The 72,089-nt window shown below is 33.7% G+C and overlaps 8 protein-coding genes and 1 pseudogene across 9 annotated transcripts in view; 5 read left to right on the top strand and 4 right to left on the bottom strand.

The window, feature by feature from the left end:
- Positions 643–2,094, top strand: LOC104766200 (CBL-interacting serine/threonine-protein kinase 7-like). The gene has a single exon (XM_010490036.2). It carries the CDS (start codon positions 710–712, stop codon positions 1,982–1,984), a length of 1,275 nt encoding a protein of 424 aa, XP_010488338.1. The 5' UTR covers positions 643–709; the 3' UTR covers positions 1,985–2,094.
- On the top strand, positions 4,166–6,055 carry LOC104766201 (receptor like protein 30). The gene has a single exon (XM_010490037.2). The coding sequence runs from the start codon at positions 4,166–4,168 to the stop codon at positions 6,053–6,055; it is 1,890 nt and encodes a 629-aa protein (XP_010488339.2).
- On the bottom strand, positions 8,121–8,486 carry LOC104767770 (F-box/kelch-repeat protein At3g08810-like). The gene has a single exon (XM_010491752.1). It carries the CDS (start codon positions 8,484–8,486, stop codon positions 8,121–8,123), a length of 366 nt encoding a protein of 121 aa, XP_010490054.1.
- LOC104767771 (F-box/kelch-repeat protein At5g51250-like) lies at positions 12,819–20,245 on the bottom strand. Its single transcript, XM_019240895.1, has 2 exons — positions 20,008–20,245; positions 12,819–13,561 (listed from the first exon to the last, which is right to left on the bottom strand). The coding sequence occupies exons 1-2, from the start codon at positions 20,243–20,245 to the stop codon at positions 12,819–12,821; spliced, it is 981 nt and encodes a 326-aa protein (XP_019096440.1).
- On the top strand, positions 18,581–23,187 carry LOC104766204 (receptor-like protein 12). 2 transcript variants are annotated; one of them, XM_010490039.1, is made up of 2 exons: positions 18,581–20,798; positions 20,907–23,187. In XM_010490039.1, the coding sequence occupies exons 1-2, from the start codon at positions 20,544–20,546 to the stop codon at positions 22,965–22,967; spliced, it is 2,316 nt and encodes a 771-aa protein (XP_010488341.1). In that variant the 5' UTR covers positions 18,581–20,543; the 3' UTR covers positions 22,968–23,187. The 2 variants fall into 2 exon arrangements, with proteins under 2 accessions (XP_010488341.1, XP_010488342.1); XM_010490040.1 differs by having other exon boundaries at positions 18,581–20,247; positions 20,646–23,187.
- Positions 27,116–28,387, top strand: LOC104766205 (annotated as a pseudogene).
- On the bottom strand, positions 28,818–31,647 carry LOC104766207 (pentatricopeptide repeat-containing protein At3g23020-like). Its single transcript, XM_010490041.2, has one exon. It carries the CDS (start codon positions 31,440–31,442, stop codon positions 28,911–28,913), a length of 2,532 nt encoding a protein of 843 aa, XP_010488343.1. The 5' UTR covers positions 31,443–31,647; the 3' UTR covers positions 28,818–28,910.
- LOC104767772 lies at positions 52,199–55,556 on the bottom strand. Its single transcript, XM_010491754.1, has 7 exons — positions 54,638–55,556; positions 54,323–54,475; positions 54,059–54,174; positions 53,457–53,962; positions 52,950–53,234; positions 52,752–52,857; positions 52,199–52,666 (listed from the first exon to the last, which is right to left on the bottom strand). Exons 1-7 carry the CDS (start codon positions 55,554–55,556, stop codon positions 52,199–52,201), a joined length of 2,553 nt encoding a protein of 850 aa, XP_010490056.1.
- LOC104767773 (replication protein A 70 kDa DNA-binding subunit C-like) overlaps positions 64,997–72,089 on the top strand; it is an 8,189-nt gene continuing 1,096 nt past the window's right edge. Inside the window, exons 1-5 of the mRNA XM_010491755.1 lie at positions 64,997–65,299; positions 71,533–71,615; positions 71,694–71,818; positions 71,896–71,980; positions 72,087–72,089. The exon at positions 72,087–72,089 is cut by the window's right edge and continues 61 nt beyond it. Of these exons, the coding sequence (XP_010490057.1) occupies positions 64,997–65,299; positions 71,533–71,615; positions 71,694–71,818; positions 71,896–71,980; positions 72,087–72,089 (599 nt within the window). The remainder of the gene's footprint in view (positions 65,300–71,532; positions 71,616–71,693; positions 71,819–71,895; positions 71,981–72,086) is intronic.

Here is a 72,089-nt window from a genome sequence, read left to right on the forward strand (position 1 = left end):
ATTTGGTATCAATGGTTAGATATTATTGAATTATTATTCATTTGGTTATTTAATTCATTGTTTTAATGTTTGGTTATTTCTTTTGGTTTGAATATGGTTAAGTGTTTAGTTAGTATGAGATCACTAGATTAATATTAATAAAAAATAAACAGGTCGGACCGTTTCAACTACTTCACAATTCACAAAATAATTCTTGTAAATGATACACGTTTAAAGTTTATGTTAAAAAATAGACTACTTGAACAAATTTGCCTAATTTCTTTATGTTCATTTGCTTATGATTTTTGAAAAACAAATATACTAAACTTAATATTGCATAACCATTTTTCATTATAATAGTATTATATTTAGTTGTTTACATTTAAGACCAGCTATGATTGAGAAAAAACAATATATTATTAGTTTAATAGACAAAAAAACAATAATGTATAATGTATTTTTTTTAAGTGTATATATATAGACAAAAAAATAATAAAAACAAAAAGAGAGATATAATAAATATTTTTTACAAAATTTTCTCAACAAAGTTAATAGAAAATATTTTTTTTACTTCTTTAGTGTTCTCCAAGGGTATTTTCGGTAAAAATGCAATTAAATCTCATTTCCCTATAAAACGCAAAGAGAAGCTCACCAAATAATTCGTCCCTGAAACCTCTCTTTTAGAAAAACTCAGGCACCAACGCCACCGCCACTCTCTTCTTCCGCCGCAATGGAACCAGTTCCTAAGCCGCAAAACCAGTCATCTCCGGCGAAATTTCTCCTCGGAAAATACGAACTCGGTCGAAGACTCGGTAGCGGAAGTTTCGCGAAAGTCCACTTAGCTCGTACGATCGGTTCAGACGAGCTCGTCGCCATTAAAATCATAGAGAAGAAGAAAACAATCGAATCCGGCATGGAACCGAGAATAATCAGAGAGATCGATGCGATGCGTCGTCTCCGTCATCACCCAAACATACTCAAGATCCATGAAGTTATGGCGACCAAATCTAAGATCTATCTCGTAATGGAACTCGCTTCCGGCGGTGAGCTATTCTCCAAAGTCCTCCGCCGTGGTCGTCTCCCCGAATCAACCGCGCGTCGTTACTTCCAACAGCTCGCATCCGCGCTCAGATTCTCTCACCAAGACGGCGTCGCTCACCGCGACGTGAAACCCCAGAATCTACTCTTAGACGAGCAAGGTAACCTCAAGGTCTCTGACTTCGGTTTATCCGCTTTACCGGAACATCTCCAAAACGGATTGCTACACACGGCGTGTGGTACTCCGGCTTACACAGCTCCGGAGGTTATCTCGCGGCGAGGTTACGACGGAGCGAAAGCTGATGCGTGGTCTTGTGGTGTGATTTTGTTTGTGCTTTTAGTTGGTGATGTGCCTTTCGACGATTCGAATATCGCGGCGATGTACCGGAAGATTCATCGGAGAGATTATAAGTTTCCGAGCTGGATCTCGAAACAAGCTAAATCGATTATTTATCAGATGTTGGATCCGAATCCAGTAACGAGGATGAGTATTGAAACGGTTATGAAGACGAGTTGGTTCAAGAAGTCTCTGGAAACTTCTGAGTTTCATCGTAATGTGTTTGATACGGATAATGAGACGAAATCGAGTGTTGGTTCGGTTACAGCTTTCGATTTAATCTCGTTGTCTTCGGGATTAGATCTTTCCGGATTGTTTGAGATTAAGAAGAAGAAAGAGAGGAGATTCACGGCGAAGGTTTCGGCCGTTGAAGTGGAGGAGAAGGCGAAGGTGATTGGGGAGAAGTTAGGATATGTAGTGAAGAAGAAGATGAAGAAAGAAGGAGAAGCGAAAGTAGTTGGATTAGGGAGAGGGAGAACAGCGATTGTGGTGGAAGCTGTGGAGTTAGCCGTTGATGTTGTTGTTGTTGAAGTGAAAGTTGTTGAAGGTGAAGAAGATGATTCACGGTGGTCTGATTTGATTACAGAGCTTGAAGATTTAGTTCTTTCATGGCACAATGACATCATGTAAATATAGATTTGTGACGTGTGGATTGTTTATTAGCCTTTTTTGTTTTTTTTCTTCTCTGTTCAATTTTGTATAATCTCATGAAGATATCAAATCTCCCGCTTCATAGTCTTTTCAAAGGTTTATATATATATATATATATATATAGAGAGAGAGAGAGAGAGAGACGACAAATACACTCAAGAGATGTGAGTGTTGAGATCCATAATCTGCTCTTGATCTCTTGATTTCATTTTCATGCTCATGTGGTTAGAAATTTTTGCAGGTTCTGTTTCGAGAATGGCCTTAATGTCCTCTTACTCTTTGGTGGTCTGATTATGATCAAAACACTGATCATAACCGCAATGAGTCCTCACATTACAAGAAAGCATAAGCAGGAATCGGTTTTCTTCTTTCTCAGGGAGGGGTATTCGCATTTGTTGTGATCACTTTAGCCAACAGGTGTGTTTCTAACTGCCAATATTATTTCTCAAACATCTCCAAACATTTCATTAATAAAATCTTCATTTTACTTAGTAATTAGGAGGGACTATATTTTTAAAAGTAAAATAAAAATGTTATTTTTTGATAGATTAACTATATATATGACTAATGTTTTGTAAATTTTAAATATATATCCCCCTTATATCTATATATTATATAGGTTTACCGGTTTAAAAATTTAGGTTTATCGGTTTAAATTGTTAAATTCAGAATATAACATGTGGTATACCGTAGTACTGTTTGTTTATTTTACATAATAGTAATTTAATAAACTTAATTAGATATAACTAATATTCAAACGTCGATGGTGTTAACAAAACAATGAACTGATGATTTACTAACAGTTAATAAAATAATTTTTAATTTATATTAATACCTAAATCCATTCCGCTAGATATCCAAACACTATTTTTTTTCTTTGTTTAAGTACAACATGCACGTTTTTCAAAATCCAAATAATGAAAATGCAAGAAAAATATAGTACCAAAAATCTTGCTAATCAAGTATACATTATCTTCAAAATGTCTTAATTTTAGAATTGTTTACATATGATTCAGAAATAAGTTATGAAATATGATAATTCTTTTTAATTTTTCTTTTTTTTTTTGCAGATAAAATAGACAAATATGTATTGATGACGTCAATTTGACGTAAAGATTAATTTGGGATTTGCACATACATTTTTATTGTTAGCATTAAATATTGTAATGAATTAAGGAGATATTTTAGCAAATATTTAGAAATTTTACAAAACAAATATTTGATGAGATATTGTAATTAGTCGTTGATTGATTAAGGAGATATTTTAGGAATTTTGTTATGCATAAAATCTTGGTTTTAAATTTCATTTTATAAATTAAAATTAAAAATATTTATTACCAATGGCAAATAAGTGTGAACTTTATGATTTATTTCGTAAATGTCTCCAAAAATGTATATATAGATAGATATTACCAACTCGTTTCTATTTCTAAAGATTTGGTTGGTGTCCACAAAAACAAACTATTCATAATCTTCCTGCTTTAATTCCAAGGAAGACTTGCCAAGTCAAGCCCTTAGCAGAGAATGTTCTAATATAAAAAGAAGTGAGTAAGCAAGAGATGTCTATCACATACCAATTTAACAAACACAAATAGTATCATGATTCAAAGACAGTCTTATTGCTTTGGTATCATTATTACCATCTATTTCTTCTTTTGCCTTCCTCCCTTACAAAACACTATTGCTTCTCCCACACGGTCCTTGTGCTGCCGCGACCAAAGAGATGCTCTTTTGAAGCTTCAAAAGGAGTTCCCGATCTATTCCGACGCCAGCTATCATGTAACAACAACTTCATGGAACAAGAGCATTGACTGTTGTTTTTGGGAGGGTGTCACGTGTGATGCTATTTTGGGAGAGGTGATATCACTTAAACTTGTTTCCTATATTGGCAACACCTCTTTGAAAACTAGCAGTGGTCTTTTTAAACTTCAACATCTCCGTTCTCTAGATCTTTCAGATTGCAATCTCCAAGGGGAGATTCCTTCTTTGATTGGAAATCTTTCTCATCTCACACATCTTTCTCTTTCCCGTAACCAATTAGTAGGTGAAGTTCCTATTTCAATTGGAAATCTTTCTCATCTCACATATCTTGAACTTTTTAACAATAAATTAGTAGGTGAAGTTCCGACTTCAATCGGTAACCTAAACCAACTAGAAACCATGAATCTAGGTTCAAATGATCTCAGAGGTAACATTCCTACTTCATTTACCAACTTAACCAAGCTTTCTGATTTGAGACTTGATAGAAATCAATTCACTGGTGGGGATATAGTATTAGCCAATTTAACCAGTTTGAACTATGTAGTCCTCTTCTCAAACTACTTCAAATCCTCACTTTCCTCTACGAACCTAAGTGGACTCCACAACTTGAAGCATTTCGATGGGAGTGACAACTCATTTATGGGACCTTTTCCCTCATCCTTGCTCATGGTTTCTTCGTTAGAATATATTGGTTTAAGCCAAAACAAGTTCGAAGGACCTATTGATTTCAGAAACTCGTCTTCATTGTCCAAGCTGAAAAGGTTAGATGTTAGCCAAAACGATTTTAATGGGCTAATCCCCGAATCTTTATCAAAATTAGTTAATCTCCATGATTTAGATCTTAGCCACAACAATTTCGGAGGACATTTCCCTAGAGTTATATCTAAATTAGTCCATCTTGATCGTTTAGATCTAAGCCACAACAATTTCGTAGGACAAGTCCCTAGATCAATATCTAAATTAGTAAGCCTCAGCTCCCTTGATTTTTCCTACAACAAGTTGGAAGGTCACGTACCTCATTTTATATGGAGATCGTCGGAGTCGGTTTCACAGCTTTACGTGGACCTTTCTCATAATTCTTTCGCTAGCTTCGGAGAATCAGTGGAAAAAATTACGGACGGAGCATCATTAAATTGGTTGCATCTTGCTTCAAATTCACTCCAAGGACCAATTCCCCAATGGATATGCAAGTTACAATCTTTAGGAACCTTGGATTTGTCGAACAACAATTTAACTGGTTCCATACCTCAGTGTTTGAAGAATTCCACTTACCTTCAAGAGTTAAATCTGCAAAACAACAGTTTAAGTGGAGTTTTACCCGATTTCAACGGTTCTGTCTTACGATCACTTGATGTCAGCCGCAACAATTTGGTTGGGAACCTTCCAAAATCATTGATCAACTGTAACTCTTTGGAATTTCTGAATGTGAAGAGAAACAAGATCAACGGCACGTTTCCATTTTGGTTAGGCTCTCTGGAATCATTATATGTTCTTGTGCTCCGATCAAACGCCTTACATGGTCCAGTCTACGATCCATCTGCCTACTTAGGGTTTCCAAGTCTTCGGATCATAGACATATCTAATAACAACTTTGTTGGATCATTGCCACAAGACTACTTTGCCAATTGGACTGAAATGTCATTAGTGTGGGCTGGTTATGGCGACTCAGACATGGACTATATAGGCTATGATAACGGTTTTAATTCGATCGATTTGGTGTATAAAGGAATTGACACAGGTTTTGCTAGGATCGATCAAGGCTTCAAGCTCATTGATTTTTCTGGTAACCGGTTCTCTGGACATATCCCTGGATCCATTGGCTTATTGAGCGAATTGCGTCTTCTCAACTTGTCAGGCAACGGATTCACAGGAAACATCCCACCAACCTTGGAAAATATTACAAAGCTCGAGACATTAGACCTATCTCGAAATAACTTGTCTGGTGAGATTCCTCAAGGTCTTGGGAAACTCTCGTTTCTGTCCAACATCAACTTCTCCTACAATCATCTTGAAGGGTTGTTGCCACAAAGCACACAGTTTGGAAGTCAAAATTGTTCTTCGTTCGTGGGTAATCCTGGACTCCATGGCTTCGATGAATCTTGTGGAGAAAGCTATCATGTTCCTTCTCCTACTACTTCTCAGCCACTCGAGGAACCTTTGTCGGAACCAGAAGAGCCAGTGCTGAAATGGATAGCAGCCGCGATAGCTTTTGCACCTGGTGTGTTTTGTGGATTAGTGATCGGGCATATCTTCACTTCATACAAATATGAATGGTTCATAGCTCGTTAAGCTCAACAGTTTTGTCAAGTTTGTACTCCGATTTGTACTTCCCCTGGTTTGTATTATGTAATTTTTAATTTCTTGGTTTTCTTGTAAACATTGTCAATGCTATACATTCTGTAATGTTCTCACCGTTTTGTGTAATATGGCCCATGTTTATATGGTTGCCTACGTATCTTTGCGGTATAAATCTTTGACAAAGTGTCTTGAAAAACATATTTAAAACTATATCTCATACCCCTCTATTTATCTCTAATTTGAGTCTTACAAAACTTTATACTTTTAATTGATTCAATGCATATATATATAATATGTAATATGGTCTAGTATCATGTGGGAATTAGAAGACACAAAACAGAGACTCTGTTTCTCAAATCTTTCTAGAAACAGAGTAGATAAATACAAAAATTCTTCCGCCTGATGAAGAAGATTTGGGAAAAAAAAATATCATTTACATGCCAGAAAGTTCTTATTCACAGGAGACAAGAAGGTAAACCTTGATGAGTGGCTTTGCTCTTTCTTCACCTCAATTTCTCATGGCATTATACAAGTTTGTGTCTTATTTTCTCTATCATTTACTTTGGCAGCTTCTTGTTACCGTGAGCCATTGTAAAGAAAGCCATCATGTTCTTGTTAGTGATTTTCTTTTTTTTTAGGTTTTTTTTTTTTTTTTTTTTCTGTTCAATTTTGTATAATCTCATGAAGAAATCAAATCTCCCGCTTCATAGACTTTTCAACGTTTTATATATATATAGAGAGAGAGAGACAGCTAAAGATCTAACAGATCATATGATTAGTATTCAGGACCTCTGGCTTCAGATGAATCTCCCATCCAGATGTCCCGGAAACATGAACCGGAATGGTTTAATTTGATACCAACACCGCTACTGGAACATGTGACTGGTGTTCAGGACTTCTGGCTTCAGACATGATCTCTGAACCGGTGGGTGATCTCCTGACTACTGCTTGGAGGTTCAGATCGTTGGCTATCTTCTGCTTCATTTATTCAAGAGGGAAGACAACTATATTTGGTTCAAAGCACAAAGATGATTCCTGTTCAGTCCAATGCTCTCTTTCAATAAGGTACAACAATAGAAGAGAGTGAGCTTAATAAACTAGGGAACCAAAACAAATCGCGATCGAAACCAGTAATAGAACCTAAAACACCATATTCCATATACAGTAAAACCTCTATAAATTAATAATGTTGGGACTAAGACATTTTATTAATTTATAGTGATAATAATTTATCTATAAATTAATAATGTTGGGACTAAGACATTTTATTAATTTATAGTGATATTAATTTATCTATAAATTAATAATTATTATTTTATAGTGTAAATTAATAATTATTAATTTATAGATATATTTTTAATTGTTTATTTTTAAAAAAATTATGAATTGGAACAACTATAGCAAAATTAGATTAAACTTTCGGATGTTATAAATTTTATGGTTTAGGAATTGAACTTGTAATATTTAGAAAGCACTATTTACAATAAATTACAAATATTATAGACAAATTGACTTATACACATGAGACACATAAATTCAAATCTATGAATAATAATATCAATTCTCCTATTTTAATAATCTGTCAAATTATCAAATTGTAAATGATGCATATCTAAAAATTAAAACTTTAAATTTAATTATTTGTATGACATGTTATAAAATATTTTAGAGATATCATTATAGGTTGAAAATACAACATTACAATTGTTCTATAGAATTGAGCTTTAGGAGAAACATACACTATTATATCAGTATATATATATATATATATATATATATATATAAATTTACATAATTATTAATTTATGATATTATTAGGACCATATTTTATAAGGAGATTTCGAAAAAATTATTATCTTATTATCTTACCGAATATTGTTATTAATTTATAGTGTTTATTAATTTATAGAGTATTAATTTATAGAGATTTTAATCTATAGAGGTTTTACTGTATGTAGAATAAACACCACACAATAGCAAAACAGAACACACGTCATATCAAGATAGTTAAACACCAAAAAAATCGAGAACACGATCAAAGCCAAGCCTTGTGAGGTCAGACAGCAGCAGCAATAACCTTCACGACATAATGGTCGTCAAATGTTGTAAGCAAACGATCAACCCACTCAACTTTGCCCCAAATTTCAAAACTATTGAGCCTTTGAAGTGCAACCTCTGCACAAAAAAATGTCGTCTCACAGCCGCGATGCCAAGGAACAATAAAGTCGTCCCACATAACCACTAACTTTCCACCATAATCTGCCAATCTAACCTGACTACGGCCATAATTAGGGATCTTGGGTAGTCCTACCAAACCCTTCAAATTTCTCCACTGTCTTCCCTGAGAGTCATACCATCTGAGGTCTCCGTTAACAGCAGCGTACAAAACATTCTCTATCACGCAATAAGAATCTGAAAGCATAGGTCCACATATATCATGTGGTCTAATGTGAAGAAACAGAGATTCCAAAGTTTTCTATTCTGTCCCTTATGACTTGATTTACAAAAACATATATACTCGAGAGAGCAGATCCATACGAATCATATCTATACATACAAGGAAAGCTATATTAACTTTGCTGATCTTACGGGATTGACATATTGACCAAACAGCTTCACGGCCAAGTCACCTATAACCATGACGAAACCAACTGCAATTAGAGTAAACCGATAGCTAACCTGAAACCAATCTCCAACACTCCCCCTCAAGTTGGAGCATACAAGTTTCGTATGCCTAACTTGATCCGAAACGATGCGAAGCTGTCTCGACCAAGGGGTTTTGTAAAGATATCCGCAAGCTGAAATTCAGTGCCAACGTGACGAAGAACAAGATTACGACGAACAAGCTCATCACGAACAAAATGGCAGTCAATCTCTATATGTTTAGTGCGTTCATGGAATACGGGATTTGTTGCGATGTGTATGGCCGGTTTACTGTCACAACACACCACCATTGGCTGATCATGTCGAACTCCCAGAGTAAGCAACAACTGTTTGAGCCATAAAAGTTCTGATGTAAGAAATGACATTGCCCGATACTCCGCTTCTGCAGAGGACTTGCTCACGGTTTCTTGCTTTCGAGTTTTCCATGAAATTGGTGAATCACCAAGCTGAACTATATAACCAGTAACAGACCTTCGAGATATGGGACAAGTCGCATAGTCAGAGTCACACCACCCAGTGATCTGAAAATCACCTGTTCGACGCAGCAAAATACCTTGGCCGGGATCAGACTTTAAATAACGAACGATTCGAAGCGCAGCCTCCCAATGATCTTCACGTGGCTGTTGCATAAACCTGGCCAGCATATGAACAGAGAATGCGAGGTCTGGCCGTGTTACTGCCAAGTAGATCAAACGCCCAATCAACCGTCGATACTGTTGGGGCTGAGGAAGAAGAGGTGATTCAGACAACATGAGCTCATGAGTTTGTTCTAGTGGAAAAGTCGCTGGTTTTGCTCCCATCATACCAGTTTCAGAGATGATATCTAACGCATATTTGCGCTGACATATGTATATGCCTGCCGAGTTCCTTGCAACCTCTATCCCCAAAAAATATTTTAGAGGTCCCAAATCCTTCATGTGAAAACATGATGCCAAATAATCTTTAAAATCTTGGTTTGCCTTTGGTGAACTCCCCGAAATTATCAGGTCATCAACATAAATCAGTATATTGATCCGAACAGCTCCCCTGGTCAAAGTGAACAAAGAATAGTCGGACAAGGATTGTTTAAATCCATAATTCTTCAATGATGTTGTCAACTTCTCAAACCAGCATCGTGGAGCCTGTTTTAAACCATACAAGGCTTTGCGTAGACGACATACCTTGTTGGGATGAGAAGCAGCAAAGCCAGGGGGTAGCTTCATGTAGACTTCTTCGCGAAGATCTCCATGTAAAAATGCATTGTGGACATCCATCTGATGGATTTCCCAGTTTCGTTTTGATGCAACGTCGAGAAACATTCGCACCGTTCCCATCTTAGCCACAGGGGCAAAGGTTTCACCATAGTCTTCACCCTCTTTTTGTTTGTTGCCAAGTGCAACAAGTCGTGCCTTATACCTCTCAACGGATCCATCAGAGTGATATTTAACTTTGTAGACCCATTGACAGCCGATTGCTCGTTTTCCTGGAGGTAAATCTTCTATCGTCCATGTACCATTTTCCTCTTGAGCATCAATTTCGGTTGTCATTGCGTTATTCCAACGGTCATCAGCAACAGCCTCTTTATACGATCTTGGTTCAACGGCTTTTGCAACCGCAGCCATATACGCAACATGAGATTTAGAAAAACGCTTTTTAGAATCCTGTTTCGAAATTGGGTACCGTACCTTGGTGGAGAAAGAATTCGGTGATTCACAAGCAGCAGAATTAACAACATAATCTTTTAAGTGGACAGGAGCTTCTCTCTTTCGCTTACTTTGACGGGGAGGAGGTTGTGCTATCGGACCACCAACCGTCGCTTTCGAACGTTTATTCCGACGAGAACTTGGCCGGTTAACTGGAGCTGCAACTGTAGAGGTTGAAGCTGTCAAATCGGAATCTAGTCTTAATTCCGGTGGCGAGGCTGAGCCAGAGGGAGTGAGCACCGGCGAGGTTTCTGCTTCCGTCGTAGCCGCAGGAGAGTCATTGGAAGATGAAGACGTGGTCTCAAATTCACGTGGACCTTGACTTTCTTCATTTGGGCCTGAATAATGTAACGGGCCTTGAGGGACATTAAGATGTTCTTCTTGTAATGGGCCACTAGAAATTGAAGCCCACAACTTTGGTGTATCTTCTTCATCAACGTGAGAGACCTCCATTGTCGAGCTTGGAGAAAATGGAAATTCAGATTCGGAGAAGACCACATCTCGTGAGACAAAAAATTCTTGTGATTCTAAATCAAACAATCTCCAACCTTTTTGACCATTTGGATAACCAACGAACAAACACCGTCGACTTCGTGACTCGAATTTGTCGCCGTGACGTTTTTGATTGTGAGCATAACACAAGCTCCCAAAAACTTTTAAATGTCCATACTGAGGAGGCTTCTTATGAAGACGTTCATACGGAGTTTTGTTGTTCAAAATAGAGCTGGGAGTTCGATTAATCAAGTAAGCCGCTGTTAAAACACATTCGCCCCAAAACTTTAAAGGCAGTTGCGCTTGAAACCGTAAAGCCCTCGCAATATTGAGAATGTGTCTGTGTTTTCTTTCAACCCTGCCATTCTGCTCAGGCGTAGAAACACACGAACGTTCATGAAGAATACCGTGTTCTTGGAAAAACTTTGTTAAACACATGAACTCTGAACCGTTATCACTGCGTATTGTTTGAACTTGCACCCCAAATTGACGCTCTGTTAAAGCTAAGAAATTTTTTAAATGACCAGAAGCCTCACGTTTTTCAGCCAACAAATACAACCAAACTCCTCTAGAATAATCATCTACTATTGTCAGAAAATATTTGGCCCCAGAATGAGAAGTTGTGCGGTAAGGTCCCCATAAATCACAGTGGATTAACTCAAAAATACGAGATGTCTTATTCATACTCAATGGAAATGAAGTTCGAGTTTGCTTTGCGCGGAGACATATATCACACGCTTGATTTAAACTTGAAGAAGAAACAGAAACAGAAATTGCAGGAAGTAAACCGACTACTCTCGCAGAAGGATGACCCATCCTTTTATGCCACAGCTCATACTCCTTCTCCTCTTTCGTAGTGACTGATGCTGCGATCTCCATACTACGAAAGTAAAAAGTTCCTCCTGCTCTAATACCCGTCCCAATCACAGTCTTCAAAGTGCGGTCCTGAACCACAAGAAAGTGATCAGTCATTTGCAAAACACAACGGTTTTCATCCATCAATTGTCCAATTGAAAGCAAATCAGATTGAAACTCCTCAACATAGAAGACTGAATTCATAACCAAATCTGAACTAAGTCTAACTGTCCCTTCTTTCACAGAAACCCTTTCTCTACCATCAGCCAGAATAATTAAAACCGGAGGCATATCTCTTACATTTGTAAGAATATCAAACTTTCCTGTCAAATGATGAGAGGCGCCTGTATCCATAATCCAAGAGGGAACGTTGGACTTACCGGTTAACTTTTCGGTGGGCTCGTCCTTGCCAGCATTGAGGACTCTTTTGATGGTACGCCATTGATCCTCAGTTAAAGTGAGACCCTCACGATCACGATCAGTCACCACATGGTTGGCGTGTTCTGTTACGTCAAGGTTCGGAACACAAACACGGTTAGCATATGCTGCAGACCCGCGTCCTCGACCTCCATTGGAGCTTGCTCCACCACGGCCACGTCCTGGTACAGAACGACTGCGAGGAGTGCCATTCGGGTTCGTGGCAGGAGTGCCATTCGGGTTCGTGGGAAAATTCCCATTCAGGTTCGTCTGAGTCTGTCCGTCCGTCATTGTCGTGAAAAAAAAACGATAAGAAAAACCTTTAATTTCACAAAAATGATTCAAGCTCTGATACCATGAAGAAACAGAGATTCCAAAGTTTTCTGTGTGTCCCTTATGACTTGATTTACAAAAACATATATACTCGAGAGAGCAGATCCATACGAATCATATCTATACATACAAGGAAAGCTATATTAACTTTGCTGATCTTACGGGATTGACATATTGACCAAACAGCTTCACGGCCAAGTCACCTATAACCATGACGAAACCAACTGCAATTAGAGTAAACCGATAGCTAACCTGAAACCAATCTCCAACATAATGTCCCATCTACCTTCCTTGGGATCGTAAGCAACCGCCTAATTTCCAAGAATGGCCACGTTGAACTTTCCGTCAATACAAGCGGTATTGGATATATAGTTGTAGTTTGGATCGATGCTACAAAGGATGTGCTCATGACTCCAAACTTGTGTTTTTATGTCTAACACCTCGACCAAGTTCTTAAAGGAGTCGGAGCTACTGTCATCCTTGTACTGTCCTGCTGCGTATATCTTTCCATCAAGGACGCCAGCACAGACAGTTAATAGCTCCACAGGTAAGCTTGGAGCCTCGCGCCAAGTGTGAGACATGCAATCAAGAATTGAGACGCTCGAGGAGGACGCTTTGAACCTGCCGGGTTGGATTGCGCCAATGTTATAGATATCAGAACCAACGGACACGAGACTTGAAAACTGTACGTAAGGAGAATTGGGAATTGGGATTCTAGCCAAAGCATAACCACTCCTCTCCTCTTTATTGGTTTGATCAGATTTCCGGCAGAGGGTGAACCAGGTAGGGCCTTCAAGCATATCGAAGCACACATAGAGACAACTCTCGGTGAGGCCTAACTGTGACCTGACCTTGTAAAGCTCTGGTGAAGCTAGGAGAGATCGGAAGCTCTTGGAGACGAGTGAGAGAGTAGGATGGTACAATCTTGGGACGCGTGCGACGATGTGCAATAGCAAATCATAGGGAAGTGACGGATTAAGAAGGCTCGATTGCGGCGTCGACGACAACATCTGCTTCTGCTTCTGCTTCTTGTGCGTCGCGTAGTCCTCTTCCTCTTATTTTCCGGCGTTGACATTGACGGAATTAACGATTACTAAATCGTCGTTGATCGATTTCTCCAACTCACAGAGGATTTAGGGTTTTGGCGGGGGATATACATACACATTAGGTTAAAAACTTGTTCGGCTTTGTGGCCTTGTGGGCAAGACTTTTTTTTTCATCATTCATTTTCTTTTTCGTTTTATTTATTTATTTAGCAACTTACTAACGAAAAAAAAAAAAGAAGTAATTAATTTACTAATATATTTATCAGTTGAACACTAACTTTACAAATAATTTTCAGTAGAACAAAAAAAATCATCAACAAACGATTACACGTTTAAAGATCTTTCTCAAAACAATTTAATCAAATCAGTTTTGACGTATTTGGTTGAAACTTACCGGTTTTTAATTTTTATAGTGCATGGTGTAAGACCGCCGCATTAACTATTGAAATTTTCATCTTTTCTACTTTGACACACAAAAAAAAAAGCATTTCGTCTTTTTTTAGATTGGAGTTTTCATCATTCTTCTCCCTTCTTCTATTGTGTAACATTTATTTCCTACGGGCTCAACACATTTTCAACATCCTCTAATATTATCCAAAACCTCTTACAATACAGTTGGAATACATCTTTACGTAACTTAGACGTTTCCTCCAACACTTGGTTGGCTCTAAGAAATATCTTCACAAAAAGTCAAAAACAAAGGGACGACTTGGTTCACTTGATTAATTCCAAAGCCGTTTCGCACGGCATACATACATGTTTGTTTCTACTGTTCTATTTACTTTTTTTGTTTGTTTGTATGTTTATAGCCATCGCTTTTGTATCTGTAAAGCTTTTGTTGGTGTCCACAAAGAACAGAATACTCACCATTTTTCCTTCTATAATCCATTTATCTTTGAAATAATCTAAAGGAAGACTTGCCAAGTCAAGCTCATTACAGAGTATGTTCTTATATAAAGAGAAGTGCCTTAGCAATGTATGTACATCACTTACCATTCAACATACAAATTATCTTGTTTCCACAAGAAAAGGTCATGAGTCTGTCTTGTTGCTTTCTTGGTATTATTATTACCATCTATTTCTTCTTTTTCCTTCTTCCCTTACCAAACACCTTTGCTTCTCCCACACGGTCCTTGTGCTGCTGTGACCAAAGAGATGCTCTTTTGGAGGTACAAAGGGAGTTCCCGATCCATTCCATGGACGACCAGCCTGTAACAACAATTTCGTGGAACAAGAGCGTTGAATGCTGTTCTTGGGATGGTGTAACGTGTGATGACTTGGGAAAGGTGATATCACTAGAACTCATTTCCCGTAGTACTGCCACCAACACCTCTTTGAAATCTAGCAGTGGCATTTTTAAACTTCGATATCTTCGTCACCTACTGCCTTCAGATTGTTGTATCCAAGGGAGATTCCTTCTTCAATTGAAAATCTTTCCCATCTCACACATCTTGATCTCTATCGTAATCAATTAGTAGGTGAAGTTCCATCTTCAGTAGGTAATGTAACGTCCCGACCACCACCTCTTAGTGGTCCCCATGTCCAATCCCAGTCCATAGGCCCACTTTCCTTAATGGGCCTCACGTCCTCTCACTAGGCCCGTGAGCCCATCCATATCCAACAGCCGGTTTGCTACGTCCGAGAGACTTTAAAGACTTGTTACCGTCCCTACAAATCACCACATGATCTTTCCCTGTGTTTTGTTCACTCGCACAGTTCTGACAGTCACTTCCCGGAAGGTCACCCATCCTGAGACTACTCCAGCATAAGCACGCTTAACTGTGGAGTTCTCTCAGGACCCTTGACCGAAAAGATAAGTGCACTTTGGTGATATAGGTGGCCAAATCAATTCTTTTAAACCTCTCCGCAAGTCTCTGAAACCGGGGTGTCACAATTCACCCCTACTAACAGATCGCAACGTCCTCGTTGCGCACCAAGACCGTCACCCCCGACGGTGTGAGCCCACTCGACTCCACACTCATCTAGGTTCGGCTCTGATACCACTTGTAACGCCCCGACCGCCACCTCTTAGTGGTCCCCATGTCCAATCCCAGTCCATAGGCCCACTTTCCTTAATGGGCCTCACGTCCTCTCACTAGGCCCGTGAGCCCATCCATATCCAACAGCCGGTTTGCTACGTCCGAGAGACTTTAAAGACTTGTTACCGTCCCTACAAATCACCAAATGATCTTTCTCTGTGTTTTGTCCTCACTCGCACAGTTCCGACAGTCACTTTCCGGAAGGTCACCCATCCTGAGACTACTCCAGCATAAGCACGCTTAACTGTGGAGTTCTCTCAGGACCCTTGACCGAAAAGATAAGTGCACTTTGGTGATATAGGTGGCCAAATCAATTCTTTTAAACCTCTCCGCAAGTCTCTGAAACCGGGGTGTCACAATTCACCCCTACTAACAGATCGCAACGTCCTCGTTGCGCACCAAGACCGTCACCCCCGACGGTGTGAGCCCACTCGACTCCACACTCATCTAGGTTCGGCTCTGATACCACTTGTAACGCCCCGACCGCCACCTCTTAGTGGTCCCCATGTCCAATCCCAGTCCATAGGCCCACTTTCCTTAATGGGCCTCACGTCCTCTCACTAGGCCCGTGAGCCCATCCATATTCGACGGCCGGTTTGCTACGTCCGGGAGGCTTTAAAGACTTGTTACCGTCCCTACAAATCACCAAATGATCTTTCTCTGTGTTTTGTCCTCACTCGCACAGTTCCGACAGTCACTTTCCGGAAGGTCACCCATCCTGAGACTACTCCAGCATAAGCACGCTTAACTGTGGAGTTTTCTCAGGACCCTTGACCGAAAATATAAGTGCACTTTGGTGATATAGGTGGCCAAATAAATTCTTTTAAACCTCTCCGCAAGTCTCTGAAACCGGGGTGTCACAGGTAACCTAAACCAACTAGAATCCATTGTTCTTAGGGAAAATCATCTGAGAGGTAATATTCCAACTTCATTTGCCAACTTAACAAAGCTTTCTCAATTGCACCTCGATGGTAATCAATTCACTGGTGGGGAGATAATATTAGCCAATTTAACCAGCTTGTCTATCATAGACATTTCCTTCAACCAATTCCAATACGTGATTTTCGCTTATATAAGTGAACTCCACGACTTAGAGCAATTTAAGGCACAAGACAACTCTTTTGTCGGACCTTTTCCCTCATCCTTGCTCATGATTCCTTCCTTAGTCTCTATTGATTTAAAGCCAAAACCAATTTCAGGGACCTATTGATTTTGGGAATACCTCTTCATCATCTACGCTTACAGGTTTAGATCTTAGCTACAACAACTTCGGAGGATGAGTCCCTAGATCTCTATCTAAATTAGTCAATCTCAAAGGTTTAGTTCTTAAACACAACAATTTTCGAGGAAGACTCCCTAAATCTATATCAAAGCTAGTCAACCTCACTTACCTTGATCTTTCCTACAATAAGTTAGATGGTCCAGTACCTCCATTATCTTGTTTACGAAGATCATCTCATTTTAGTCAAGTTAGGCTTTCTCATAATTTTTATTCTGGTACACTGTTTGTCAGAATCCGGCGTTGACTAGATATGTTTGGTGTTGACCAGCAAAACTTTTTTTTTTTAGTATTAGAAACAAAAGTATTAAAATTGTTTTGTTGAATCATTTATGGTTAAAAAAACATATCTATATCCAATATAAAGATATATTATATATGTTTAATGCATTCAATCTTATAATAGTTAGTTTTTTTTTTTAAAGTTCAAAACTTAAATAAAACTGAAAATAATTCATTAACAGTTTTTAAGATATTGAAACTTAAACTAAAACCGGAAAATTCATGTTAATAATAAATAAAATATGGACAGTATTTACTTAATATTGCAATTCTTTGGTAAATCAACATATATCTTTCTGAATACTAATTACTTTAGAATATTATAACATTTTAATTTGTTTGATGTATATTACACAGTTTTATATTGTTTGTTTGCTGTCTTTGCATCATTATTTTGTGAAATATTTTAAAATAATTATAATATTGTAATTGTGAAAAATTTAAATTTATTAATTTATCAACCACATAAATTTAATTTTACTAATCCACCGATGTGGAACATTAAAATACACATTGTTTTCTTCATAGATTGAGTAATATATCTTCATTTCCAAAAATTCAAATCACAACATATGCCGCACAAATTATAAGGTTAGTTTCAAATTTGTAATTTTCAATTAATATAGTAGGATATGTGGTAAAATAAAAGTTTTAATATCTGAAAAATATATTAATGATTTTTAATTTATTTAAAATTAAGTTTTTCAATTAAAAAAACTATTATAAGATTGATTGCATTAACAAATGTAAAATATATCTTTATAATAAATATAGATATTTTGTTAATTAATAAAACGCCATAAATTATTCTATAAAACATTTTTATTTTTTTTGTTTCTAATACTATAATAAAAAAAATAAAAAACATTTATTGGTCAACATCAGTCAACGCTGGTCAAACATGGTCAACGCCGGATTCTGACAAACAGTGTACCGAAATAAAATGATCGTGATGTTGAGCACATGTCATCATATAGTTGGTATATGTGACCATGCAATACATTTACTTGGTGTAGTTGATAATACATTTTTAAAGTTGGGATGTATAGCCATGTATTAAGCTATACTTCGTGTAGCTGAACAACTTTTTTTCCATTAGTTTAAATTAAATCGAATAGTCTAGAAAATAATATTTTATCAATTTAATGGTATAGTGATATAGATAATAATGTGAAACATAAAATATGTGAATTTGATTTTTATAAACACAAAAGACATCAAACTTTCTACACAACCTTAAAAATTCTTTTTCCAAGTTCAAATATTTCACGGGTGAAACATATTTTACAGAAAATAAACGCAAATTTGAAAAAACAAAAAAAAATGTTACTTAAATATTTTGTTTTATACAAACTAATATTGAATCTTAAATAATTATTTTATTCGTAATATTATATTTAAATCGATTTACTCCGCACTATGTGCGGGTTTGTACCTAGTACATAATTAAAAGGAAATAAAAATTATTAGGGGCTTTTGGTCTTTTTATTTAAATATTGAGTCATTCTAGTTTTGGTATATGTTTGGGTGTTAATTAATCTAGCTATTACACCTCATATTTGATATTTGTGTCAAACTATGTAATTTTCAGTAAATTTAAATGTCTTGAAGAATTGAAGAAATAAAGATAAATAGTTGAATATGAATTCAGCTTTCGGTGTTCTCCCTTTCTCCAAAATGACTCTTGAGTTTTATTTTCATCATTCTTTTTAGCCACAAAAATGAGACATTTATTTTGATTTTTCTTGTAATTATATTGGATTCAAAATGGGATGGACTTGATAGATAACATCATAGATGAATTTTTGACTGTTCTTGATATCCAAATTAACTTCTTAATTTAGTGGGCTAATAAGTTCAACTTTGAATGATGAAGACGCTACTTTACCATTGATTCAATTTGATTGTGTTATGCCTCTTCTTAGATTATCTTACTGTTTCCAATAATCACATCACAAAATTAACTTTCACAAGATTACAAGACTTACAAATCTTCACGAATAAACTGTAAACCCATTTCTCACGGCATCTCATTGCCTCTTATGGAGTCTTGGACTGGCAAGTTTGTGCCTTATATATTCTATCATTTACTTTGACAGCTTCCTTTATTTTTCTTTTTGTCTACGGTGAAATATTATCGGCTACAATGTTATTTTTTCATAGAAGACTTGCTAATAAAGAAGATAAACGTTGACGAGTGACTTTGTCGTGTCTTCTTCACATGACCCATTTCTCACGGCGTTACTTTGAAATTTAATAGAAGTGGTTGTGGACTCGTCGAACCACTGACACAGAAAGGATTTACAGTTCTTTGCTCTAACCAGCTGAGCTACTTGTGAACCACTTTGTTCTCAACCGCTCAACCGTCTGCTCCTCTCGTGCGTGTAGGAATAATCAAAAGAGGAGACAACATGCCTATTATTAAGGTAGAAAGCAAGAAACCCATCCAGCTAGGAGGAAAGCACATCAAAATCCAGAGACACACTTTCTATAGCATTAACAAACCGAACCCGGACTCAAATGCTCACCTGTAGGCATCATTAATGATGTTATAGATGAGTTGACGACATTGACCACAAATATTCAAAACATTGATGCCTATGAATTGAAATCATATTACTCAAATAACGTTTTTATTCAAATCATTAATGATGTAAAAAGTTTTTATTTTATATTTTATTCAAAAAAAAAAGAAAGAAAAGAAATCAATTAGGGGAATTGCATTCTATAACCCAAAAAAAAATTATAATTAACTGAATAACTATACTAACCATGAATAGATGATATAGTGCATATTTTATATAATAATTACAACATTAACCCTATATTATTATCCTCCACCACCACCTCTTGCCACCATCTCTGGCTACCACCGCCGGCCACACCTCCGGCCACCTTCCAGCCACCTTCTGGCCACACCTCCGGCCACCTTCCGGCCACCTTCCGGCCATCACCGCCGGTCGGCCATCTCTGGCCACACCTCCGACCACCTTCCGGCCACTACCTCCGGCGGTCACCATCTCCGGCCACCTTCCTCCACCACCTCTAGCCAGCCTCCACCACCACTTCCACCAAAGTGACAACACCTCCATTGGTAATTTTCATTACCCCTTGTGTCATTCACTTAATATTTTGAATTAGTATGCTATATCCTTAAATATATTTTCAATTTCGGCTACCTACCTAATTCACCCATCATATTACTCCCTTTTTGTTTATAAGTTTTATCAAAAACAAACATTCTATTAATTTTCCTACTTTAGTTTAAAGGAAGACTAGCCAAGTCAAGCCCTTCACAGTGAATGTTTTGATATAAAGTAAGCAAGAGATGTCTATCACATACCAATTTAACAAACAAACTGTCTTTGTTTACAGAAAAATAAAAAAATTATGATTCGAAGCCAATCTTATTGCTTTCTTTGTATTATTATGACCATCTACTTCTTAATTTTCCTTCACCCCTTACTAAACACCTTTGCTTCGCCCACACAGTCCTTGTGCCGCAGCGACCAACGAGATGCTCTTTTGGAGCTAAGAAAAGAGTTCCCAAAGTATTACGGGGACTACGGTCTAACATTTCCGTGGAACAAGAGCGTTGACTGCTGTTCTTGGGATGGTGTCATGTGCGATGCTATATTGGGAGAGGTGATATCATTAAAACTCTGTTCGTCTCTTATTTCTGTCAACACCTCTTTGAAATCTAGCAGTGGTCTTTTCAAACTCCATCACCTTACTTTCTTGGACCTTTCACAGTGTCGTCTCCACGGGAAGATTCCTTCTTCAATTGGAAATCTTTCTCATCTCACATCTCTTGATCTTTCTCAGAACCAATTAGTAGGTGAAGTTCCGGACTCAATCGGTAACCTAAACAACCTAGATTACGTTAATCTTGGAGAAAATTATCTTAGAGGTAATATTCTTACTTTATTTGGCAACTTTACGGAGCTTTATGAATTAAACCTCCGTGAAAATCAATTCACTGGTGGGATTAGCGTATTAGCCAATTTAACCTTCTTGTCCGAAATAGACATCTCCCTTAATCACTTCAAATCCTCGTTTCCCTCTTATGACCGCCACTTCCACCTGTGTAAATTTTCGGGATATGGAAACTCCTTCTCCGGACCGTTTCCAACATCCTTGTTCATGCAACCTTTCTTAGACGAGATTGATTTAAGCGGAAACCAATTCGAGGGATCAATTGATTTTGAGAATACGTCGTCCTCGACTATGCTTAGAGTGTTACATTTCGGCTACAACAATTTGGATGGACTAATCCCAGAATCTATATCGAAATTAGTCAATCTCGAAGGTCTAGTTCTTAGCCACAACAATTTCCGAGGAGAAATCCCTAGATCAATATCAAAATTAGGCAATCTCTTTTCTTTAGATCTTAGCCACAACAATTTAGGAGGGCAAGTCCCTAAATCTATATCAAAGTTAGGCAATCTCTTCTCTTTAGATCTGAGCCATAACAATTTCGGAGGACGAGTCCCTAGATCTATGTCAAAATTAGTCAACCTCACTTTGATTGATCTTTCCCACAATAAATTGGAAGGTCAAGTACCTCAGTTTTTTTGGAGATTTCTGGCTTTTCGGTCAATAAAGCTTTCTCATAACTCGTTCACTAGCTTCGAGAATCCAGTGGAAGTTATCAATGGAGCATCAATGGAAGAGTTGGATTTTGGTTCAAATTCACTCCAAGGACTAATTCCCCAATGGATTTGCAACTTCACAGATTTATATTTATTAGATTTGTCCAACAACCATTTCACTGGCTCCATTCCTCAATGTTTGAAGAATTTTCATCTCAGTGGGTTAAATCTGAGAAACAACAGTCTAAGTGGATTTCTTCCAGAGTTATGCATGGATAGCGTTAATTTAAGATCACTTGATGTCAGCTACAACAATTTGGTGGGGAAACTTCCAAAATCTTTAATCCATTGCGAGTTGATGGAGTTTCTTAATGTGCAAGAAAACAAGATCAAGGACACGTTTCCATTTTGGTTGGGATCTCTGCAATACTTAACGGTTCTTGTGCTCCGATCAAATGCATTCTATGGTCCTGTCTATAACTCCTCTGCCTATTTAGGGTTTCCAAGTATGAGGATCATTGACATATCCGATAACAACTTCGTTGGATCGTTACCACAAGACTATTTTGCCAATTGGACTGAAATGTCAAAAGTTTTTGAGAGTAATGAAGACATACCAGAGATGAACTACATGAGCTTTAATGCTTCCACCATGTATGATTCCATTGATTTGGTGTACAAAGGAGTAGACACAGATTTTGTTCGGATCTTTAAAGCCCTGAGAGTCATTGATTTTTCTGGAAACCAATTTTGCGGATATATCCCTAGACCCATTGGTCTATTGAGCGAATTACGTCTTCTCAACTTGTCCGGCAATGGATTCACAGGCAACATCCCACCAACCTTGGAAAATATTACAAAGCTCGAGACATTGGACCTATCGCGGAATAACTTGTCAGGTGAAATTCCTCAAGGTCTCGGGAAGCTCTCGTTTCTGTCCGTAATCAACTTCTCCTACAATCATCTTGAAGGACTGGTGCCACAGAGTACACAGTTTGGAAGTCAAAATTGTTCTTCATTTGTGGGTAATTCGGGACTATATGGCCTCGAGAATATTTGTGGAGTAAGCCATCAAACCGATGATGAATCCTCGTCTGAACCAGAAGAACCAGTGCTTAATTGGATAGCAGCCATGATAGCAGTTGGACCTGGTGTGTTTTGTGGATTAGTGATTGGACATATCTTCACTTCATACAAACACGAGTGGTTTATAGCTCGTTAAACCTATCTCTCTCGCAGTTTTCGTCAAGTTTGTACTCCCGTTTGTAATTCATTAGGTTTTTATTCTCTTGTAATTTGTTCGTTTCGTGGTTTTCTTTTAAACAAATGTCAATGTTATAAGCTGTAATGTTCTCACCATTTTGTGTAATATGATCCATGTTTGTATATGTATCTTTGTTATAAATATTTAACAAAGTGTCTTGAAAATCATATTTAAAATTTATGTCTCATAGCTATCTATTTATATATAATTTAAGTCTAAAAACACTTTGTTTTTAAGTACGTTCAAGAGAAATATTTACATCATCTGTAATATGATATAGGAGGAATAAAACAGAGACTCTGTTTCACAATTCTTTTTTTTTTGAATAAACAAATAATGATCATTTTGAAGAATACGTACAGTTTCTCAAATCTTTTTTAAAACAGAGTAAATAAATCCAAAAATTCATCCGCCTAGTGAAGAAGATTTGGGGAAAAAAGAAATCATTTACATGCAAGATTAAATCTTCAAGAGTAAAAAATGCAAATATTCCACTATCTTTAGCAAATATCACAAATACTCCAATATGTTGCTTTATCACTTGTCATAATAAAAAAATGCAAATATCACTTGTCAAAGGATGCATATCTTATATATAATAAGAGAAGGATTTTCTCAACTTCTCCTAAGAACATGACATCTAGCTTATTATATAACTGACACATATCTTTCCATTATTCTTATTCTTAAAGGCTATTATCTTTATGTTTTAATATTAGGCCTAACCAAACAAAACCAAATACAGGCCCACCAAATAAATCGACAGCTCTTACAAACAAACCTGTACTCACCTTCTCATCTTCTCCACCATCGTTCCCAGCAACTATCACCTCCGATGTACCTTCTGTATCGAGCTTTTGTTGTTTTTTCTCGGTGTATACGCCACTGGTCTCCATCCTTCGCTGCAAGCTCTTTGGTCAGCTTCCCCGTGAAGATCTCTTAGATTCCATCGTAGTCATATTTATTGGATAATTAAATTCGGTCTCATATCTGGTTCCCTTTCATTGAACAGTAACTCACCATCATTTATGTTCTCTTCCCTCTGGGTTTTTCCAAAAATCTCCTGGGTCAAGATCCCAAACACCTATTTCAAGTTTTGAATTGTATGTGACATTAATCATGTCCAAAATCGTTTTCAAATTGTTTGGATTCAAATTTAAAAATTCAAAAAAGGGGTTAAGATCCGCACCACCAATTAGAATCAGATGAACCATTACTATGATTACGTTATTTGTATTACTTATTACAATCTTTAACGTAATTAAAGAATTCCATTGAAGTATATCCTTCATTTTCCTCTTTACGTTTTCCACCCAATTATAACGTAATCAAAATAATACCAAACACCTATGATTTCATGGTCATTAACAATTCATTCCAATCCCTGATTACTCTCCCTCAACCATTGCATTAAGTTTTATTTTTAAATAACAACCTTTGACGACACTCACCTTCTCTCTCTCACACCATGGGTAAAACAAAAACACTAGCTCCCTACTGTACCATTGATTCAATCTCCAACGAAACGTACAACACTAGTATCTAGGATTGTTGTTCGGGTCATTCATATTTGGGAAGTTCGAAACTTTGGAAGAAACAATATCTTACTAAGTCTTGAATGTCACCTTCTAGATGAAAATGTATATTATCTCTATTATTTTTGTTTAAATATTATGATTTTTCTGTTTTTATTTATTTTTATTATGAGAAACTCTTCCAGAACCTACCAATGCACATAGTCTTATAGCTTAATGAAGCTAGCAGAACTGTATTATATAGAAGCCATAGAATGGAATCAATGGATATTAAAGGCTCAGCTAAAGTCTTCTCAAGATACAAGAAGGTAGATTCTTAAAACAAATGATTAACTAAATTTTAATCTGAATTCTCACTAAAATCTACTCCATCCAGCTCTTATTAATCCAATTTCTATAGAAAAAATGTTGCACAAAAAAACAAATTTTAGGTTTCTATATATTTTTAATAAGTAATTAATGACAAAATTGTAAACTTCAAAAAAAAAAACTGAATATTATTGGTTAAAATTTGTAGAAAGTTGATAATCACAAAAAGGCACAATTTTTAATATATTTTCTTAATATGTGTGAAAATCCTAAAATATGGATTAATCAGGAATAGAGGGAGTATTGTCTAATATATTTAATACAGTCCCACATAATTTTTTAAACTAATGTATTGTTTAAAATTTTCAATGATAAATGGAAAGAATGCCATATTTTTTATGATTTGTGCCAACATTTTCATTTTGTTGGATGAAAGGGATTTTGTTTCATATTACAATATTAGCCAGGCTAAATTGTGGAGAATCACTATCCATGAAGATGGAGGCATATCAAAAGGCACTTCAAACGTTTGGACCGAGCCAAATAAAAGTTAATTGTACGAGGTAAAGTGAATCCTTAAAAAGTGAGCAATGGCAAAAATAGTAGATCAATACTCCATATTTTAAATTTATAATAGTCAAATGTTTATTTAGGAAATCATTTATGAAACAAAAATAATTAAAGAGTGATGGAGAGATAATGTTTATTATGATAATGTTTAGTATGTTTATTATTTGGAGTTTAGGATTTAAAACAGTGGCGGAGCTAGGATTTTGACTTATGAGGGTCAAAATGTAAAAAAAGAAAATTTATAGGGGTCAATATTGATATTGCACAAGGTCAATTTGAAAATTTTAAGAAAAAATTAGTTGATTTTGAAATTTCATCAGGGTCAATTGACAAAGGTGCTTGGTCATTGGCTCCGCCCACTTTAAAAAAAATAGTTATTTTGTATATAGATAAGGGTATTATTGAAAATATATTACAAGAGAGGGTATTTCTTTTAAAATTATTTTTTGTTAAGTATTACTTTTAGATGATGAAAGTAAAATTTAATATATAGAACAACATAAAATTATCTATCAAATTAATTATATTATCTAAGGTCTTACAATTTTCTTTTAGACTACTTATCAGTTATTTTTTCCAAAATAACAAAAATGTACATAAATATAATTTATCTTAATTACTTAACAAACAGACGAAATTAAACTGATTTTGTGGTAAACTAAACAATGGTCCTATTACTATAGTAACATATTGTTTAAATATTTTCAATAATACTGTAGTAAGCACAAATATTAGTAATGTGTACTTTCACTTTTCTCTCTATCTTAAAATGACTCTTCTATGAAGCATCATATAACAAATATATATTAAAATATTATAGTTAAAATTTAATATTATGAAAATTAATTTTTAATACATATATTAACAATTACATTTACCACGCATCGCGTGGGCTACTTTCTAGTATATATATATGAAACAAATAACTACATATTTCAAACAAAAAAGTTGCCTGATACCCGGGTCTTAACCCAAAAAAACTCTAATACTGTATGTTGCTTTAAACCCAAAAATATATGAATTGAGATGAATTTAACAAGTTTGTTACAGCGGTATCGGAAAATGCATCAATTGAGATGAATTTAACCAGAGTGATACAATGAAACTTATGTCAATGTGGGAATTATTATTATATAGATGTTGAAACAAATAATGACATATTTCAAACAAAAAGGCTTTCTGCGGCTACGAATCTTATGTTAAGCTATGAATTTTCAAACAAATAATTACATATTTCAAGGTTTAATGCTGCCATGGATCTTATTTATTAAGCTATGAAAAAAAAGAGGCAAATAATTATATGCATATATTCTATATCTATACATAAATAGAAAAAAGAGACTTACAATTTTTTTTAATGTTTTAGATGATCTATGGTTGAACACGAAACTGTAAATAGACACCATTAATAGTAAGTAATATATTTAAAAAAAACTAAGCTAATCTTTTTTTTGAAAGACTAAGCTAATCAATATATTGGCATTAGTACTTTAAGATTTATGTCGAACAACAGTGGTTATATTTTTTTGATGGATTTTATTGTTTGGGTGTCTTAAACAATAACTAATAATTTGGTAATTCCAATATTCGAAAATTTGATTTCATTGGTTCTGTGTTTTCTTGAGAAATCGATTATATAAATAGAACCCAACCGAAGGAGAAGAAGAAGAAAACAAGAACCTAAACCCAAAAATGGATATTGAAGAAATGGTAATGGAAGTCTTGGCGCGATTACCACTGAAGAGCATCGCAAGATTCAGATCAACGAGCAGAACATGGAAACTTCTAATCGATTCAGACGTCTTCAGAGATTACTTCATCTCTCGCAACTCATCTTCTTCAATCTCGTGGTCAATAATTCAGATGCAACCTCACAAGCTGACACTTGAAATCATTGGCCACCATGGATGCAAAACATGGGGACTTACTCGTTCTCCAGGATCTTTGGTGAGTTTCTTCGTCGAGAGAGCAATCAAGAAGCTACAAGTCGTGGCTTGCACAGATGGATTGGTCTTGCTTTACGTACAAGCTACCGATGGAACTCCTATGTATTACGTTGGAAACCCATTGTTTCAAGAATGGTTTCGAATCCCTCTCCCTCCTTTCCTCTCTTCGCAAGATCTTGAGAGATTACGGACCTACGAGCGTTACAACGACAGTGGATTGGTTACGAAGATGCAGAGTGGTATCGTTTTGCGTTACAAAGTTGTGTGGTTGATGATCACTCGCTATGCTGCTGAAGTCGATTTTACGATTTACTCATCTGATACAGGAACGTGGGAAACTCGAAACGTGACGTGTAATGATTCTACAGTCTGGTATGGTACGCACAAGTCAATTGCTTTGAATGGGATTCTTCACTGGATTCACGACACGATCAGTTCTTTTATAGCCTACGATTTCTATGGTGGTCATGATGATGATAGATTGTGTAGTATCGTAGATTTCCCAGATACTGGAGAAGTTGAGGAGTTATAACGTTTTAGGAGAACCATCACGACCTCGGAAGGGTGTATTGTCTATTTCAACGAGTTCAGTGAGAATGGAAACCAAACATTACGTGTTTGGAGGCTGGTCAAGTACATTAGTTGCATTAATGGTTCTGAGGATCAGTGGCGGCTCTTTTGGGAAGTCAGCTTGGCGTCTTTGATCGAGTTAGGTATCGATTATTTTCCGGTGGTGATGCATCCTTTGAACTCTGAGATCATCTACTTGTGGAGCAGGAGCAACAATATGCTGATCTTGTTTAACTTGAGGACACATGCGTTTAGGCTTCAGAAGGAAACTGCAGACAATAGTAACAAGTGTATGGATGATTGCATCTTGAGTTTTAACGGGTGCAGTGAGTATATGGAGATGCACAATATCACAGCAATACCAATTTATGGTCCTAACCATCTCCTCTTTTCCCAGTTTGTTCTCCCTCGTTGGATGCAACGTCTTCCTCGTCCCCAGCCTAATTAGTGTCTTCTCTTAATACTCTACTCTAATGATCTTCTTTCGTCAGTAACTCTTTTTAAACTCTTTGCTTGTAAAGAAGAGGAAACTGTAGTTGTTGGTTTTATTGAGCTTATTCTGTTATCAAGTTTGCATATTCTCATTTGTATAAGTCAGAGAAAACAAAAAATGAGAGTAGTCAAAAAACATAAATGCCCACCCATACATCTCTCCACCAAAATTTACTTATTTCTTTCTTCACAACAATAATCAAGAAATCCCAAATAATGCTAATAGATCAGTGAGAATCTTGTGACTTGTGGCTATATTTCAGAAACAGAAAATATAATTCTATTTTTTTCATGTATAGATTGTGACTTGTGTGAACTTAAGCTTATGTTTTGCTTTCTCTTTTTACTTTTTTTGGGTTTTTTCTGTTCAATTTTGTATAACCTCATGAAGAAATCAAATCTCCCGCTTCATAGTCCTTATAAAGGTTTTTTTATATACAATAGAGATACAGCTAAAAGTCTACCAAAACTAGTCAACACTAAAGGTCGTCGTCGCAATCTTCAATCCTAACAAGAGATGAGAGTGTTGAGATCCATAGTTCTAATCCTCGCTTGATCTCTTTTTTCCTAGTTTCTTCGATCTTACGAACAGCTTTCTTTGACATCCCAAGTTTTATCAGAATGGTTCCAAGTGATTTGAACGTTGAGTCATCAGGTTGACTTCCAGATGAAACCATCTCTTTAAAAGTCTCAACAGCTTCTTTGAATCTTCCGTCTAAAGCAAATAAACCGAGAACACTATTATAACTCAACGGATCAGTGAGAATCTTCATCTCTCTCATCTGTTTTGCTATCTGAGACGCTTCTTCAAACCTACCATTCTTCTTATACATACACAACATCATTGCAAAGGTAAACTCGTTTGCTTCTCTTCTCTGTTTCATGCTTTCGAATATCGCTTCAGCTTTTCTCACCATCGATCTTTCGCTGTACAGGTTGATCATACAGTTCGATGTATATACATCCGGATACTGTGTCTTGTTACACGAATGAAGAAGCTCTCTGTATATTGCTTCAGCTTCATCTAAGTACCCAACTTTAGTGTAGAGTTTGATCAGAGAGTTGAATATAACAGAGTTTCCCGGGATCCCAGCTTCTTTCATCGCTTCTACATAGCTCAAAGCTTGCTGAACGTTTCCAGTATCCGCAAAAGCATTGATCAAGACTCCATATACAACAACATCGGGTTCGATATTGTACTCAACCATCTCTTTATACACTTCCTCTGCCATATTGAGCTGACCCAGTTTCACAAAGCTAGATATCACAGCGCAGTAAGGTATGCAATCACTCACATATCCTGTCTCTCTCATTTTCTCCAGGTAGCATCTGGCTTTATGAGGCATGTCGGCGCTCGCAAGGATCTGGACGAGAGTATTATATGTACACTTATCTGGTGTGACCCCATAACTCATCATGCTCTCAAATAACTCACAAGCCTTTTCACAGCTTTTACTAATTCCATACGCTTTGATCATTACGTTGTACTCAAGAACTGTTCTCTTATTCACTTCTTGGCAACAGATAAATACTCTCTCAGCTTCTGATAAATATCCACGCTCACCATAGGCATCAATATTAGCTGAATAGCCTTCAGAACTCATTTTACCCGCAACATGAAACCTTTTGAACCATGACCATGATTTCTCAACCATCTCTGCTTCTATATACATTCTAGTGAGAGCAGATTGTGTATACTCATCAATCTCAACATTATTATCATCCATCTCAGCTATAAGCCCTTCAGCATCCTCAACCATATGTCTAATCGAGAATGCATAGAGGAGGGTGCGGTAACTTACAGGATCCGGTTTAAGTCCAGCGTCTTTCATTTCCTTGAAGTATGTCCCTGCCCTTTCTATATCGTTGTTCTTCGTATGAAGTGAAATCAGAATGTTATATGTTCTTGTATCAGGTGCGCAATGAAGCTTCATTGTTTTCATCAAGGAAGTGACGTCACCAAGCTGACCGTGATTGCCATAAATATGAATCATGGTATTAAAAGTCACTGTGGTTGGAACAATCCCTTCTTCTAGCATCCTTTTGAACGTCTCTGAAGCTTCTTTGATCTGACCGGACTTACCATACGTATCAATCATCGTGTTGTAGGTATAAGAGCTCAAGCAAACATGTGAATCCACATTCACACTCAACATCCCAAACGACCTGTCACAAGACCATTTCTTGAAAAACTCCTCTGCTTTCTGAAACTCTCTTGCCTTTTTATACATCTGAAGAACAATCCCAGTTGTCACTTCGTCAGGCTGCATCCCAATCTTGCTCATCTTCCCTAGCCAACAAAGCGCATGTACTTTAAGCCCGCCTTTGCTATAAACATCAATGAGAGTCCCATACGTTGAATTAATCGGCTTGATACCTTTCCTAATCATTTCATCCCATAAACTCTGCACATACCTCCATTTACAAGCTTTCCCAAGAATCCGAAGCATTATATTATAATGAATCACATTCAATTCATAACAACCTTTACTCTTAAACCACTCAAAAATCTCCACCGCTCTCTCCCACCGTATCTGCTCCTTTAATATAATCGTCCTCTCCTTGTTACTAAGCCTCTCTGCCCACGGACTCAACGCATCTTCAACATCCTCAATACAATCCAAAGCCTCTAAAATAGCGGGAATACATCCTCCGTAACTGAGACGTTTCGTCGAACACTTGGTGTGCACTTTACCAACCAAACGGTTCCCACCAAATCCGCCGTCTTTACCTCTCTTCTCAACAAACCCATCACTAATTCTAGATTTCCCTACGCGACCGCTACCTGGGTTTACGAAAAGTATGTTTCTTCCGGAGATAACTTCATGGGCAACAGTACCACATCCTCGGTCGCCATTTCTGGATCCTTTGTCACTCTCGTGGGTTACTGGTACGTAATTTTGCTTCACTTTCTTGACGGATGGGAATTTATCGAGAGGAGAGATGGGTAAGGTTTTTGTAGAACAGAGAACATGTAAGCTACTTCCATCGAGACGAAGATTCAACAACATTTTTGAGCTGCAACGAGCATTAGTTTTAGTTCCCCAGAGAGAAAAGGAAAAGGATCTGAAGGCCAATTGAGACGACGGTGGTATCAACTTCTCCGGCGAACGTGATTCTCTGTAAAATTCCGACGAGTTTTTTTCTTTTCTTTTTGGGAGTTGCAAATGGATATAATTACGCGCGCTCACGTTCTTTGTCCGATTGAAAAGAGAGGACATTTAAGGGGTTCAAATTATAATTTCGTAATAGTTTAAGCACCTAAAGGAAATAAAAGCTGTAACCTCTTGGAAGTTTTTTTATTTATGCAAAAAAAAAAAACTCTTACTATATTAATTTTCCAAAATATTCCCAACCTTTTATGATATGCGCATAATGAACCATGAAAACGATATTATTTTAACCTCTAAACTTCGTAAACACAAATATGAGTCAGGCTCTACCAACTTCTTGCATAGAAATTAATTCTTTTTTTTTTAGTTACTTAGGCTCACATAATGAACATCTAATCGTGGTTTACACGATTTTTAGCCGATTTATGCGTTTATAACATAAAATATGAATAATAATTAATTTAAATCTATTTTCTACTAGTTGTTGAAATTTTTTAAATATATTTTACTTAAAATTAGTTTAACATATGGTAATATGCTTCGTAGAAATTATGATATATGAAACAAATATTATTAAAATAATGTTTATTTTCCAAATATGAGATGATAAGGGATTTTTGTCCTAATTACATTTTTATTTATGTTTAATTATTTTAAACTAAGTAATATACAGATCGCATAAAATGCATATATTTTTTTTTTGATTTGAAAATTATACATCTTTTATGATGGAATGTGGTGCATTTAATTAAAATATGATATTATTGTGATGTAATATAAATTTAAATTTTATTGCAAGATGGAATACATTATTTTTTTTTGTAGAAGAGGGGGAGACAATTAAGAAAAAGAAAAAATCGAAGTACAATCAGACGGTCCGTGAACGAGTACAACCAACAACATCATCGAGCATAACTCCTTGAACACAATCAGGCCTAACATCAAAAGAATGAAAGCCTAAAGGAAGAGAAAATCATAGTTTGTTAATTCGTTAGCAAAACGATTAGCCTCCATAAATACGGACTAACCAGTTCTTTGAAATAAAGTCATAGCACAAACGCACTAGAAAAGACAAGGATGAAAATCATTAATCCCTGACGTCAAAAAAACCACCACCAACTTAAAATCCACCTCAAGCTCTACCAGCTTACAGCCCTTCTCCCATGCCATAATCAAACCATAGTAAACTCCCCAAAGCTCTGCAAGTAGTGCTGAGCATAACCTGATGTTTAAAGCAAAGCCAATAATCCATGTTCCATCACCATTACTCAATACGCCCCCAGCTGGTGCTAACCCTGGATTACCATGCGATGCCCCATCTGTGTTGAGTGTTATCCAGCCAACCCGCGGAGGACACCATGATATCAAACGTTATTCACTTACCAGTCCAACCCGCTCACCACCCAAAGCCAAGTATGCAGTGTAACACTCCTCCACCAATTTTTTTAGGAAGCGAACTCTATCTCTGAACTTGCCTAAACCACCAAAAACATCTCCACACATGAACTCCTCCGCCAAGTTCTTTAGCAAGTTGGAATACATGAACTCTAGATACAGTTTTTTTTTATAAAAAAATACTAAATATAATCTAAAATCAGTATGCATAATACTACAACAAAATTCAACATATATTTTCTATACCTACATATTTACGCGGACCTAATCTAATGTATATATTTTGGCCAAACGAAGAAGACAACAACATGAAAGAATATCTGACCCTAATAAAACTTTTTATACATACGAATGAGTGAAACAACAAACCAAACCTTAACGAGATTGATTAGGGTTCCAGATCATGAGTACAAATTTTAACAAGAGAGAGAAAGAAGAAAAGGGGAGCTAGCGGGCGAATCTGACTTATACATACTTGTATTGCATTTCTGTGCCCTACCGGTATATATGTCTTACTATTTCCAAGCTCAAATTTTTATCCCCATTTTTAATGGTACTTAACATAAAATTGTATATTGCACAATCTCTATTAAAAACTATTTTGTTCCTTGTTAAATATAACTATATTTTAAAATAGGCCACTTAATTGTGGAAAATAAAGAAAAGTTTTTGCATAAAATTATGTGGAATTAAATTATATAAAGTTACTAGGTACAGACCCGCACATACGTGCGTGATTGATTTCAAAAACTATGTTTACTATAAGGTTTGTAATATATTATGTACACGTAGCGTTACATATATAGATATAATTATTTGTTAAATCATTTACAGTTCAAAATTATATTAGTTTGGTTTCATTCAGTTTGTGATTTTTGAAATAATAAAAGTTTCAGCATAAAATTAAGATTCACAAAACAACATACACAAATTTAACGTTTACCGAATTAGTGATAAATCAGAATTGTATAAAACTTGTAAATTATGAAATGGATAAAAACCATAAAAAAGATTAAAACTTCTCGAAACTAAATTCTTAAGCAGGTCAAACCCGTCCCAGTAGCCATACTCCTTAAGAGGTATAATATTTTTTTATCTATAAAACCTGTCCCTCAAAATCTTTAAGAAATAATATTAAAATATAGATAAGATTTTATATTTTTTTAATATGTTAATTTTGAAATTAAGGAATCTTTAATATACATTAGTCTTATATATCAGAAATTTTCTATATGGAAAATTGAAAATTAGGATTTGCATAAGTTTAAATATTTTATAGTTTAAAATAAATTTAAGATGTCGTCAATTTTTTTTAAAAGATTTTCCAATATCTATTATTCAAAATTAATTTCAAATTTTTTTTGGTCAAAAATTTTAAACAATAAGAAATAATATTATTTATATTTTTGAAAATATGATTTAAATATATATTTTTCACATCTCATGTTATAATTTTTTATTATATTATAATACAGTAAAACCTCTATAAATTAATACTCTATAAATTAATAATCACTATAAATTAATAAATTTTGCTGGTCCCAAGTCGGGCCAGTGTAAAAATTAACAATATTCGATAAGATAATAAGATAATATTTTTTTTTGAAATCTCAATTTAAAATATGGTCCCAATAATATCATAAATTAATAATCATGTAAATTTATATATATATATATATATATATACTGATATAATAGTGTATGTTTCTCCTAAAACTCATTTCTATAGAACATTTGTAATGTTGTATTTTCAAACTATAATGATATCTCTAAAATATTTTATAACATGTCATACAAATAATTAAATTTTAAAGTTTTAATTTTTAGATATGCATCATTTACAATTTGATAATTAGACAGATTATTAAAATATGAGAATTAATATTATTATTATTCATAAATTTGAATTTATGTATGTCATGTGTATAAGTCAATTTGTTTATAGTATTTGTAATTTATTGTCAATAATGCTTTATAAATATTACAAGTTCAATTCCTAAACCATAAAATTTATAACATCCGAAAGTTTAATCTTATTTTGCTATAATTGTTCCAATTCATAATTTAAAAAAAAAAAAAAAATTAAAAATATATCTATAAATTAATATCACTATAAATTAATAAAATGTCTTGGTCCCAACATTATTAATTTATAGAGGTTTTACTGTACATAGGTTTTGAAAATAATTTCGAAAACATGTAAGGGATAATATTTATTAATATTTAAATAATATTTACCAAATTTTGAATTTATAAAAACAAAATATTATGTATATAAATAAATTAAATAACAATGATACTTTATGTAATATTATAAATATTAAGGGCAAATAATAAAGTGGGTATCAAGCTCTCTAGCGACGACACGTCAGCTCTTTTAATATATAGGGGATTAGAATAATAAGCTAAGAGCAAATGATGGAAACGGAAAATATATATATATATATATATATTATTGATTCTATTTCAATATTCTAGACAGAAACATACATTTATTTAATAGTTTATAACCATGTAAACTTTGGCTTCAACTGGTAACCAAAATTTAAGAAAAGAATGAGGAAGAATATGATATTCCTCCTCATTCCTCAAAATTTTTACCATTTACAAAGAATAGTATTTACTCATTATTCCTCTACATTCCTCATAAAATAAGGAACACTAGACCAAAAATGTTCCTCTCCAAAATTGATGAGGAACAAATGGAACAAAAAAAGAATAAATATTAAAATTCGTTTTTTTATTTTAAAATAAATAAAAATTATGTTTATTAATAATATTTTAATTTTATAATACCATAATATTCATATTTTTCACAGTATATTGGCAGAAAAATATATTTGATACAAAATTTCATGTTAAATTAATTTGAAAGCTTTATTTGGAAATTGTATGAATAGTAAAATAAATTTAAATGAATATTTTAAATTAAATATTTTGTAGGTTAATATTAACTATTAGTATTTAAAATGATGTATCTAAATTTAATTCACAAATTTTATTTTAAAATCAAATGTAAAATTTATTTTACATACATTAAAAGTAGTATTAGTATTTTTATTGATTTATTTATTTAATATTTAATATATTTTTAAAAATATTGTTATTATTTGGTTACCAGTCATTATTTTGCTACTTCTCTGCATATTTTCCCTTCATTCTTCAAAAATTGTTTATTCTGTTCTTCATTGTTCTTTTTATTCATTTTCCTTTTGTTCCTCTAATGGTTACCAGTAGAAGCCTTTGAGTTAATGCATAACAAGTATTAGTTTTAACAAAAAAAAAAAAAGTTGTGCTTACAAGCCTATGACTATGTCCACGCTTGTATAAATTTTATTTTTGATACCTTTTGGATTTTTTTGGATTATTCAAATCTATCTTCTCTAATTTACAGGTCTCGTATTAAAATAGAAGAGGCCGAAGAGAAAAAAGATATACTCTTGTGTGACACCAGAAAAAAGATGTACTCTTGTGTTACACCAAAAAAAAAAAGATATACTCTTGTGGTGTTTTGTTCTTGTTTTAGATAAAAAGAACGCAAGACAGATCTATGGCAAGCCAACTTTGATTTGGATCTCAGCTATAGATCTTTCGTACACTAATATTATTGATTTAATATTTTATGCAGATACCAATACACTTAATTAATAGGGTTTGTTCGTTTAGTTGAGGCATGTATCAGCGTCAACCAAACGAACAAACCCATAATATCATTTTATATAGAGCCGTAATAGTTAGCTAAGAGGCATAGGTATAAGATCATTTACACAACAACATTCGTGTCAACAACAAGTGCCGTAATCAGAACCTGATCTTTTACAAAAACTATCGCAGGGTGTTAAACCTTTCGGGGAATTACACAAAGTAAACCCGAAGCATTTGTTTTTGCTAAGCTTTGTTCCATAACCTACATATACAACACACTAACAATAATTCATGGGTAACCCAATTAACGAAAAATAGTGAAATCATCATATCATGTACATAACTACAAAATGATCCGGTATACAGTGCCACTCCTGACCTAAAGCCCGTAAAGCAATGACTTTAGGCGTCAGATTATATTAATGATTTAAAGGGCATCAATTTTAAAAAACTTGTGGTGTTACAGTGGTTGAATATGCCTTTATTCTCCTTCAGTGTTAAGAGTTTGAATCTTTGTGTAGCAGTTTTTGTAACTTTTTTTCTAAACTAATGTTTGTTAATGGGAAAAAAAAAATTTTTTTGCTTTAGGCAGCAAAATTGGTTGGGCCGGCACTGCGGTATAAAAAAACAGTAAACACTTATCCGAACTCCCGACAGATGCAGGAAGACAATGGACGAAAGATATGACGAAAAAAATAATAAAACAAAATGCTACTAAATTTTTTGTAGTGATGGCCATTTTAACGATATTATGCCAAACTTTTTCTCCTAATGAGTGTTTCTTCTTTTACCAAGACTGATTATTGTTATATATATATAGATATATATGAGAGAGAGATTACGAACACACAAATATGGTAAGTGTTTTTATTTCCTGATCAAAGATGAAAAACTATACAATCTTTTTAGCATAAAATGACGTGGAAGAATATTAGAAAGTTATTAGAATACACTAAGAATAAATGATAGGAACGGAAAAGAGATATGATGCCATATATAAAAGATATTGTTTGCCTCAATTTATTTGATTTTTTATTTTAATCTTCTAGACAAACCGTACATTTATTAACATTTTATGACCATTTAAACTATGTATACTATTTGTTTTTATTTGTTAAAATTAATATTTTTTATGCATCAAATCATTATTTCTATATATTTGTGCTTTTAACTGAAAAAAAGTCTTCAAAATCCAAAAAAAAAAAAGAATTCTTAGAAAGCCTTGAGGTACGTAACGTATAGGACTTCTTTGGTGCAGAAAACGAACCAGCAGCAGTTAAGTAGGAGGAACACTTGTGCTTGCAAGTTGCAAGCCTATGACTACGTTATAATTTAAGGTTTGTATATTCTTTTTGCTTTCTTTCAAAAAGTTTTGGTATGGTTGTTAATTTATCTTTACTAATTTACAGGTCTCGTATTAAAGTAGAATAGGCAGAAGAGAAAAAAAAATCACTCTTGTGGTGTTCTCCAATAAAAATGCCATAACTAAATTTTGCTATTTTACAAAAATCATCGCAGGATTTTAAACTTAACAAATCACAAAGATGGAGGCATATGTTTTTCTTAAGCTCTAGTCCGTAACCTACATATAAAGTACACTAAGAATAATTAATCAATAATTCAATTAACAACATATAGTGAGATCGTCATCATCATATTCATAATTACAAAATGATCAGGTATAAATAATAGTAAACAATTACCCGGACTTCTGGCACAGGTGTAGGAAGACAGTGGACAAAAAGATATGAGGAGGAGGATAGTAAAACAAAATGCTACTAAGGTTTTTGTAGTGATGGTCATTCTAATGATATTCTCCCAAACTTTTTATAATAACGAGTGTTTTTTTTATTACCAAGACTGATTATTATTGTAATCTATAATATTAATTGGGGAGCATACTTAAAAAAAAAAAAAAAAAACAATATCATATATCCATGTTGCCAATCAGACCTAATTGTCTGCATAATATTAGAAAAAATCAAAATTCCGATTAACCAAAAACCAAAAGTTCAAATCTTAAAAGTATAGTATATAATTCCGAAATTATCTCCATATAACCTCCCAAATCTCAATAATAACCATATCTAACAACATATTTAATATAACAAAAAAATAATCTTCCTAAAATAAAGCTAACTATCTTCACTAATATCTACCTAATTAAAATCGCAATAGATATTTCTAAATTTATGCCGGTAAATTAATTAGGTTGTTCAATATGGAAAAATATAATACGTTATTTACGGAAATATTACTAATTCATGGATTAAAACTAATCTTATTAAGATCGTCCAAAATTTTAGCATATTCCACAAATTTTGGGTTTAAACTTTATCCTGAAAATATATTATTTAAGATTTCATCATATATTGAATCCTAAAATAACAACCAACTCTCGCCTATAAATACAATAGTCGAAATCAATACTCAAAATATACTCAAAGCTTTCACTACATATCTAAAAGATTTTAACTGCTTTCACCAAAATGGCCAGCTATTTGGTTTTACAATCCTTGCTAAAATTTTTAGTGCTAATGTAATGTTGAAGATGATTGTTGTTAAAAGGTAAACAATTCATATTGCGTAGTTATCAGATTCCTTTATCGGTTATTGACAATTCAAATCATTGAATATTGATGATTTTTCTTATTTTCAGATTCCTTTATCGGTTATTCACAATTCAAATCATTGAACAATTCAATTCAACCTGAATGTCAAGAGCAAGCAGCTGGACTATTGGTGTTACTTAAAACGTTTTATAATTTCACATTAATTGTTTAGAACAGTGTAAGCATTTAAAATGGGTTTTGGAGCTTTGTGTTGTTTGCTGTTTTTTATTTTTTTACAGTTTTATTCTTGCATTTTAAAACTGTAACTAACCTTTCACATATTAAATTTTGAAGAGATTATATAACAGATACGATTGACACCACCTTCTTCTAATTTTTATCTCCATTTGGGTAATACTGACCTTTTTTTTTTACCTGAAACAAAAGAGGCTGATTTGCTTTTAATCGTTTTACTGGTACAATTGAATTTATAAAGTATTTGATCAAGTACTCATCTTTTTGTTTCTTTCCTTTCTCGAAAAGTCGTAAATGTTATGATGTCTAGAGTAAATAATCCTGTATAAAAGCAAACTTCACTATATTCAAACAAGTACATGATTAAGACTGAACCTAAAAAATGAAAAGCTTAAAATGACATAGAGCTGCTATTGTTCTTACTATATAAACTTCTAGATAAAGGGTATATAAATTAATCGCATTTTCTTAAGACCATAAGAAAAACACATAACAAATCTATAAATATGGTAACTAAAATAACCTTATTGCCGATGGTAATAGTGATTGAAGGACCTTTTCTTCTTTCCATAATAATGAGTTGTCAATAAGACCTTATTGGGAATTATATAGAACACAAATAGTGATCTTATTATACCCGGGATTGAAGTCGCAACAAATGAAGGTAAATTTACAATGGACTTCTTTAGTTTTGGCCATCAATGCTTGGGGTTAAACTAAATTAGTCAAATTTATATTATTAATACAAAATTTAAATATCATAGATCTTCTCATCATTTTTAATAAAAAGTAAATTTAATTAAAAATTACTAATTTTATATAATTTACATCTGCAAAAATTGCATCTACAGTAATACGGTATAATACTTTCTATACTTGATTTTTTTTTTGCACATAAGTATTTAGGATTAAGGTCTAAACTGTTAAAGAATATTATAATCCACGGGTTCAGTGGACGGGTTAAGCATAGAAACTTTTTTATTTGTAAAAAAATTATTATATATTAAGAAATATGAGTATTGCTAAAATATGTTTAAAAGATTAGAAAATTTAATAATTAAAAACTTAAATATGAGTTTTGTTGTTTTATATCTGGTTTGATAATCCACGAGTTTTACAGAAATCTAGCTTATCACTAACTCGGTTTACACGTAATCCCCCGCTTCATGTCGATCTAAAGCGATTATTATTTCAAACATTCAAAAATTTGATGAATGCAAACTAAAGATATGTGTGAGTCTAAATCTCTTACCTATTTTTTTTTTATATTTGTTGAACTAAAATTTATAATCTTAAATAAATATTAAAACCAAAGTTCTAAGATAACAAAACATGATATACATGGGACGGGACTAGAGGTGTCAAACGGGCTGGCCCGTGTTCATTTGGGCCGTCCGCAACGGGCAATTTCTATTTTCTGGACCGCAGCGGGTTGGCCCGCTAAGCCCGCAAACATTAAAGTTATGTCCAAGCCCGCCTCGCTAAGCCCAACGGGTTAGCGGGTTGGCCCGCAGACCTAAATAATATATTAAAAAATAAAATAAAATTAATAAAAAATATATTAAAATAAAGTAAAAGTAATAAATAATAATGTAAAAAATAATTTTAAATAAAATTAATGTTTATATTAATTTTTTACTGATGTATTAAGTTTTTTACATTAAATTATTTGTGTTACCACATATTTTTAAAAGATATATATTTAAAATTATATAAAAATAATTATGTATCTATATTAAATATTTATTTTTATTTAATATTTGAAGACCGCTGGCCGACACGCCAACCCACGGGTATAATCCGCTAAAGCCCGCAATCCGTTTGGGCCAGACCCGCAAAGCCCGCTTTTTAACGGGCTTAATATTTAGTGTCCATACCCGCCCGCTGAGATACTATTTGGGCTAGGCCCGCGGGCATGGAGTCCGCTTGAGACCTCTAGGACGGGACGGTTCTCTGATCCAAAATAGCTATACCATATTTTTCTTACTATTGTTTTTTCATATAGTGATTTTCTTACTTATAACAGTTGCAAATCCGATCATTTCTTTTGTCCAAACCAAATTAAAAATAAATTAAATACTAAACTGGTACAAATTCTGGTTTTGAATCTAATAACATTTCCAAAATGTCTTCGAAAAAAAACTACACTTATGTATTGTAAACATAATAATAATTTTAGTTTTTAAAATTAATTCCGCACGTACATGCGGGTCCAAATCTAGTATAGATTAAGATCACAAAATATGGTATTTGTCTTTTTTTTTTGGTCAAAGATGCAAAAAAATCTTACAATTTTGAAAAATTTATTTCCCTATAAATCTAATATATTAAATGAATAGTCGAAAGGGCTCACAACCAATCTCACAAAAATTGACGTCGTTTACCCTTAATGAAATTGCCCTTAAAAAAATTTCGGACTAGCTTTTCTTCTCTATTTAGGTTGCTGAAACGCACCACATTTATCCTCAAACTTAAGATTACTAATTTGCCATTAATGAACTGGACCTTTATACCCTTTTGATTAATTAAAAATTTTAAAAGATTAATTTTCTTAATTATCTAATCTATATAATCGTCAAAACGTGAGTTTTAAAAATTATAAAACCCTAAAACCCTGAAATAATGGGCTTAATAGAAAACCCAACGAAAATATACCGACCTATTCGAAACCCTAAAATTATAGGTTGTTAATTAATATAAATAGGTACAACCCTAACCATTCTCCATAATTCGAAATCTTCAAAAAAGAAAAAAACCCTAAATTACTATCATGTTCTCGAAATTATATTTGTATTATAATCTTGATGATCTTTAATATGGTTTTTTCGTATTCGTGTTCGTGTTCTAATTATTCATATTCTATTTCTGTAGTATTTGTTTGGAACGCAAGTTCAAGCATTACCAAAACTTTGTGTATGATTTTTTTACTTCTTATATTATGTTGTATATTTTACTTGATTTATTTCAAGTTTTGTAAAACAAATTATACTAATTCTTATGTTTCAGGTGAGTTAGTAGATGGCCGTGATCTTAGTTCTATGTGCCCGCACATGAAAATTAGGTATTTTTTTTGAATACCTAAACTTATTTCCTTTATACCTTGATGATGGTAAATTAAAAGGCTCATGTTATAGTTGCAGGAAAAATTCTGAAGATGCTAATATTAATGAGAGGTGTTTGGTAATTTTAATAGTAAACTATTTTATCATCGTTATTGAAATTTATTCATGTGTTTCTGGCTCTAATAAATAAATATAAATCAATAGGTAGAGGTGGCGAAGTCTATCGAACATTTTTCTTTGATTTCTACTTCGTCATCGTTGCTAAGAGGTATGTTGCTAAATTTAAAATTCTTTTGTTAATATTATAAATATTTTCTATGATTTAAATTAAAACATTATTTAGATGAATCTATCAATGATCGTATGGTGAAAATCAGGTATTGTTTAAATTTTTATAAGAAAGATTATTAATATTATATATTTGATTCAGAAAATCATACTAATATTTGTAGTTACTGATTATTGTTGCAGAAAGGCTATGATTGGTGCTAATAATATCCCAACATCTATGGTATAATCTTAAATAAATGATTTTGTTATTGTTTAAAATTTTCTACTCTTATTTTCTCGGATATAACATAATTTATTTTGATTAATTAATCAACAGATGAAAGATGCAATGTCAGCAATACGTCTTACGGCTATTGCTCAGTAGTGGTTTATGTTAAAAAAAGCAGTCTTAACCCTAATTCTTTGATGAAATAATGTTCTAACGTTTGTTACTAATTGCTTAGTTTGGTATTAACACGGTAAAAATTTGTGTTTAAAAGTCACCCTGATACTAATTATTTTAGAAAAACGTGATACTAGCGTTTATTCGTAATTCTTGAACTCTAACCCTATTTTTTTGTTATTATCTGCTGAGAAGGTATTGATAGCAAAGAATATAATTCGTTTCCTTTCCATTTAAGATACACGGTAGTTACCTAAAATATATTCTTATTAAAATTTATTATATCTAGTATATGAAATTTTATTATTTTTAAAATAGTCTGCATATGGAAGAAGAAATGATAGGTGTCGTAGCAAATATTCTGGATTGAAGAGAGTAGAGGAACATAATTTAGATAATAGTATGATAAATGTTCTGAGATCTTATAATTGCTGTTTTTTGGATATTGTTTTAGATGAATGAATATTTTATGAAATAAGAATATTTCTATAAAGATTTTTTTAAAAAATTTAAAATTAACGGTACTTTATAATGTCGATCTATAAATAAATGAGATGAGACGTGTTAACAATGAGAAATGTGAGTACTGAAATGCAATTATTAACAATACAATCGACCAGGAACCAAAGTTCTTGATCATAATTATGTAAATTTCAATATGTCGTGAGATTATATATTTTAAATTCCGAAATTGTATATATGAATGAGAGAAGAAAACAAGATAATTACCCGTATTAATTTTATGAAAATATTTTATATATATAACGTTTTCAGGCTATATTTTTTAAAATGTGATAAATAATATTTTCAATATTTTGTAGATTATTTTTAAGTTAATGTAAGATTGTTAATTTAAAATAATATTTACAATTTTTATGATGAAATATAAAAATTTATTAATTTTACATTATGTAAAGTAGGGTGGATAAACTTAAGAAGTAATCCATATTCAAAACAGTATAGAATACGGTGTAATATCACAATTAATGTAAAAATAGAAAATGTAAAATACACATTAAAAACCGTAATGATAAACATTAAGAAGTTTACTATTATCTGTAAAATAAAGGGAAGTGTAAAGATATTTATGTCTGGAGATCTTTACAAATTATTTAAATGATTTGTTAAACATATATTCATAAATATCACTTACACAAAATGTAAATTAAATATATTAAATTACATATATATATATATATATATATACGTCTATTCGACTCTTTTGACTTTCAACCTAAATCAAAGAAGAAAACAAAAAAACAAAAAAACAAAAAAACAAAAAACTATGGTTAGGTATAGCCTTTTCGATGATATTTCACGTTGGAATTCTTCAAAATATGAATGGAAAATTCGTGTGAAGGTATTGTGTCTGTGGAAAGAGAAAGGTCCAAGTTTGAAGATGGTTTTATCTGATATTAAGGTATGTAGTTTATTCTAATCATAAGCTCATTATATATTTCAAAAATAAAGCTTATATGCTTATACCTGAAAGTTATAAATTACAAGCTTTGAGTATATTGTTTTTACATATAAAATTATATTATGTGACAATTATTAATTCTATGTTTTATTAGGGTGTAAAGGTCTAATGTTCCTTTCGTGGAGATGTTTAGGATCGTTTTGTCTCAAAGTTCAACGTTGTTGATTGGCCTGATTTTGAAGACTTTAAGGTTGTTGATCAGTATGGTTCATGTTTAGCTACCACAAATTGTTACAAAATTGTTATTTTGTATAATACCAAGATCAAAGAGAATTCAATTGTTGGAGGGGAAGATTTCTATAATTTTGTCGATTTCAAACTCATTAATGATGGTATCCAATGTGAAGATTACTTAGTGGGTGAAGAATTATTTTCGTTATTTTAATATTAAATTCAATTATTATTAGTAAATCTTTGTATCTGAACTAATTTAGATTTTATACAGACGTCATCGGTGAGGTTGTCAATGTTGGGGAATTCAGCTGTAATTTCAGGAAATTAAAACAAAAAAAGGAAATCAAGGGGTTAGAAAATCATGAGAAACATGTGGACGTAACACAAAGTGACAATATTTGTATGTTGTTTAAGTATTTTACTTGATTTGGTTTAGATAAAAAGAAAAACACTTTTTATCATGATCACTCAGAATCAGATTGCACAGTCTTTGAAGAATCTGATGATGACAGTGATGTTGGAGATCATGACGATGATGATTATATACAAGAAGTAAGCGATGAGGAAGATGATGTTTGTTATGATACAATGGATGAAGAAGAGGATGATACTGAAGAAGAAACTGATGATAAGGGCGAATACCAATCGGATAATAGTGATACTGATGATCATAATGAGGATAAATATGTCCAAGATTTAGAGGAGGATGAGATGCAAAGTACTGAAGAAAATCTTGAAATAAATAATAGAGCAGAGGATTACTCAATTAACCACAAAATCTCTTTTGATCTTTATGATTTCAGGTAAATTATAATACTCATATATATATATATTTTATACATAATTATGATTTTGAATTATATTTTTAATTATTGCAATTTTAGTGGAACCCTAATAAGGTGTGAATTATTCGAAACATCGGTACAAAATTCTACGATACTTATAAATCTTTCCGGGGTGATCGCTTAATTTGTGTTATTCGTTGGGGTGTTATTGAAGTTTTCCAAAGTAAACATTCAATTTGATGATATTTATTGCTCAGTTTTGTTGATCAGTTATTAAAAGAATTAATTCAGTTATAATTTTGCAGGAAAAAGAAGTATATCTTCTACAGTTTGTATGCAAATAAAATTCAATCCGCAAATTCCAGAGGTGGTGAAAATGATGGAATTGTAAGATTATCATCTCTGTTCATTCTATATATTATATTAGATGAAAACATTATAGAATTTCGTTTATATACTTTTTTCATATATTAATTAACTAATTTATAGGAGACCAAGGAAGAGGACTCACAAATAGAAGACTGACTTGCTCATTTTGTTTGGCTTATTAGGGATTTTAGGGGGGTTTTCATTATTTTCTATTTTAATAATAGATGGATTATAATTTTTTGTTTTAATATAAATGAAAGTTTAAATTTATTTACAGATATCGATTTATTATTTCCTTTTAACAATATTTTGATACAAATATATATTATACATATTTTGATAAAAATATCTACGTATAAAATACTTACAAAAAAATGAAAAGATAAAGACTTTGAAGTTTCCAATAAAGTCTCAACAAAAATCGTAACAAAGATACGATAGCCCAATGCATGATAAAAAAAAGATGTCAGCATGCAAGTTGAAAAATGTAAAAAATAGTCATGCAATTTGAAATTTAGAGTTTCGAACGTCCAGTTAAATTTTTTTAAATAAAGTATTTATAAAAAACAAAAACATTGTTCATTCTTATCGAACATAGACTCATGCAGCTTTCCCTGTGTAGACCACGGGTTTTTATACAATCCACACAAATCTAGAACTCTGATTCTTATAATCTTTATCTTCTTTGGTCTATAAATATATGAACTACAAATAAATTATTGTAGTATTTGAAACTTCTCTATGAAACATCTCCTTGCTTCTAAATACACAAAAAAAAAAGAACCCAAACAGGATGGTGCTGTACTTAAAGATATGAATCCTACATTACGTAACCCGAAAGTTGCTGTGAAAATTCTTAGAGAATGTCCACCTCATTTTATTCAAGGACAGCCTTATTATTAAAGTTTGATTTTGGTAGACGAGAGGGTAATTCTTCTTCCTCTTTTCATTTAACCGTAATTATTTTAAATTTCAAATGAGAAGTACAAGAAAAATAAATAAATAAAAATGATAATTTGTTCTTCTATTATAGGGAAATAGGATTGATATCAAGATAGATGCAGATCGTTATGTAGAAAGTTATTATGGAAACATCAAAGAAAGAGACTGATATGAGATTTCTGAATTTTTAGTGATTGAAGGTCAGCAATCATCCTGAAACTCAAACAATCCGTTTGAGATCTTGATCCAGGATAACACAAAAATGATACCAATATATCCGCGAAGCACTGACAATTTTTCCTTCTATTTGATGCATTGAAAATGCGTAATTCTACGCCTGAGGAGAAGAATTGTTGTGTAGGTAAGTTTTTTTATTTAAGTAATCTTAAGATGATGAATTTGTTTTGATTTGTTTTTTTTTGTTGGAATTATTTTTATGTTAGATGTCATAGGAATGGTGTTAAATGTAAACGAGCCACGGGCGATTAATTTCCTTGAACATCAAAATGGCTATATTTCAGAGAATCAAGTGGTGACTTTCACTATCCTTGAATACAAGTAAGAGAATATTCAAAACTTTCGATAACATTTTAAATACAATATAATAATATTTAACATAATTCTTGATTAACTAATTCAGAAATAATTTATTTTTTAAAGTGGCCTAGAGATTGAATGTGTTGTTGTTGGTTCGGTTTGTAATGCATTTCTTGATAAATGGAGAAAAATAGTTTTCTCCCCTACCTATGCTAATCAACCAGTAATGTGTACTCTTCTGTTTTGGAGGATCTCTGTTTACGAAGGTACTGTTTAGTAATCATCTTATATACCACTTAAAACTATCATTTTCTAACTTAAAAATTACATTGATAAGTATGCAATGTCTGATGTCTGAATTACGATGTTCAAAGGTCAAACTTGAAGATGAAATGGCAGGAATCAATACGGGAGATATAATGTAATGTCCTTAATTTAAATAAATTTAGAGTAAACACTATTATTCGTGAAATTAAAACCTGAAACGTTTTCTTTACAGGCGATGGCTAGACGTCGAGTCCAGTGATGAAGACTAAATAGATTAACACTACAAGAAAAGTGAACATTTATAGCACGGGATTTTCGCTATAATATGTTATTAATAGCGTTTTAGTAACTGCTGTGTCATCCAGAGCTGTGGTAGAGGTCACCCCTACAATAGCACATTTCTAATGCAATGATATATATAGATAACATAACGTTTTCTGTATGCTGTTAATTATTATACTATAGCAATATATTTTTGGGTAATGTTTTTTTTGGTAGCTCTTACTATGTGCTACGAAAGATCTCCGTATAATGGCAAAGATTTTATGCTGTGATATATCTTATCATGTAGTGCTATAATATATGTTGATACGATGGCTTATGGATTTTGCCATACTTAATTTATTAATAGCTACGAATATGCTGTAATATAGTTTTTGAGAGCTAATGTTTAGCGCTATAATATATGAAGATAACATTTTTTTTTGCTGTTATATGTATTTTAATATAGCTATCTATTATTACAATTTGCATAATATAATTAATAAAATAGAAATCCTTCACTACACAAGTCTGAATCCAAAATACCATATAACATAAGTCTGAAAGCATAAAATTAATAAGTCTGAATCCAAAAGAAGCAACATAAGTCTGAAACCAATATAGCATAAAACATAAGTCTGAATCCAAAACACATAGTTCTTTAACATATTCTTAAACTAAACAAAAGTAGCTAGTTAGACTAGCTGGACCAAAGTTGCTTCACTCCCTGCAAAGAAAATTTCTTTCATCATTAGTTTTGTAATAACATCTGCATAACATGTATACTCAACTCACAATCATCAATTTCTAACACTTACCTCAGTTTCTACCCGTCAATAGACAACCAATTTATCAGTTGGCCAAGCGATAGGTGAACCAAGTGCATCTCTCATAAACTCGATCTCATCTGATGTCTTCCAGACTGCTGCATCATCTACCTTCACTTTTTCAATCCAAACACTAGCAGCATTAGGACCCAATGTAACAGAGTGGACCTTATGCTCCGGGTCAGTTTTATGAACACGTCCCTCAGCAACAATCCGCTTCTTTCCGCTAATATCCATCAGCTTACACTTCTGATTTTCCTTCATACCTCCACCTATGTTTTTCCTCTGACATGTTTACAATATAAACCATTTAACAAAGAGAGAATACTAACTATAATAAATTCATAACATGTGTTGTTATTTACCAGAGATCTCCGAAGAGGGGACTGTGAAGTTAGTTCAATTTCAGTTGCAGGAGATTTTGAACCTTTTGTTAGAGACTTCTCTCCTGATTTAGGATCTGCTGCAGATGATTTCTCCTTTGATGTTGCTGCAAATTTTTGACCTGATGATGTAGACTTCGTCTTTGTTGCTGCAGATTTTTGACATGTTGCTGTAGTTGTATCAATATGGGACTTCTCACCTGTTTCTGTAGATTTTAGAACTGCTGATGCTGATTTTTTTCCTGATTGATCAATTGATGCAGATTTATGAACTGGAGCTTTCTGACATGCTCCATCTGTGTTGGTGTTTTCAAATACAACTTTGCAATAAGGCCATGCAACAAAAGACAGTAAACAATCCTCAAGGTATGTCACTTCCATTGTAGCCCTCCATATAAATGTCTCGGACTGATGCACCTCATCAACAAATACTTTAACAGCCTTTGGTCCGATTGGAAGTCCATTCACCAATGCCTTTGGATCTTTTGATAGCCAACGTCCTTCAGCAACAACTACATCATCATTCGAGTAGTTTGCATTTGTTCAATGAATCTTTCCTTGTACCCTGTCAAACATTGTGACAATAATCTAAGTATGTTAACTGATACTAATCAAGTCATGACAAAGTAAAAAAACCTTTACCAGTGTTGCAATATCATCTTGCTGCAGCTCCTGTTCTAGATTAACACACTTTTTGGCAGGCCAGGCAATCATATGCCCAACATCGTTCTCAATTGTGAAAATTTGATGAGCAGGTCTCCAAAGGGATGCTTCTGGTATAGTAGCAGTCTCAACAAGTACTTTAAGATCGTAAGGGCCTAATGGACTGTTATTCACCATATCCTTTGGATCAGAAGAAATAATGCGTCCCTCAGCAACGTTTGCATAATCACCAGCCCAATCAATCAAGACACACTTAGGTTGTGATCTTTTGTTCACACTCTACAAAATAGTTAGTAGAATAAAAACATGTCATATTCTAAGTAATTATAAAAAAATCTGTATACTTACTTATAAATTACAATACTTACTCTTGCTGCTGAGTTTTCACCAGTCTCAGTTTCTTGTCTCTATAACATATACAAAAAGTTATTAATTCGAACATATAATAATATAGCAGTTAACCAAACAAAAAGAAAGCCTCTAGCTAACCTGGTTCTTTAGTTTGTCAATCTCATCTCGTACCTCATGGACTGTTTGCTGGAGATGTATTTGATTCTCTTGCATTTCAGTAATAATCTTATGCTTCATTTGGAAACAAGATAGTTTGGTTTTGTTCATGTTTCTACCCATTGCCTTCATTCGACCAAGATTATCAGGACCTAAAAGTTGGGTAAGAGCATCTCATGGTCCATATGCTGTACTTGATGGACTACCAACAGACTTCATAAGTTCAGCTGCCTTTTTCTGCAAATCATAATTTATATATATTTATATGCTAATATGTAACAGCAATCATAATAAAATAAAAACTACAACTGATTTAAAAATAAATTAATTTACAGATTTAAAAACAACTCACAATCTTTTCAGCAGCATTAGTATTCACTGGTGTCCCATCCTTTTTGGTACGCGACTTCACCCACACATCTAACCTTGTCACTTCAGATGGGTCTGAACTATTTTGTTTCTATACCAAAAAACTGTCTTTATCAGTTGAAAGAAAATTAAAACTTATGAGAAGTAGCAACATAATTTTAGTATGTTTACCAACTCTTCAGTTAGTCTAGCAATTCCTTTGCGACTTGTAGTGTGAGGAATTTGTTTCTGCCTTCTTGCCTTGTAGCTATAGCTCACCACCTAACAAATTAAATGATTGTTAATATTGATATACTATCTCAGAAAAAACTTAACTGAAATTTAATACCTTAAATGCAGCACTTGTTTTGAGCTTGGCAAATTTACACCAATCAGCTGGTTCCACATTCTTAGGCCGCAGCTTCATCCTTTCATGGTGATTCTCAGCTTCCCTAATAGCCTTAACCAATATTGATTTCGATGACCTCCATATACAATTCATCTGATGAAGCGCTGCAGTCTTTTGGTACTCCTCATCTAATTCAATCCTGGCCTACAATCAAATAAAGGACAAAAGTATATTAAATTTATAAACTGAAATCCAGACATTATAACTTAATTAAATATCAATGTAAATAACCTATCACCTGGACAGATTTCCAGAGAATTGTCTTCAAATCTTCAGGGACTTTTGGCCAACAGGGAATTATGAACGGAACGTGTTCTCGTATCAATTCACCCATGTATGAGGCCATCTTAATTGATCCTTTACCGATTGGATCCCCCATGAGATTGTAGTCTACTCGTATCCTATCATTTGGATTCTTGGCGATGTCTTTCATCCTTGTTGGTCCTCGCTTTTCTTACGCTTAGGTTGAACTTCTTCGGATAATTGAACCTCACCTTCAAGCTGTTCATCATCATTCAATCCTTTCTCAGCATTTGGATCATCTACCATCTGCTCATCTTCTATATGATGTTGGTCCGCTAAATGTTCTTCAGGTGGTGGGTTAATAGTACACACGTATTCTGCTTCATCATTGTCTTCCTGAGTTTTCTTATTCTTCTTTGTTGCTCTACCCTTCTTGTTAGTTCCCATGTTAATTCACCTGAAAAGACTTAAGACAATGTGTCAATAACAACCAAACAACTAAAAACAAACAATGAACAATCAGACATATATCAGACAAGCAAGAAAAACAAGAACTAAAATACACAATCTGCAAATAACCTGAATAAGAACAATGATCACCAAGGTAATGCAAATAGAATTCAAACCAAACAGATTTATAAGAAAAAGAAAAAACCAACCTTTAGAAATATATAAAGTTATCATATATATAATTAGAATTTTCATAGCTAAACATAGCTTAAAAGAAAACACAAACCAATTAGTTTCAAACATATATCCCTTCACAATCCCTACTGGCTGTCTCAGCTTCATCTAAATTAACTTCCATATCAACAGTTGATGGCAATGGCCCAATGTCTACAACTCCATCATCAAACTCATTACTGATGTATCTTCTTCAAGGACCTCTCATAACAACATACCAACTTGATGTCTCGTCTTCCCTTGAGTAGAACACTTGCTTTGCTTGCGAAGCTAAAATATATGGATCTCTTAAGAATGAGATCTGACTATGATTCAGGTTAACTAGTGTGAAACCATCATCTACCTTCACTCCATTGCCCATTACTGCCCATTGACACCGGAATAGAGGAACGTAAAAAACATTATAATCCAGCAGTATAATATCTGTTAATCTGCCGTAGTATGAGACCATAACAACTACTTGTGAGGTGTCTTTCGCACTAGACCTACATACTGCTGTAGCCTCATACAAGATCCCACTATTCTGACTTTTCCTATCAACTGAACTAGTGTGAAACCGTTGCCCATTAACAATATATCCTGTATACGACCGAGTAGAACTACGTGGACCATAAGCCAACCATTTAAGTGTTTCTTCATGTATATCTGAATCAAGCGAGATCTACCAAAAAAATAAAAAACAAATCAGACACATACAGTCAAAAACATAATATAAATGCAGAAAATTAAGATAAATTATAACTTGCCTTTTTTTTTAGCCAATCCACAAACTTTTCTGTATGCATCTTCCATAAATGTGATGCATCAGATCTACATCTCCCATTTGAGTCTTGAAGGTACTGAAGGTGCTCACTTGTACAAGTTTAATAATAAGAATTAATAATCATACATATTTTAGAAAAAAGAAAAGGTATGACAAGTGAAATAGAAAAACAGAAACTTACTCGACATAAGGATCAACAATAGCCACGTTTTGTATAACAACAAGGTGGGCAATTTTCGTCTCCATTTCAGTAAGAGTAATTGAAGTGCTTACAGATATTGGGCGACCCTCTAGTATAGAACTATTCTCATATTCAGTGTTTCTATCTAGTTTTTCCTCTACATTTGTAGTCTTCTTCAAAAATTCACTACAAAAGTGAATGCATTCTTCAACGAGATATGACTCGGCCATACACCCCTCAGGTTTTGCCGGGTTTCTTACAAAATCTTTAAGAACCATCATATACCTGAAAAGTGTAAAAGTAGATTAGCAACAAGACATTGATTATCCCAAGACAGCTCAATACAAGAAAAGATAAACAATTACCAAAAGAAAGACAAGTTACACCTTTCAAATGGGTACATCCATCTAAAATGGACTGGTCCACCTAGTCGTGCTTCTCTTCCTAGATGTACTGTCAAATGCACCATTATATCAAAGAAACTTGGAGGAAAAAAATCTTTCAAACATGCAGAGCATTCCAACGATCTCAGCTTCCATTACCAAAAGCTGCTCTCTATCAATTACTCGCTGACACAACTGGTTGTAGAATTTGCATAAGGTTACAATTGCTATCCTAGGACCTTTTGGTAACAAACCTCTAAGTGCAATAGGAAGTAGCTGTTTCATTAAGACATGATAATCGTGTGATTTCAGACCGGTGATCTTACAGTCATCTAATGATACACCTTTCGATATGTCTGAACAGTAGCCATCTGGTCCTTTGAAGTCAAAAATTCGCCTACAAAAGACTTTCTTCTCTGTCTTCGACAATGACCTAGGAGCTGCTGGAAGGTATGTTATTTTTCCTTTTGTTTTAGGATGCAAATCCTTTCTAATACCCAGATATTCCAGATCCTTACGTGCCTGAAGACCATCTTTTGATTTCCCACAATGTAGCAAAGTAGATACAATACTTGCAGCCACATTTCTCTCCACATGCATTACGTCTAAGTTATGCCATACCGGAAGATTCTAACCAACACATACAAGAACAAAACGAAAATTAAAAAAAGTTTAATTGATAAAATATGAAACTGAAATAATCATGATAGTAAATTATTAGCATACCTCCCAATAAGGTAGATTGAAAAAAATAGATCTTTTCTTCCATCTAGATAACTCATCCTCGTCTACTTCTATTTCCTCATCTTCATCCTCAGATAAATCAGTGGATAATATCCTCACTATCAAACATCATTCCAATACAATCTGTACTTTTCCTCTTACGGACAGATTTTTTCAGATTTCCAAAGTCATTCTAGAAATTTTTCAGGTTTTGAGAAATTTTCTGGCCACTTAATATCCTTCCCTTTCTCCCATGTTCAGCTTTACCATCAAACCACGACTTCTTTCCTCTGAAACTATGTGTTGGTGGCAAACCCTTTCTATGACTCATGTAGACATGTTTTCGGCTGAACTTTAACCACATGCTGTTTGTATTTTTCCCACATAAAGGACAGCCCATTTGACCCTTTACTTTGCATCCTGCAAGATTCCCATAGGCTGGGAAATCACTAATTGTCCAAAGCAACATTGCCTTAAGAGTAAAAGTAGATTTGCTGAAGGCATCATCTATCAACTCTCCATTGTTTCAGAGATGAATTAGATCCTCTATAAGAGGTTATAAGTATACATCAATGCTATTACCAGGTTGTTGTGGTCCAGGAATCAATAGCGTAAGCATGATGTTCTCATTCTTCATACACAAATCCGGTGGCAAATTGTAGTTTACTAGCAAAACAGGCCAACAACTATACTTGGTGTTCTTCATATTATATGGATTAAATCCATCTATGGAAAGTCCAAGCCGCATGTTTCTTTCTTCAGCTGCAAAAGAAGGATACTTGTCGTTCATATGATTCCAAGTAACTGAATCTACAGGGTGTCGAAGTTTTCCATCACTGCTCTTGTTAGTGAAATGCCATCTTAAATCCTTGGCTGTTTTCTCTGATCTGAACATTCTCTTCAGCCTTGGTATAATCGGAAAGTATCTTAATACTTTCTGTGGAACACCTTTGTTTACTTCACCAGGTTGCATGTTAGTCTTCCACCTAGAAGTCTTGCATTTAGGACACTTATCAAGCGTCTTGTACTTTTTTCTGAATAGAGAACAATCATTGACGCATGCATGAATCTTCTGGTAACCAATGTCAAATGATTTCAGAAATTTCTTCATCTCGTACAGTGATGTGTGTAGCACATTATCCTTTGGTAACATCTTCAACAATGTTTCTAGCAGGTCATTGAAGCTCTTATCAGACCAACCGTTCTGTGACTTGATTCTGAATAGTGTTACTATAGCCGAGAGCTTACTTGGATACAAGGGTGTTTCAGCATCTGCAAGTTTTGCAAGAAAATCATATTTTTTCTTCTCTTCAACCTCTCCACTATCACCTAAGTCAACCATATTACCAAACTCGTCAACCATAAACTCATCAGCTGCTTCATATAACCTAAAAATCTCATCATTCCACTTGTTGAATCTGCTGTCACTGTCACCTTCAACCGCTGAATTCAATTCTTCATGATGATACCATACAGATTGTAGCTTATATGCCTCATCCATTCCCCTTATAACAAGGTGATCAACTACAACACTTTTTGAGTGACGATCTATATTACGGCAGTCAATGCAAGGACATATAATCAAATCAACGTCTCCCAAAGATGCAGCCACATCTCTTACAAAATTTGAAGCCCCTCTTACAAGGACTCTAGACTACACAATAAATTATAGAGTTTGTAATTAAGCTAAATAAATTAATTTGAATTAAAATAAACAATGCAAAATAATAAATAAAATCTGTGAAAATTCAATGGATCAAAAAGCTAGGCCTAGGGAATTTCTCAGGAAATTATGAAATATTAAATCAATCAATAAATTAGGATTCAAGCAATTAAGAACAGATCTAAAACTCTAACCACTTTTGAAAAATAAATCAGTTCTCACTGCAAATATTATCTAGATTTAAAACTAGAAAATCCAAATCTCTTTGCAAAATTCTAGTTAATAAATCAGCCTTAAAAACAGGTTTAAATTGTTCACAAAATTATTATATCAAATCTCTTTGCAAGAAATAATTTTGCTCATCAAAAGGTTTTATCAGAAAAATTAATTATATTCTCATATCAATTTATTTTCCTAGGTTATTAATTCTAGGTAGCGAATCAAGGATTAATAATGAAAAACCAACCTATGATGAAGATCTAGCAAGATAATGAATCCTAAATAAACAGATCTAATAAATCATAAAATCCCTGTGAGAAACCCTGAACCTAACAAGCAAACTACTCAGACATATTCAATGAAGAACAAAACATCTTTTCTGAATAATAAGCAATTAAAATTAAAAGAGTAAAAAGGAGTTCAAGAATTCTTCTCTCAAAGCAGATCTCTCTCTCTCCAAAGCTCTCAAAATCTCACAGGGTTGCAGGAAAAATAAAACTCTCTAGAAAAAGACTTCCTGGTTTACAAAACCTAAAAACTATATATATATGTCCTAAAACACGTCAGGGACTTATGTTATAAATATGGAAAACTTTGGGGCAGAATTGTAAAACTTCCAAAACTAGATTCTTATTGCGGCTAGACATGGTGTCGATCGATACTAAGGCAGTGTCGATCGACACTCCCTCTCTATTCTGACTCCAAGTTCGTTTCTTCGGGATTAATGTTCCAAAATGATCCAAATTGCTCCATTTTGCTCCATCCGTGCCAAAATCCTAGATAACCTGTAAAGACTCAAAAACATCCTAGAAAACAAATCAAAAGACTCTAAAAGACTTCTTATATCATGGTTAAAAACTACCAAAACCATGATATATCAACTCCCCCAGACTTAGCATTTGCTTGCCCTCAAGCAAAACATAAGCTTAGACCTGTGAAAGAGGTTTGAAAACAGGGAACTCACTCAACTGCATGATGATTCTTATTCACACTCTTCATTTTACTTGACTTAAGAACTTACTTCTTATACTTAACTATGATAAGCATCAACATTCCTTACTCAAATCCCACAATCCTCTGGAGTCTCTAGTCTCACCATTGTCATCTCATTACATAAATTAAAGCAAGTACAGGTGAGTTCTTACCTTGGTGTATCGAATCAGTGGCATATGGACTCTCTTCAGGCCAAGACATTCTTCATACATCTCCTTTCCTCTCCCTTTTCTCACTTCAAAGGAGTTGATTCTCCCAATTTTTTTTTTTTTTTTTCAATCAAAGGTGTAAGTGAATATCAGGGTCATTGGTAATTTACCTACCCCTCACTTCCAAGCTTTGTGTGATCATTTGACTCAAGAGTAGAATAATGAGGTCACAGGTAATTTACCTACCTCTCTAAACTGATCAAAATCATCTCATCTTTTATTCTTTTTTTTTTCTTTTAAAGCACTGAAGGGAAGAGAGAGGGGAGACATACTTTGAAAAATTGCACTGTCTTGTATTGCCCGAAGAAGAAGTCTAGTCCACTGATTTCCAACCCCAAAGTAAGAGATTAAGTCCAGTTAAAATCCTGATAAAATTTGAGACAACGTTGGTTTAACCAGATATCCATTGCATAATGGCTTTCAGGATTGTTGATAAGGCTCATAGTCTTTCTAAGCTTCAGTTCTGAGATTAAGAATAAACAAATAATCATTAGAGTTTTAGCCAAATAAGAGAAATCATTAATCAAGATCATAATTCCCAAAGACAAAAAGAAAAAATTTGAAAAATTTGACTCAAACTTTATGGTTTTGACTGACACAACTGAAACTTAAAAACAAAAACGTAGTTAGTATATAACCTCACCCAGACTTAAACAACACTGTCCCCAGTGTTATCAAGTAAGAGGAAAGCAAAAAGAAACAAAAACGTATTGAAAATTGTAATGAAAAGATGAACTGATTCTCGGGTTACCCATTGCAAACATTGGTATCGACCGATGCTATGAAGGTGTCGATCGACACCCTCTGCGGACAGAAACATGATCGAAAAATCCTTTTGCAGTTGCAACTCGATTGTGTTGGTAAGTCAATCCTTGCCTGATTATTCTGTTAAGAAGCACTCAAACACAAGTCAAAAGCAACCTGATAGATAGATAGTTAATAATTTCATACAAAATTCAAACAAAAACTGACTCAATAAAAAAAGAAAAATGACTCAAAAGAAAAAGAAAAACCTATAAGTGGGTTGTCTCCCACTTAGCGCTTGTTTTCAGTCATTAGCTTGACTGTGTCGAACCTCAGGCATCCGGTGGATCAGGACGTGGCATTGAATGCTTCTAAGAGAATGTCCTCTTCATCCAAGGTGGTGTATAAGCTTCAGGTGCATGAGGTCTGCCAAGGATGTGAGGAACAGGACCAGGGCGGGATTTAGGGATGGGTTTGCTTCTCTTATGTCCTGCAAAATTATCAATAGAAGAAACAAGCGCTCTACGATAATCTCGTGGCTTGGTTAACTACAAAGCAGTTTTTTTATCTTTGAAGGTCTTATTGATGATAAGAGGAGGTTTGGGTAAAGAAGATGCATACCTTGGCCTTACCTGAGGACTGTGGAATGTGGAGTGGGGGACTTTCTGTTTAGGAACAGCTTTCTGACTTGAAGCATCAGTTTTGGACAAGCTTTGTCTCGGTCGTGGAGGGGTGTCGATCGACACAGTGGTAGTGTCGATCGACACTGAGCCTGTTGCTCGTGTAGCAGAAACTTTTTCAAGAGAAAAAGTCTGTCCATCAATAGTAGGAGCTCTCCTCAGCTTATCCATCTCAAAATTCATACTCAAACCATCCACATTCAGTGCTATGTGTCCCTTCTTCACATCAATGATGGCACCAACTGTAGCCAAGAAAGATCTTCCTAAGATGAGAGGATCTTTAGGCTCTGTATCATACTTTAGTACCACAAAGTCAGTAGGAATCATGAAGTTTCCAACCTTAATTTGAATATCCTCTAAAACACCTTTAGGAATTCGTCGGGATCGATCAGCCAAGATAAGAGAAATCTGAGTTGGCTTGAATTCTGTCATCCCAAGTCTCACAGCAACAGAATGTGGCATCAGGTTGATACTAGAACCAAGATCACAAAGTAAATGAGTGCAATCAAGTACAAAGCTCCCAGGATCTGGTAATTTCTCTGCAGTCCTACTTTGGATCATTGCACTCACTTTCTCAGAGACAACTACCTCTTTCTTCTTCTCTTTCTTCCTCTGTGGAGGCTGGGTCAGCAGAATTGCACTGACATCTTTTGTAAGTAGTGCTCCTTCCTCAGGGCTCAAACCATTGGATACCATTCTCTTCACATACCGCTTAAGTGGTGGTGAAAGCTTAACTGCATCAATCAAAGACATCTCTATCATCATCTTGTCCATCATTGCCTTGCATCTAGCTTCCTCCATCTCCTGTTTGGACCTTCTTGGCTTAGGAAAAGGAATCTTCGGTTGGTACACCCTTTCAACAGTTGCTGGAACCTGAGATTTTGTGTTTTCCGATTCTGTCTGAGAAGGGTGTCGACCGACACCCAGGTGGTGTCGATCGACACCATCATCTGAATCCGAGAATTTGGTCGATTTTTCTCCCTGTTCTGCAGAAACAACTACACCAGCATCTTCATCTCTCACTGATATGGCATTGCAAGCATGCTTGGGGTTTGATTCAGTTCTTCCAGGAAGAAAACCCTCTTGCCTTTTAACGGATCCAGCTATTTGTGCAACCTGACTTTCCAACTTCTTGACATGAATGTTCAAAGCTTCAAACGTCCCATTAAGATCAGTGTAGACATTGTCAAGCTTCCTATTGAAAGTCAATGTCATTTGCTCCTGACCTTGCAAAAGCTGCTCAAGCATAGCTTCCATCTTACTATTTTCAGCTGTTTTTGGAGGAGGAGATTGATATGAATTGTTTCCATAAGTCCTTGTGTATCCATTGTTTTGTTGCTGCTTTTGATATTCAGGTTTGGGTGTGAAACCAGAAGAGTTGCCCTGAAAGTTACTGCGCTGGCTGTTTCCACTGTAGGGTCTGCTACCTTGCTGATTTCCAAACCACTGTCCATGATTCCCATAGACATAGTTCACATCCTCTTCCTCATGATTTCCTTGATCAGGTTCTGGCTCATATGTCTCAACTTCAGCAGCAAAGTGAACTGACTTCTTACCCACAAGAAGATTATGAACTGAATCAAGCTTGGCATTAACAGAAGCAAGCTAGTTTGCATCAAACCCTCCATGCAATCTCTTCCTTTCAGCATCAGCTTGCTTAGTACTATTGCTGGAAGCCAAATTCTCAATCAAAGCTTCAGCATCTTCTGGAAATCTTGTTTTGAAATTCCCATGACTTGCAGCATCTAAAGCTAGTTGATACTCCCAGTCACACCCTCTGAAGAAGATACTTAGCAGCTGCACCCTAGAGAAACCATGGTGTGGACAGTCCCTTTGATAAGCCTTGAATCTCACCCAAGCTGCTTTGAAAGCTTCATCTGGTCTTTGCTTGAAAGAGGACAGCTTGACTCTCAATTCATCAGACATAGCATCATCATAGAAGTAGTTGAGGAAGGCCACCTTGACATCATGCCAATTTGTCAATGATCCAGCTGGCAACTGTTTCAACCATTGGGATGCTTCTCCTGCAAGTGAGTAAGGGAAGAGCTTGCAGAAAATGTAATCCTCAGTCATTCCATTAGCCTTGATACTGGTCACAAGATCCTCAAAATGCTCAATGTGTTCCAAAGGCTTCTTATTGGGCAGGTTAGAGAAAGGTCTCTGCCCAACTAGTTGAAAGTAGACAGGTTTCAACTCAAAATCATTCCTCTGGAATGGAGGAGGAACAATAGCAGATGATGTCGATCAGCCCAGTTGAAGTCAGCAGTGGTCCTTATCAAGTCCCGGTTTTGATACTGTCTTCGAACTGGGTTCTGGATGTGGTTGGCAGCTCCACGTACGTCTGCGGGAAGGGGGTGTCGATCAATACCCTGTTGGTGTCGATCGACACCATCGGCTTGTTCGTCTCCGAAAATAAATTCAGCAATAACATTCCCTTCTGCATCAAGCTTTTGGCCCTGCTCATTGCGCAAGTGGCCCTCTTGATCCCTCAAAACACCAGCCTCATCACGCATCAAAATGACTGTGTTAACCATCTTCAACGATTTGGCTGCTTTTCGGTTTTCACGCTCAAGTTTTCCCAACTCTTGGTTTGAAAGCTTCACAGTAGGACCAGTTCTGTTGCTCCTTGTGTTAGGCTTATTAGGCATATACCTGAAACACCAAAGAGAAGAAAAACAAAAATCTGTAAGTAGAAAATAAAAACAAAAATTTAGACGAAATTAAAAACTCAAATCTAATGGTAGATCAAAGAGTCCCCGGCAACGGCGCCAAAATTTGATATGCTCAAATTAAACCCTAGAGCTACTCTCTCAAATGAAGAGGTCACTGTAATACTTAGGGGTCGAATTCCACAAGGACTCTAGACTACACAATAAATTATAGAGTTTTGTAATTAAGCTAAATAAATTAATTTGAATTAAAATAAACAATGCAAAAAAATAAATAAAATCTGTGAAAATTCAATGGATCAAGAAGCTAGGCCTAGGGAATTTCTCCGGAAATTATGAAATATTAAATCAATCAATAAATTAGGATTCAAGCAATTAAGAACAGATCTAAAACTCTAAACACTTTTGTAAAATAAATCAGTTCTCACTGCAAATATTATATAGATTTAAAACCAGAAAATCCAAATCTCTTTGCAAAATTCTAGGTAATAAATCAGCTTTAAAAACAGGTTTAGATTGTTCACAAAATTATTAAATCAAATCTCTTTGCAAGAAATAATTTTGCTCATCAAAAAGTTTTATCAGGAAAATTAATTATATTCTCATATTAATTTATTTTCCTAGGTTATTAATTCTAGATGGCCAATCAAGGATTAATAATGAAAAACAACCTATGATGAAGATCTAGCATGATAATGAATCCTAAATAAAAAGATCTAATAAATCATAAAATCCCTGTGAAAAACCCTGAACCTAACAAGCAAACTACTCAGACATATTCAATGAAGAACAAAACATCTTTTCTGAATAATAAGCAATTAAAATTAAAAGAGTAAAAAAGAGTTCAAGAATTCTTCTCTCAAAGCAGATCTCTCTCTCCAAAGCTCTCATAATCTCACAGGGTTGCAGGAAAAATAAAACTCTCTAGAAAAAGACTTCCTGGTTTACAAAACCTAAAAACTATATATATATATATGTCCTAAAACACGTCAGGGACTTATGTTGTAAATATAGAAAACTTTGGGGCAGATTTGTAAAACTTCCAAAACTTGATTCTTCTTGCGGGTAAACATGGTGTCGATCGATGTTAAGGCAGTGTCGATCGACACTCCCTCTCTGTTCTGACTCCAAGTTCGTTTCTTCGGGATTAATGCTCCAAAATGATCCAAATTGCTCCATTTTGCTCCATCCGTGCCAAAATCCTAGATAACCTGTAAAGACTCAAAAACATCCTAGAAAACAAATCAAAGGACTCTAAAAGACTTCTTATATCATGGTTAAAAACCACAAAAACCATGATATATCAATCAGCTCTTCATTTAAGAATGAAGAGAGAAAAAAAAAATCCACAAACACCTTTTGAAAACTTTAACATCTATATATATAATTACATTTAATACCTCGAAAGATGCACCCAATCTTTGTCCAGCATTATATGTTCTAAGCTTAATTCAAACCTTTAGTATCCTTAATATCTTTAGTATCCTTAATATCATATCATAACAGAGTTAATGAAAAAATCTTATAACAAAATAACTCCAGTATAAAACTAAATCGCATATATCAATATAGACAACAATTCAAAAAGATATACCAGATCAGTACACTATGTCAAATACATATGAGGCATTTTTAAAAACAATCACACCAAATAAAACAGAAACCAAAAAAACACTACACCAATAGTTATTTTCAGCAACACTTTATACAAAAGACCATTAAGACACAAACTATCATAAATAAACCACAATAACAAGACAAACACATTCACAGTAATGTTATAAATGAATCAGAAATCAAACACACAACATAACAAGGGTAAGACATTGTACCAACCTGTAGTATGATTTCAGCAAAATAGTATAGTTGCTTCAGCTATCCAATATTGAAATCAGCAAGACTTGCAAAAAAAACAGAATATTTGAATTACTATATGATGAATAAATTAGGTTGGTTCTGCATTGCATTGTATCAAACAGGTCTAAGAATGAAATCATGAATGTAAATTATAACCTAGCAACTTAAATGATACAGAAGCCTATGAATTAAATCTGTGATGCAGAGAAGACATTCCACAATGGATAAACATGAGTAAAATTAGCAGCTTGGCAGGCATACTTCCAAACACACTCTCAATCTACCAATGGATACTGTGAGACTAGTTGGTTTGTACCTAGCATGTGCTATATTTTAAACTTTCAATCAGAAGGGTGTGGAAGTTCAACATTCAACAAAAAAGACAGAAGATGGTGGAGAAACAATCACGGTAAACAAATAATCATCAAAACATGTTCTTAAATTAGATACACAATCTATATGTAAAAATGGTGGAGAAGCTTTATTTGGATAGACTAACTAAAACTCAGATCTTAAACTAATGTTCTTCAATCGGATGCATAACCTAAAAATTTTGTTCTTTTATTTGAAATTAATTTTCACATACTACGCTTAAACAAAATCGCAAAGCCTTTCACATACTACGCTTAAACAAAATCGCAAAGCCCTTATAATGAAAAAATCAACAGTACACAGATTGAGAAAATGTCTTGCATGTCCAAAACAACTGTGAATTTATCCAATTTCTTGACGGAATCGAAACAAATAAACATATTTGATCTTCAATCGAAACATATGGATGCAAAGAAAAGAGGAAAACTATGAAATCACATAGAATCGTTTTTTACAATCAAAGGAAAAGAACCCATAGTAAAATAAAGAAAGAAAGAGTAAGAGGAAGCAAGACATGCCTTCGATTCAAGCTCAAATCTGAGATATGCGAAATTAGGGTCGGCGGCTAAAAGCTTGGTTGTCGCCGGTACTTTCAAGGGTGTTTCCGGCGAGTTCAATTCGTGCCTGGTGAAGCAATTTGAGGGTCTAAGAGAGCGATTTGAGGGTCTGAGAGAGCGATTTGTGGGTTTGATTTGGTAGGTCTCACGAAAGCTTCGAGAGAGTTGAGACTTAGGTTTTGTCGTGAAAGTGACTTTCCTTTTGGGAAGAAAGAGTAAAGTGTAAAGTTTGTGAAATATTGGTTAAGTGTTTGGCGGACTAAGTGACTTTAGTTTCCCGCTTAGTAAATTTTTTTTCACAGCGTTTTTAAAATGCTATGCTATAATAACACAATTACTAACTCATCTACGATAGCATTGCAGTAAATCATGCTATAATGTAATGCTATCAATGCAAGTATTTCTTGCAGTGTAAGCATATGGTTGGAGGAGCTAGCTATACTTCCACAAATCGAATTGTTCTATTATGTTCACTTTACTTTTAATGTTTATGACTTTTCGAAAATAATTTGTTGTAACTTTGGACGTGGGAATTGTGTTCTGTTATGTCAGAAATAATTTAGAATTATATTCACTAAATTTTACATAGTCTTTTAGTCTAATATGATTATTTTACTATTAATATATATCTTTTTATATATATTTAAAGTAAGAGTTTTTTTTCATTATAGTTTACCTAAAATCTATACAAAGACGAATAAATTTTAGTTTTGGTTTAATTTTTTAGGCCTGGCCTCATGAGACGCCAATATGAAAGCCTTCGCGACTTTATAAACAAATATTTAAGCATTTTATATCTATACGCCTCTTCAATGTTGTGACCTTTTGGTTTCCCCTCTCAACAAAGTAAAAAAAGAAAGAAAGAAAAAAAATTTGTATCTTTGAGGTAAGATCTCAATCTATGTATTTAAACTTTCGTTTATTACCTTATTGGCTTGAAAGATTATAGTTTTCAATATTATAGATTCAGGTTTTGCGATGGAAGGTGAAAGTTCGAGGAAACGCAAAGAGCTCATGTCAGATTTCGAATGGGAAGATGGAGCAATCGAGAAGGTTAAACAAGCGTTTCAAAAAATGAGAGATGTGGTTCTGAAGGAAACGAATAAACGTTTCACTGCGATCCGTGATATGGTGAAAGATTATATGAAAAAGAAGGAAGAATTTATCGGCCTCATGTGTCAACTTGAAAAGATCGATGCTCAACTCTCGCAAATGAATGATATCTTGGAGGTCCATATCGACTTGGTTGCAGAGCGTAACATGTTAGAAGAAGTTAGGGCTGTAATTGAGAAAAATGTAAAAGAATGTGTTGTTCCTAATATTGATTGGGATAAACTTTGTGTTACTTTTAGTGGTTAACAATATTAAGAATTTCAGCATTATCGTTTCAAATCTTCGAATAGAGTTTCTATTATCTGTCAAAATTATTTTATTATTCTATAATCCTAAAATTTGTAAAAACGATAACATAAATTATAGATATTGACATGTCTGCGAAATAGAAATTTTAAAATATTTAAGTTTTCCAATAAAAATCTAAAATCAACATAAATTAGTATTGGACTTAAATATTATCCAGAAATAGTCATGGTGATATAGTTATTTTCTAAAAAATATTTAATTTTATCCAATGCAATATTTACAAAATATTTAACACTTTTAAAAATCGTAATTTTCTAAAAAAGAAGTGGGAAATCTAATAATATATTTGGTGATTACTGATAAATGTACAAATACCATTTAATTTTATCCAATGATAAATTAATTGAAGTTTTGACAATATCGTAAAATGTAAATATTCCAAAAAAATATTTGTATTATGTATATATATATATATATATATTTGTTTCAAACTTTTAAAGTCAAAATTGTACATTTCGTTTTCTCCTTAGATTTTTTTTCTTTTGAAATCATGGCTAACCTTCTATCCACTGCTATTAAAAAAAATCGGGAAGAGATACTATTTTTACGATATGGACGATCTAAACCCCTTCGCTCATGAGTGGAAAATTAACGTCAAAATTCTGAGGAAGTTTGAGTGCCGTCATCCACTTTTCAAATCAACATACTTGATTGTAGTTGATGATAATGTATATTTACAGTATACATCGCGTTTTGATAAAATTCTATAATTTTATGTTACTTATATATTTCTTTAATGTAGGGTAAAAATATTCAAGTGATATCTTTATAAACGATTTGGAAGAAGGTGAATGGATAATGTTATCAAGTTTCTCACTAACCATAGTTGATGGGATTTTAAAGATAATTGATCATCGTTTTATGATACATTTGGGAGACACGACATGGTTTAGAAAAATTCATCCTTTGACTTCAATGCAGTTTTTTTCTTTTGTATCATTTATTGATATCAAAAGTGGAAATTTAGAACCTATTTGTTTTGTAGGTGAGATGAAAGAAAAAACTAATAATATAAATTTAATTTATAAATGATAATTTATCTTTTAATGGAACTTTTATGAGCAGATATTATCGGAAGATTTGTAAATCGTTTTGAAGAAGGTCCACCATACAAAGAATGGAATGAGTTGTTTGCTGTTTTGGAAAATATTGAGTAAATCATTCTATCGAGTTTGTGAACATCATTCTCATTAATGTCTTTAATTCTAAAAGAAGTTTAATTGTAGGGGTGATCGATTGACATGTCATTTACCAAAAGACTACGCGAATGACTTCTTTTATAGCTGGATTCATTGTGTTTGTGATATCACGTGTGTTACGCTTTGCCAAAATTAGAGCAATAAAGGTTCATATTAATTATTTTATAAAATTATTATTCCTTGGTTTATAAAATATTAAATATGTTAATAAATTATACATTGTTTATGTAGATACATGGATGGCAACAACAGTGCACAATTGTACAATGGTCATTATCAATCCTAAATGTCCTCAAGTCATGCAGATGTTTGATTCCTTTGCCGAAATAGAGAACTGATTTTAAAAATTTAAAAGTGTTATTTCATATAATTTAAATCGCTATGATATTGATCTTGGATTTTATTTTGATATATTTATATTTAAATATATTATAAATTTGGTGATTATCATACATGAATTTTATTTTGAAATAATTCTCAGAGATAATAGTATTAATAGATTAATTGACATTAAGATTGTTTGATATTAAAATAAATAATTTGAAACTATACTAAATGACTAATCATAAGATTTATTATAGCATGATTTAATCATCGACTTCTATTATAGTATATAGATATACCAACTAACTAAATAGGGCAATTACAAAGTGGTTATAAAGATAATATAAATTTAAAAAATAAAATTGAATCTTTTTTTAAAAAAAGGTTTTCAATCAAAATCAGAAAAAAAAACATAAACTATACTTAAATTATTTAATTATCCCGAAATGTTTATGGTGATACCATAATTTTGAATGTAATTATCTACAAAAATATTGAATACTTATATAAAACGGAATTTATTAAAAGATCAGAAATATATAATATATTTGGTACTTAATGATAATTGTACAATTACCATTTAAGTTTTGCCGATGATAAATATTTGAATTTTGACAATATCTTAAAATGTAAATATTCCAAAAACATATTTTCTGTATTATGTATATATAAATACGATTAAAAGTCAGAATCGTAAGATTCGTTTTAGTCTAGGTCTTTCAAACAAAAATATGGCTAACCTTTTATCCAATGCTATAAAAAATAAGATCAGGAAGAGAGACTATTTTTCCGATGTGAACGACCTAAACCCCTTCGTTCATGAGTGGAAAATCAATGTAAAAATACTGAGGAAGTTTGAGTGTCGTCATCCTCTTTACTTGATTGTAGTTGATAAGAAGGTATAATTTTAATTATATAGTGTTTATTTAAATTTATTTTAATCTTTATGTACTTATGTATAACGCTTACGTAGGGTACGAAAATTCATGTACTGATGGGTACTCCTTATAGTGACATCTTTATAAACGATTTGGAAGAAGGTGAATGGATAATGTTATCAAGTTTCACATTAAGCAATGTTGATGGCGTTTTTAGGCCAACTGACCATCGCTTTAGAATACATTGGAGAGATGTGACATGGTTTAAGAAAATTCCTCCTTTGTCTTCAAATCAATTTTTCTTTTGTATCATTCAATGATACTAAAGTGGATATTTAGATTCTGCTTATTGTGTAGGTAAGGGTAACAATTTATCATTATATTATAAGTTAAGTTTGAAGTGGTTGATTACTTTAACTATTGAAAAATATTTGCAGATCTTATCGGAAGAGTGTTTAGTGTTGGAATAGCTTTGAACAAGGTCCACCATACAAAGAATGGAATGAGTTGTTTGTTGTTCTAGAAAATATTGAGTAAGTTTTTCTAATTTTATAAGCTTTACGTTTTTAATTCCCATAAATTTAAAAAATTCTCAAATAAGTAAAATTGTAGGGGTGATCGTTTCTCATGTCGTTTACCAAAGGACTATGCGAACACCTTCTATGATCATCGGATACATCGTGACCGTGATATCATATGTGTGTTACGTTTTGGCAAGCTTGAGAGTAATAAAGGTTCGAAATATTTCTTGCTGATACTATTTGAATGACTTTGTTTAAAAAAAATAAGTTAATTAATTATTAAAACTTTATTAATGTAGATAAATGGATGACAACCACGGTGCACAATTGTACGAATGTCATTATCAATCCTCCATGTCCTCAAGTCACACAGATGTTAGATGCTTTTGCTGATATGAAATTTTGATTTTTTAATTTAAAAGTATATGGTTTTTTAAAATTTTAGATTAATATATGATACTTAGAACGTTATGATATTGAGTTTGGGTTTTAATTTGATATAATATTATTTCATTTATTATATACTACAGAAATCAAAGTCTTTTATTATGTTAGTTCCCCTTTGTATTCAAAACAGTTTTTCCGTTTGTATAATTCGATGATATCTCCATATTCATAAATCTTTCAATTTTTTGATCAATAGGTGTGAGTGGTAACGTCTCTTGGAGTCATAACTTTCAATGTAACCATTAGCACCCTATAAATTCCTAATCTCGAATTGTAAATCTAAGAACTAAAACATTAACTTATTAACTTCTGCATTTAACTCTCTTCCAAAACTTTTCTCTATTCCATAATTATTTTGTTTTCTTTAGAAAGAAATGACGGTAACTAATAAATCAAACTTTTTTTTCTAATGATTAATTGATATGGACAATACTGATTTAAATTATTTCTTCTCCAAAATACAGTGGTGCACTTAGACTCCTATATTCATCTTGCTGTTGAGAAGCATCGAAATCCTTATTGAGTACTGTGTTCAGTTCCGATTTTTGAATTTAAGTAATTTAATGGTTTTATTGATAAACACATTTGGTTAATGTTTTATTTTAAAAGATATTGAGTTATATTAAATTTAAATATCGTTATTTCAAATTATTTAAAAAATGATGTTGATTGCAAATGACGACATGTAGAGATTTGCGAAATGATTATATATAAAGTCCATTATTATAATTTACAAAAAAATGTTTATTTCAAATGTCAACATATGGTAATTTACAAGTGCTTGATGATTTTCATAAAAATTATAGAAGTATAAATATGTAAAATTTAATTTTTAATTTAGTAAACATATTTAGAATATTCATATATGATATGTTTACATTCCTCATCATTATCGTCTTAACAAAAAAAGGTAAATAATTACTCTAAAAATCAAGTCGGTTGTATAACATCTCTATATATATTGATACGCTAATGTGTTAAAAATTCATATGCACAACTCAATATGACTTCTAAAAAGATGAATGTTCTTCCCTTTGTTTAGTTAGGCGATCTCAACCCAGCGCTAGACCATTACAAAATTAGAGTCCGTATCATAAGACTTTGGAAGTCATTCAAGTCTCTACAGATGGTCTTCGTTGACAGTGATGTAAGATTTAATAAAATATTTAAACGTAATATTTAATTGATATCTCTATCATATTTCTAGAAAATCTCGATAATAGCTTTTTAACTTCTAATCGTTATATATAGGGTACAATGATACATGCATCTATTGAAGATGGATTGGTCAGCAGATTTCAGAACCAATTTGCTGTCGGCGAGTCTAAGATAGTTGATACATTAATCTTAGTAGATTATGATAGTAGTTATAAGACAAGTTAAAACAACCCTTTTTTATAATAAATATAATATATTATTAAGCATCCCATACTACTCAATTAAACTAACCCGAACCACAACTCCTCATTAAACGAATAATAACCAATATGCACAGCGGAAACATACCAACAATACAAAACCAAAACATCATCAATACAATAACATTCCTAAACATTCTATCCATCAACCTAGCATAACGCTAACCAAAATTCCAACATAAACAATATATCCAACAACACACAAACGAGACCCTAGATCATCCTCTTCCTCATGGCAATGATTCCACGTCACATACCTGCACACCACAAACAACAATTGAGAAGCATAAGTATTATCACAAATACTTAGTGAGGCAATACTCCCATCTACTGGGCTATACACACAAGCAACTGAGATTCCAATATTTAACAAACAACAAACAAACAAAACAAACCAGGGAACCACGCAACAGACAGGTTGGTGTCGACCGACACCAGAGAGGTGTCGATCGACACTGGCCACAACATGGTGTCGACCGACACCCACGTGGTGTCGATCGACACCGACTCCGCAGACACGTTCTACTCGAAGCCGATTATCGAATCTCCGTTTCCAATCATCACCAATTCGTCCCAAACTCACCCAAAAGCTTTAGAAACCTAAAAGAACCATAACACAACCACCACAAGCAAGAACAACACCACAAAACACAACAAATCAAGCAAACAAAGGATTCTCAGACTTAGATAATCCATGGTCATGCACTCACCTCTTTTGCAGGAAGATTTGGTTGAGAAACAGTGCAAACAACACCTTAGGAAGCTTCTCCTTCGTTCCCAGCAGCAATCCTCCCTTCCACAGCAACAGATCTCACCAAACACCTCCAAGAAAAAGTCAAAATATCTAAAGAACACAAACTCTCTCTTTTCTCTCTTTTCTTTTGCCAACGGCGACAAAACATCCAAAACCCTCGACCTGGGTCGCCTCTTCCCTTATATACTCGGTTTAGACAAACCAATTAACCCAAACAAACCCAAAACCGCGAATTAAAACAATTTGGTCGAACTAGAAAAGCTGGTGTCGATCGACACCCATCCCCAAATCCCAATATTTGGTTCGCGGATGTTACACAAGTTCTTTGGGATTTAAAATTGTCTTTTATAGAACCACTATAGTGAAACCATGTGATGAATTCCCAGTTCGTGTTCCAGAAAAAAAAAATTTCAGAAATTTTCTTCTATCTTGGCTAGAAAATTAGACAAGAATGTATTGTTTGGTGAGTTGTTAACTTCATTTTCAAAATTTTATTTTAAGAAAAAAATATATTAATTCATATGTAGTTTTTTGTAGATGTTATCGGTCAGATCGTTAATGTCGGAAATCTTGATAGCGTCAAAACAAAAGGGAAGGATAATGTCAAATTGAGTTTCGATTTGCAAGATTTAACGTATGATTCCTTAATAAATATTCTTTATAATTAAAATTATTTTCGAATATAATATCTCAATATATATTCTTAATATAGTGGAACCGGGTTGAATTGCACGGTGTGGGGTGATCTTGCAAAGGACTTTGATACACAGATAAAAGAATATCAAGATACTGTTGTCGTTTGTGTAATACGATTTGCATGCTTGAAGGAGTGGAGAGGTAATTACCGACTTTCTGAAAAATCTTAGAACTTATGATTGTCAAATCTGATGTTGCCAAATAAATCCAAATTTCAGGAAACTATAGTATTTCCAATGCGTTCAACTCTACCGACATTATGATAAATCCAGTTATGCCTGAAGTAGACGCGTTTCGAAATAAGTAAGTATATATGTATATATATATACATATATATATCACTTCTATAATATTCGGCGAGACATGCTATATTCGTTTAAATGTTATTATTATTATCATAATCTTATAGGTT

Source organism: Camelina sativa, chromosome 19 (genome assembly GCF_000633955.1).
Source record: "Camelina sativa cultivar DH55 chromosome 19, Cs, whole genome shotgun sequence".
NCBI lineage: Eukaryota > Viridiplantae > Streptophyta > Magnoliopsida > Brassicales > Brassicaceae > Camelina > Camelina sativa.

Coding starts and splice junctions, on each gene's coding strand:
- LOC104767772 (XM_010491754.1), bottom strand. CDS start 55,556: ATGGATGAGGCATATAAGCTACAATCTGTATGGTATCATCATGAAGAA. Junction 54,175..54,322: donor AAAGAAGTCGTGGTTTGATG/GTAAAGCTGAAC, acceptor GATGTTTGATAG/TGAGGATATTATCCACTGAT. Junction 53,235..53,456: donor ATCGTTGGAATGCTCTGCAT/GTTTGAAAGATT, acceptor TACACTTTTCAG/GTATATGATGGTTCTTAAAG.
- LOC104767770 (XM_010491752.1), bottom strand. CDS start 8,486: ATGCTTTCAGATTCTTATTGCGTGATAGAGAATGTTTTGTACGCTGCT.
- LOC104766207 (XM_010490041.2), bottom strand. CDS start 31,442: ATGTTGTTGAATCTTCGTCTCGATGGAAGTAGCTTACATGTTCTCTGT.
- LOC104766204 (XM_010490039.1), top strand. CDS start 20,544: ATGATTCGAAGCCAATCTTATTGCTTTCTTTGTATTATTATGACCATC. Junction 20,799..20,906: donor GCGATGCTATATTGGGAGAG/GTGATATCATTA, acceptor GACCTTTCACAG/TGTCGTCTCCACGGGAAGAT.
- LOC104766201 (XM_010490037.2), top strand. CDS start 4,166: ATGAATCTAGGTTCAAATGATCTCAGAGGTAACATTCCTACTTCATTT.
- LOC104767771 (XM_019240895.1), bottom strand. CDS start 20,245: ATGGAGGTGTTGTCACTTTGGTGGAAGTGGTGGTGGAGGCTGGCTAGA. Junction 13,562..20,007: donor GGTGGTAGCCAGAGATGGTG/GCAAGAGGTGGT, acceptor CCGGAAAATAAG/AGGAAGAGGACTACGCGACG.
- LOC104766200 (XM_010490036.2), top strand. CDS start 710: ATGGAACCAGTTCCTAAGCCGCAAAACCAGTCATCTCCGGCGAAATTT.